Source organism: Marmota flaviventris, chromosome 3 (genome assembly GCF_047511675.1).
Source record: "Marmota flaviventris isolate mMarFla1 chromosome 3, mMarFla1.hap1, whole genome shotgun sequence".
NCBI lineage: Eukaryota > Metazoa > Chordata > Mammalia > Rodentia > Sciuridae > Marmota > Marmota flaviventris.
In genome coordinates this window covers 173,189,563-173,261,651 of record NC_092500.1, presented here as the reverse complement: position 1 = coordinate 173,261,651, position 72,089 = coordinate 173,189,563, and the positions used below count along the sequence as shown (strand labels likewise).

Here is a 72,089-nt window from a genome sequence, read left to right as displayed (position 1 = left end):
CACGTGATGCAACACGTCATCTTCAATACAACAGGTGCAATTTTAGGCCAAACTTCAGTGACTCGCACCTTTGATTTCCATGACTCTACCCAGAAAGAAGATTTGCCAGCCTTTTCGAGTCAGTACTTTCCTTTACAGAGGTTTGAAATCCAGAGTTTGAATGACATTGAGGTGCTGGGAAGAGGTCAGAGGCCAGTTGACCTAAGGGCCTTGGAGTTTTTACAAGGTTGGCTCTCTGGGGTATCAATTTTTTTTAACTCTGCCATTTTTACATAAGGATTCCAGAATTCAAAGAAATGCTGCCCAATGCTTTCATACTTCATGTGACATATATGAGCTCTGCATTGCATTGACTCTACACTTTCATTGGAAGTGTATTTCTTTTTCTGCTGGGTTTGGAATGACATTTGTGGACATGCAAGTGCCCAGAATGACCACAGGGCTGAAGGAGAGCCTGCTGCTGAGGGCTGATGTCCCTGGTTTCTCATCCAAATCTGCTGGGCTTCTGAGCTCCCTTGGAGGAAAAGGGTGTTTCTGGCTTCAGCTCCCTGGCCCCGCCCCCATGGAATCCCCTCAGGCCCTCACCTGGGCCAATCCTGCAATGTTGCTGCAGAGGAGAAATACACCTGTGTAAGTCTCAAGGGTCCCAGACCAGCAGGATTTTCCAGCACTCTGCCAGGGCTCTTGTGCTGGTGTTGCTTCCTTTGTAGGTCACCATGGATTTCGTGCACACAGATTTGCACTTCTCAATACACAGGCCTATGCGTACACAGTTCAGAACACCTGGTACCTCAGTAGCTTTGTTCATCTCCAATATCACAGAAAAGTGAGTGCAGCCTCTACTCCACAGTCCCTTTAGAGGTTTTCCTTTTTTGTTGTTAAATATTTTTACTTGTTCATGGACCTTTTGTTTATGCATATGTATGTGCAGGGTTTAGAATCAAAACACACTCAATCATGGGTGGGAGGCCAAAGCTCTGCAACTGAGCAACAACCCCAGCCCCATCTTTTCATAGTCCTTGAAATAATGGGTATAATCAATTCTAACCTAGCTACATTTTCCCAGTTCACAACCATTATGAAAATCTATCAGGAAAGAAGTCAAAATAATGGAATTGAAGAAAGAATGAAAATGTTTGTTTTTCATGAATAGTTTTGAAGGAATACCAACTCAATGCATTGTTAGCCTGTAATATTAGTAGGCTCCATTCATAACTGAAAGTACATAAGAACACACAGACACATGCATAGGAATGTGCACATGAACATGTCCACAAACACAGTCATGCACACAGGAACACCCATCACCACCCCACCCCCCACACACAAATGCGTGCTCACACTTAAGCAGCTAGAATTCTTTTTCTGGAGTTATTTTTGTTTGTTTGTTTGGTGAGAGGAGATCTAAGTGCATCCCATTACAGCTTGCCTGCTGCCCTACTTGAAAGTTTATGAAGCAACTGGACCTCCCTAAAGATACTGGAACCATCCTTGTAATGAATCTGCTTCATTACTTCTGGTGTTCACAAAGAGTCTTTGGAGAACAGGCCCCCTTTAGCTCTCCAGGCTGTGAACTGGCCACACCCAAAGCTTTCTCATCTCCTTAAGTTCTCAGAAGGTATTGTGGATCTGACACCAAGGGAGTGGGTGTGCTGGGTGGACTACTGCTCATGTGAGTATATGGAAAATTCCCTCTTTGGAAACCATCTCAGCAGGGGAAGTGTCTCTCTTCCACTTGAGGTCAGGCAGGAAATTCCACTAGTCATTGATGGTGGAGATGAGGCAGCTTCCCTCCACAGGTGAGAGCAGTCTCCTGAGGATGACTTGACTTAGCCCAGTTCTTCTCCATTAAATGCAGCTGATGCTCAAGTCCTCTTGGGTTCTTCTCTACATGCAAGTTCCAAAGAGTGACCCTGGGCACATGGACACTTAAGCAACAGTGTCTTTCAATCCACTTTGGGCTGCTAGAGAGAAACTGTCTGCCTGAAAGAGTCTTTCTGTGGGTGGCTCTGGGCTGTGGAATATGGGAAACACCTGCTAGGTGAATGCAGCTCTGCTCAGTCTCAGCCCCAGAGCCCCTCAGTCAATGAAGGAAGTGGAGGAAGAGGTTCTATGTCCGAGAGAGAACAGAATGCATCCTAGTCAAGGCTAAAGGAAAGTGTTTGTGTCAATGGACCCAATTCAGTGCCTCCAAAGGTCCCCATTTGGGAAACCCAATTGTTATAGGTCGGAACCCTTCCCAGGGAGAAGGGGGAGTTGACTCAGGACCCATGGTATTCTTGGCATGCAGGATAGAAGAGAATCCCCACAGGACACAGTTGAGCACATACACAGAGGTTAGGTTAAGATAAATAATGCTGAGAGGGGTGGAAGGCGGCAGCCAATGCAGTCTGGGATGGATGCATGATATGGCCAGGCTGGTGGAGAGCACGGATCCTGTGGGCTTGCATCCCACTGGGCATGCAGATCAATGAATAGGACAGCACAGGAAGGCTCCAGAGCCAACACGTGTGCTGGAGTCAAATTGTTGTTCAGCTTTGCATTGGCCCAAATGACACTGATGACTCTGCAAGTAGAGGAGAGCCCAGGTAGACTTGAGTGTCAGGGGTATTGGATGAAAACTTTTGCAGTTCCTAATGTCGTCCACCTGAGACGGGTCTTTCTAGTGGATGAAAGCTGCCTGTGTGCGTGGAGGATCAAGGAGCACAAGGGACTCCTGCTGGGAGCTCAGAAGAAAGAGAGACATTCTCTGAGAAGGTTTCCATAGGACAGGCTTCCTCATCTCCTCAGCCTGCAGGGAGTCCACCCACCCCCCCCCCCTCCATGTCAGATCCACCAATCCCTTCTCAGAAATTCATGGACTAGCTGGATTAGGAATTCCGGGGCATATCTCTTTGAACTTCTGGAGAGCTGCTTTGCGTGCTTTTCCCAGTTTCCATCTGTGGCACACGAGAGGCCTGGGAGCAGCTACAATTCTCAGGGTGTCCAATTACCAAGAGTTTATTGGTCCAGAACATGTAGAAAACCTTAGTACACTGTGGCCATTTCCAGGCTGTGGTGCTGGGAGGGTGTTTTGAAAATATATGTTTCATTGGTCTTTTTTCACTTGGAAAAGTAAAAGGACTCAGAGAAGTGCTATTGTTTTGTGTGAGTTGTTTGAGTGCATGTTACTATTGGAGGGCTTGTTTCTGTTTGTGTGTGCAAATACACCTGTGGGTTGAGAAGTCTTTTGGTACAGATGTTCTCATACGAAGGAAAATCCAGAAAGTATTAGAGGTTGCATGTTTTCAAAGCACTATTGCCATTTCAGCCACCTGCACGGGAAACAGAAACAGTTTCAGGCTTTCACAGTTTCCCATGTTATACTGATAGGGAGATCTTCAAGTCACTCTCAGACCACACTTTGCCATTCCAATGAAGCCTTTATTGTGGGCCAGCAGGGGACACTCTACTCTCTAAAAGCCAGGTAGTCAGAGTGGCGCACCCCCTTCTCTTTGGCCTCCTACTGAAGCCAGAAACACACCAAAGGTATGTTTGGGGGTTTTACCCAATACAAGCAAGCCAAGTCACAGAAGCAGGAGAATGCAGTCAGGTGATGGGAGGCTAAGCCAATCCACATGATCCCAGTTACCCCAGGTACACCAAAAGCACCACATACCCCACTTACACCAACCGTGCCCAGTCACCCCAGTTACAGAAACAGAGCCCAGTTACCCCTAGTTGCACAGAGCCCAGTCACCCCAGTTATACAAACAGAGCCCAGTTACCCCAATTGAAGAAACAGAGCCCAGATACCCCAGTTACAGAATCACTGCCCAGTTAGATAGTTCATGTTCTAGAGGGTCTCCACAACAGACGGAAAAACAACAATGACCTTTCTAGTTGGCATAACTGTTTCACAGAATGGAGTTCCTAAACAAAATGGATTCCATAGACTAAAGACATTGGTCTCATCACGACCAATAGGTAGTGGCTGTCTTTTGGGGGAGATTGTCCTCCAGGTTTCAAGTTGGAATGGAAAAATTCAGAAAGGACCATACCAGCCAGTTGCAGAAATATGAAAGGAGTAAGAAAGGAGGGGTTGCATTATGTTTTCTGTCACCTTTGAGCTAAGTGTGCACAAATTTCTCAGGTGCCTCGGGATCTGAGCAAAGTCCCCTTGCCCTGTGACCTGAGAAGTGCAGTCTTGTCTCTGGAATTCTCGGTGAACCAGAATGAGAGGGAAGATGAAGAAGAGCACATGCTGGGGCTCCTAAAAGAACCTGAACCAACACAGATACCAGCTCTGATGGACAGAGGCTTCACCTTGGGTATTCATAGGGACTTCTCCTAGGAGCACATGGAGGATTCTGTAGGGTGTGTCTACAATAAAACTGAGAGTTGCTATGCAGGTTGTAGATTGACCTGTAATGTCTGTAGGGGGCTCAAGGGTCTGACTCCTCCAATACCACTGCAATCTGTAGGAATTCCTTGTCTCCATGCACCAGGGCACAGAAAGCCCCACAACCCGTTTTTAATCTCACTGTCACATGCACACAGGTGACTGATCCACCTCTGCGCATCAGAGAATCAGGCTCCATTTCAGGGACATTCTTGGCCCTATGCCTGCTCAAGGGGGAGATCAGGGGCACACATGAAATGCATCATAGGCATGCCTTTTTCTGGTCCAGTCATGGCTCTGGCACCCGGGTGTTCTGCACACCTTTCTTTTAGACCCTAGTATGCGTGAGGTGGGCCCAGAACAAAGTACTCCTGAGTGCACACTGTGGAGCCCATACCATTCCTTCATCCTCTGCATTGTCCAGACTAATCCCCCCACCTCTCCACCCCTTCCTTCCCTTTCTAAATGTGCATCACTTGGTGAAGGTTGCTCACAGCATGGGTGGGAGAAGGAACTCCTATGATAGTTGGGGGGCCCAGGACAGACCCCTGTATATATGGCACTCTCCACATCTGGAGTGGAACTAGGAAAGGTACAGGAAAGCTAATACTGAGGGAAAAATCAAATCTGAATATAGAATGCATCTCAAGAGCTGCCTTGCTCAGACATCAGTGTTCACATATCTCCATTCTTTCAGGCTCCAAACTCAAATTGAGGAGCTCTCTGTTTCTCCTCCCTGTTTTCCTGCAAGATCACCTGCCTGTGGATCAGAATCCACATCACCCCAGACTCTGTCTCTGAATAGGGACAGCCATGTCAGTGCTATCTGGAGACGGGAGTGTCCAGTTGATAAATCTTGGCTAAAATACCACAGAGTCATTCAGGACCCTGGACACACATGTTCCCAGACATAGGAAATGGGGACTGGGTGTGAAGGACGAGAGCTCCTTCCACCAGCTGCAGTGGTTCCATAACTGCTCACAGTTAGGAGCACCCAGAGAGAGAGTTGAAAAGCATCAATGTTCAGGCCTCCAAATCGCAAGTGACTTCTTTGATCTGGGATACACAATTCCACCCATTTATTATGGTAGTATGGGAAATCCAGTGATATCCTGAACTGCACCAAATGAATGATCTTATTTGCCACGTGGACATCACCTGAGACATTCGGGATGTCCAAGTCATTGCAATTGAGCACCAGGACACAATAAATGCAGTTTGCAGGAGAGACAAGGTACAAAGGCACATGCCTATTGAGCACTCCAACGATGCACACAGTAAAACAAGGGGAAAATTGTATGAGGATTCAGAGAAACGTCAAGTACATGATTATCATAAGGGGCAAGGAACAAAAAAAGGCAAGGCCAGGGAAATTGCCCACCATGCTTTCCATAGCCACACTCGAGAGTCAAGAAGGTCCACTGCAGTCCAGGACAGAGGTCCCAGTGATCAGCAGGTGTTACACTCCATGCGGTCATAGGACAAAAGGGACAAACTTGAGCCTTCTACTTCTGTTCCACTTCCATCTCTACACCTGAATAGCCACTCCATTTGTCATCCCATGGACAGCCTGTGGAAGGTGACATGAGCACCTTGGACAATCCCCTGGAAACCCCATTCAGAGGAGTCTCTCCTCTGAGTTCTGGACAGGTGGCTGTGCGTCAGAGGCAGGGTCTGTGGCTGTGCCAGAGCTTTCTGAAGTTTCAGCTTTTGCTCCTACTCCATAGCTAGGAAGGTCCTGTGACCCTGGTGCCACCTGCTCCTGCATCTTTGCTTCCTCAGCCCAAGAGACTCTGCAAGTCATTGGAGCCCCAAAGGCTATTCTTCCCTGCTATGGTGTGCCTCACTCCATGTCACTGTCCTCAGAGGAGGACGACACCTGAAGGTCTTCATAGAGGACACTCACTGGCTCATGGGAGCTGGGACTGTCCGACTCATCAAGATAGGGAGGAGTGTCAGCAAGAGCACTGGTCTTTGCAGTGGGAGAGGAAGGGAGATCGGCAATGAACCTGGATCTCCACCAGTTCTTGTGCATTCTCTTGAAGAGCATTCGGAGGGGCTGTCGGGGAACACAGCTGGGTGCTGGTGGACTCGATTTGGTGCAAGGCTCGACTGGATTCAGGAAAGGGCTTTCCTTGGGAGGGCGAAGATCCATGCTGGAATCATGGGCTGGAGATTTTCTGGTCACCTGGGGTGACCCTTTTAGTCCGATACCACTTGTATCTTGCCAAGCAGGCAGAGACTTCCTAGCCTCCGAGCCTGGCCTGCAGGTGTTCCCCCGTGGAGTGAGACTGTGCCCCAGCCTGAGTTTCTTTGGGGCGTTCTGGCCAGTCTGGATGTGGACCTGAGCTTGTCTCTTGCCTGGGGCCTGGAGGCTGAGTTTGTGGCCCTGGCCCTGTGGACATGCTGCAGGCTGCAGGCAGGGCTCTTTGCTCACATCAGGACACCTGGCTAGTGATGGAGGGTGGAGCACATGGCCCCCTCCGAGAATTTTGGCAGAAGTCTGGGCAACTTTAGAGGAGACAACCTCTGGTGTTTCAGGTGCTTTCTTCCCAAGGAGGCCAGGGTTCTGCCCTGAGTGCCTTGCTACCAGATGGATGGTGCCAGGGACGCTCACATCCTGTTTTTTCTGGATCCCGGGACCTGAGTGGAGTCCACGTTTGGGTCTCTGAAAGGGATGTGCGCTAGTGAAGGTGAGACTCTCATCCGAGCTCTGGACACAAGGCTGACTCTCAAACCCAGAGCCCAGGACACACCTCGTCCTGGTCGTGTGGACGGGCAGTGGCCTGCTGGGTTTCTGGAGGAAAAGACAAACACAGGAAGCTTTCCTGAGTCCCTGCACTCAAGCACCAACAAGGCCCACCTAAACAGGAATTCGGCTACAGAACATAGAGTGGAACAGGAAGACAAGTCATCAGCCCAGGAAAGGAAAAGGGGTGCTCCACCTCCACCTCCATGGCCATCAGCCAAAGACCCATTCCAAGAACGACTTGACATGTTTCAGGGCACATTGGGAAATATCCCGTTCTTAATCGGAGGTCTCATGCATTGAGATGGGCAGGGCTCGTTTGTGTGTTTTTCTGTGGGATGCAAATGGCTAATGCTCCTCTCAGCAGATGTGGCCACTGAGGAGTTGGCCTACAGAAGCTGAGAGTGTTCTCCCACTTTCAATAGGAATATGCCTGCATCGGACATGGTGTCCTTTGAGACGTTGGAGTCAACTCTGCCCCCATGGGCCCATGCACCACGTCATGGGGAAGATGAAAAAAGTACCACACAAAATTAGAAAGAGCAAATGTGAAAGACCCCAAGCTTGAGTCCCATTGGGCTTAAATGTTGATAGCCAATCCCTCAGGCAGAAGGGCCACAAAGAAGGAACTTATCAGGCTTCTCCAGGACACCAAAAGAGCAGGCCACCATGCACATACTCACCCTTAGGTAGGCACTGGGTTCTGTCTCTTCCTTCCATTTGGGTTGCTGCCTCTCCTGGGGTCTCCTATGGGAACTCCCTGTCTGGAGTAGAGCCTTTCCCCGTTCCTCTTCTTGCCTGCAGAAACACGATGGTATTTGGATGAATGCAGAGGAGGGAGCGAAATGAGAGGTGCCCATTTTCTTAGTGTCACCTGTGCTACCCTGGGTTCTCCCCCAAGTTCTCCTCCTACAACACCCAGTCCCTACATCCACGCAGCCCTTCTCCTTTCCCACTAAGTAGTTCCATGTGGACACATTGCTTTTGTGCCTCCCGTGGTCATGTTCCTAGTGCTGCCCTGAACCTGTCCCTTTCTGAATTGAATGCACAGTAGAATGAGCTGCAGGCTGCGGCTTTGGGACATGGAGTCCTTGTCTATCTCTCTCCATTGACCCAGTCATTAGCTGCATGTGAATGTGTGGAGATGACTATGTGGAGAAAGAGAGACACCACCCCCCTGGAGTTCCGTGCCCGAGGCTTGGATCCCAGCTTCCCCATCCCTCACCTCTGCACCTGGCCCTTCATTCTGGCTGGCTGCTCACAGGCCCCTGTGTTCTGGAGATTCCTAGGCTTGCTTGGTGCCTGGTTCTCCTTCTCTTTCTTTGGGCCCAAGGGTTGTGGGGCCAGCGCACCATCCCAGCACTTGATGGGGCATCTTCTGCTCCTCGCAGTGTGTCCAAAAGCCCCACAGTCCTTACACTTCAGCTGTTGGTGGAAAAGCACAAGTTGTCAGGAGTCAGCCCAACGTTTTACAGACAAAGAGAGATTTTAAGTCTTAGTTTCCTCTCATTTTAGGTCAGGCACTCAGGCCTGTGAACCATGAATTTCTAGGATTTTTAAGGTCCTAGAACACATTTGTGGAATCATGTATTATACGGGGGCACTGGAAGGAAGGTTTGGATGTTGCAACTTGAGGACGCTGGGCCAGATTCCAACAGGATAAACGTTGGGCTGCATGGGTTTCAAGGGGTTCCATAAGATGCCTCCTCCCATTCTAGGAAAGGACTAAGCTGAGAGGAGGTTCCCGGGCAGGTCCTCGTGGGTTGGAATGGGAGAATTGGGTGGTAGAGGCAATCTGAGAGGATGTAACCAAGATTCTGACCTGTGTCACCCCCTGGCTTCCCATTGCCTCCAATGTCCACATACCCTGGGGTCCTCCTCTTCAGGGGGAGGAGCCCTATGCCCCACAGCTCCCCTCTGCTGGTGCTTCTTATTCTGGATTTGAATGAGGCTCGGGGCCAGAGGCTGTGAGGCATGCTCTGCCGACTGTCTCATCTTCTTCAAGTCAGGTCCCATTCCCTCAGATGCTGACATTGGGCTTTCCTAGGTCCAAGAGAAAAGAAAAAAGTGTCATGACCAAAGTCAAGATGGGATCTTTCATTTATTCTCCACATTTTGGCATGGAGCACATCCCATGATCTGGGGAGCCCAGTAGAATAGGTGGAGCACACATGGGTGCACAATCAAGGGAGGAGTAGGCCAACTACTGCGTTTGACAAAAATAAGATACTCCAGGCTCTTAGAATTATAGCAGAGTGAATGCATGATTCCTGTAGGTACAATAAAGCAATCTTAACCAAAGGGAACAATTTTGACTCTATCAAAATGATAACGAAAAGAGGAAAGGTGAAGAGAGGTAAACCTAGTTCATACAAAGAGAGATCAAAAGGAATTTCATCTTAATACAGAGATTTGCAGAGCATGATTATCCAGAGTCATTCTTTGCAAAGTCAGACGTCATGAGCTAGAAATGCTAGTAGATATCCAAGAATGTCCTTGTATATCTGACCTAAGCAGATTGACCTTGAGAAATATTTCCAAATTAATGATACAGAGAGCAAGCTCAGGATAGGTTCAGTGGTAATGAACCTAACCAAATAGAGAAGCTGAGGACTAGTAGATATCCAAGAATGTCCTTGAATATCTGACCCAAGCAAATAGACCTTCAAATATATTTCCAAATTAATGATACAGAGAGCAAGCTCAGGATTGGTTCAGTGGTAATGAACCTAACCAAATAGAGAAGCTGAGGACGTGGGGGGTTCAATGTTGAATTTCACCCAACCCAGCCTTCAAAAAGTTCTAGAGAAAGGTTTCTTAAACTCTTCTACAGAAAGAAAGGGAAAAAAAATCATCCCCAAGGCAAGGTGTGGGGTCACGATGATTCTCTACCATAACATGATATAAGAAAAACAGAGCAAGACAATGATAGCTATTGAGTGGCAGAGAAGAATGAAATTATGACATTTTCCAAACAAGCTATGGATGGAACCAGTGTACATCCTTTGCTAGACATGCCAAACCAGTGTTTGTTCCTAGGTGTGGATACTGAGGGGAGAAGCTACCCTAAAGGGGGAAGGGGGAAGGGGAGAGGTGGGTGGGGGAGGGGGGAGGGGGGAGGGAATGGAAGAGCAGTTCAGAAGAGAGGGGAAAATGGGTAGAGGAAGGCTGGGTGAGGATGACCCAAAACTTCTATGTGCCTGTGTGGAAATAGCACAGGGAATAACATTGCTCTATCCATCGGAGGTAGTCCCTATCCTACCCAAGGGTCCATGGTAAACTACAGCAGTTTTCATACACATTGATCCACCTGCTCACAGGTATCAGAAGGCTGCAGTAAATATTCTCTGAAATTGCAAAAGTTCTGTGGTGATTTGAACCTCGAATGACCTATTTGATCCTCCTCAGCATAAAGAAACACTCTTGAAAAATCTTAAATCCACAAGCACCTCCCCCTCCATCCTTAACATTTTCCCCATCTACATGTCTTCTAAGGAATCTTCTGTAAACTACCTGGGCAAAGAAAACCAACCTGAGACCCCACTGTTCTGCTGTCTCCTGTCAGCAGGCGCTCAGACAGGTGAGGGCTGGACACAGAGCCCAGGAAGAGATGCAACCTCCTGATGCCAGCCGGAAGGGGCAGTGAGGGAAGGTGTCTTCTGGGAACTTGGATCCTCCCCCAGGATCACGTGATGCAACACGTCATCTTCAATACAACAGGTGCAATTTTAGGCCAAACTTCAGTGACTCGCACCTTTGATTTCCATGACTCTACCCAGAAAGAAGATTTGCCAGCCTTTTCGAGTCAGTACTTTCCTTTACAGAGGTTTGAAATCCAGAGTTTGAATGACATTGAGGTGCTGGGAAGAGGTCAGAGGCCAGTTGACCTAAGGGCCTTGGAGTTTTTACAAGGTTGGCTCTCTGGGGTATCAATTTTTTTTAACTCTGCCATTTTTACATAAGGATTCCAGAATTCAAAGAAATGCTGCCCAATGCTTTCATACTTCATGTGACATATATGAGCTCTGCATTGCATTGACTCTACACTTTCATTGGAAGTGTATTTCTTTTTCTGCTGGGTTTGGAATGACATTTGTGGACATGCAAGTGCCCAGAATGACCACAGGGCTGAAGGAGAGCCTGCTGCTGAGGGCTGATGTCCCTGGTTTCTCATCCAAATCTGCTGGGCTTCTGAGCTCCCTTGGAGGAAAAGGGTGTTTCTGGCTTCAGCTCCCTGGCCCCGCCCCCATGGAATCCCCTCAGGCCCTCACCTGGGCCAATCCTGCAATGTTGCTGCAGAGGAGAAATACACCTGTGTAAGTCTCAAGGGTCCCAGACCAGCAGGATTTTCCAGCACTCTGCCAGGGCTCTTGTGCTGGTGTTGCTTCCTTTGTAGGTCACCATGGATTTCGTGCACACAGATTTGCACTTCTCAATACACAGGCCTATGCGTACACAGTTCAGAACACCTGGTACCTCAGTAGCTTTGTTCATCTCCAATATCACAGAAAAGTGAGTGCAGCCTCTACTCCACAGTCCCTTTAGAGGTTTTCCTTTTTTGTTGTTAAATATTTTTACTTGTTCATGGACCTTTTGTTTATGCATATGTATGTGCAGGGTTTAGAATCAAAACACACTCAATCATGGGTGGGAGGCCAAAGCTCTGCAACTGAGCAACAACCCCAGCCCCATCTTTTCATAGTCCTTGAAATAATGGGTATAATCAATTCTAACCTAGCTACATTTTCCCAGTTCACAACCATTATGAAAATCTATCAGGAAAGAAGTCAAAATAATGGAATTGAAGAAAGAATGAAAATGTTTGTTTTTCATGAATAGTTTTGAAGGAATACCAACTCAATGCATTGTTAGCCTGTAATATTAGTAGGCTCCATTCATAACTGAAAGTACATAAGAACACACAGACACATGCATAGGAATGTGCACATGAACATGTCCACAAACACAGTCATGCACACAGGAACACCCATCACCACCCCACCCCCCACACACAAATGCGTGCTCACACTTAAGCAGCTAGAATTCTTTTTCTGGAGTTATTTTTGTTTGTTTGTTTGGTGAGAGGAGATCTAAGTGCATCCCATTACAGCTTGCCTGCTGCCCTACTTGAAAGTTTATGAAGCAACTGGACCTCCCTAAAGATACTGGAACCATCCTTGTAATGAATCTGCTTCATTACTTCTGGTGTTCACAAAGAGTCTTTGGAGAACAGGCCCCCTTTAGCTCTCCAGGCTGTGAACTGGCCACACCCAAAGCTTTCTCATCTCCTTAAGTTCTCAGAAGGTATTGTGGATCTGACACCAAGGGAGTGGGTGTGCTGGGTGGACTACTGCTCATGTGAGTATATGGAAAATTCCCTCTTTGGAAACCATCTCAGCAGGGGAAGTGTCTCTCTTCCACTTGAGGTCAGGCAGGAAATTCCACTAGTCATTGATGGTGGAGATGAGGCAGCTTCCCTCCACAGGTGAGAGCAGTCTCCTGAGGATGACTTGACTTAGCCCAGTTCTTCTCCATTAAATGCAGCTGATGCTCAAGTCCTCTTGGGTTCTTCTCTACATGCAAGTTCCAAAGAGTGACCCTGGGCACATGGACACTTAAGCAACAGTGTCTTTCAATCCACTTTGGGCTGCTAGAGAGAAACTGTCTGCCTGAAAGAGTCTTTCTGTGGGTGGCTCTGGGCTGTGGAATATGGGAAACACCTGCTAGGTGAATGCAGCTCTGCTCAGTCTCAGCCCCAGAGCCCCTCAGTCAATGAAGGAAGTGGAGGAAGAGGTTCTATGTCCGAGAGAGAACAGAATGCATCCTAGTCAAGGCTAAAGGAAAGTGTTTGTGTCAATGGACCCAATTCAGTGCCTCCAAAGGTCCCCATTTGGGAAACCCAATTGTTATAGGTCGGAACCCTTCCCAGGGAGAAGGGGGAGTTGACTCAGGACCCATGGTATTCTTGGCATGCAGGATAGAAGAGAATCCCCACAGGACACAGTTGAGCACATACACAGAGGTTAGGTTAAGATAAATAATGCTGAGAGGGGTGGAAGGCGGCAGCCAATGCAGTCTGGGATGGATGCATGATATGGCCAGGCTGGTGGAGAGCACGGATCCTGTGGGCTTGCATCCCACTGGGCATGCAGATCAATGAATAGGACAGCACAGGAAGGCTCCAGAGCCAACACGTGTGCTGGAGTCAAATTGTTGTTCAGCTTTGCATTGGCCCAAATGACACTGATGACTCTGCAAGTAGAGGAGAGCCCAGGTAGACTTGAGTGTCAGGGGTATTGGATGAAAACTTTTGCAGTTCCTAATGTCGTCCACCTGAGACGGGTCTTTCTAGTGGATGAAAGCTGCCTGTGTGCGTGGAGGATCAAGGAGCACAAGGGACTCCTGCTGGGAGCTCAGAAGAAAGAGAGACATTCTCTGAGAAGGTTTCCATAGGACAGGCTTCCTCATCTCCTCAGCCTGCAGGGAGTCCACCCACCCCCCCCCCTCCATGTCAGATCCACCAATCCCTTCTCAGAAATTCATGGACTAGCTGGATTAGGAATTCCGGGGCATATCTCTTTGAACTTCTGGAGAGCTGCTTTGCGTGCTTTTCCCAGTTTCCATCTGTGGCACACGAGAGGCCTGGGAGCAGCTACAATTCTCAGGGTGTCCAATTACCAAGAGTTTATTGGTCCAGAACATGTAGAAAACCTTAGTACACTGTGGCCATTTCCAGGCTGTGGTGCTGGGAGGGTGTTTTGAAAATATATGTTTCATTGGTCTTTTTTCACTTGGAAAAGTAAAAGGACTCAGAGAAGTGCTATTGTTTTGTGTGAGTTGTTTGAGTGCATGTTACTATTGGAGGGCTTGTTTCTGTTTGTGTGTGCAAATACACCTGTGGGTTGAGAAGTCTTTTGGTACAGATGTTCTCATACGAAGGAAAATCCAGAAAGTATTAGAGGTTGCATGTTTTCAAAGCACTATTGCCATTTCAGCCACCTGCACGGGAAACAGAAACAGTTTCAGGCTTTCACAGTTTCCCATGTTATACTGATAGGGAGATCTTCAAGTCACTCTCAGACCACACTTTGCCATTCCAATGAAGCCTTTATTGTGGGCCAGCAGGGGACACTCTACTCTCTAAAAGCCAGGTAGTCAGAGTGGCGCACCCCCTTCTCTTTGGCCTCCTACTGAAGCCAGAAACACACCAAAGGTATGTTTGGGGGTTTTACCCAATACAAGCAAGCCAAGTCACAGAAGCAGGAGAATGCAGTCAGGTGATGGGAGGCTAAGCCAATCCACATGATCCCAGTTACCCCAGGTACACCAAAAGCACCACATACCCCACTTACACCAACCGTGCCCAGTCACCCCAGTTACAGAAACAGAGCCCAGTTACCCCTAGTTGCACAGAGCCCAGTCACCCCAGTTATACAAACAGAGCCCAGTTACCCCAATTGAAGAAACAGAGCCCAGATACCCCAGTTACAGAATCACTGCCCAGTTAGATAGTTCATGTTCTAGAGGGTCTCCACAACAGACGGAAAAACAACAATGACCTTTCTAGTTGGCATAACTGTTTCACAGAATGGAGTTCCTAAACAAAATGGATTCCATAGACTAAAGACATTGGTCTCATCACGACCAATAGGTAGTGGCTGTCTTTTGGGGGAGATTGTCCTCCAGGTTTCAAGTTGGAATGGAAAAATTCAGAAAGGACCATACCAGCCAGTTGCAGAAATATGAAAGGAGTAAGAAAGGAGGGGTTGCATTATGTTTTCTGTCACCTTTGAGCTAAGTGTGCACAAATTTCTCAGGTGCCTCGGGATCTGAGCAAAGTCCCCTTGCCCTGTGACCTGAGAAGTGCAGTCTTGTCTCTGGAATTCTCGGTGAACCAGAATGAGAGGGAAGATGAAGAAGAGCACATGCTGGGGCTCCTAAAAGAACCTGAACCAACACAGATACCAGCTCTGATGGACAGAGGCTTCACCTTGGGTATTCATAGGGACTTCTCCTAGGAGCACATGGAGGATTCTGTAGGGTGTGTCTACAATAAAACTGAGAGTTGCTATGCAGGTTGTAGATTGACCTGTAATGTCTGTAGGGGGCTCAAGGGTCTGACTCCTCCAATACCACTGCAATCTGTAGGAATTCCTTGTCTCCATGCACCAGGGCACAGAAAGCCCCACAACCCGTTTTTAATCTCACTGTCACATGCACACAGGTGACTGATCCACCTCTGCGCATCAGAGAATCAGGCTCCATTTCAGGGACATTCTTGGCCCTATGCCTGCTCAAGGGGGAGATCAGGGGCACACATGAAATGCATCATAGGCATGCCTTTTTCTGGTCCAGTCATGGCTCTGGCACCCGGGTGTTCTGCACACCTTTCTTTTAGACCCTAGTATGCGTGAGGTGGGCCCAGAACAAAGTACTCCTGAGTGCACACTGTGGAGCCCATACCATTCCTTCATCCTCTGCATTGTCCAGACTAATCCCCCCACCTCTCCACCCCTTCCTTCCCTTTCTAAATGTGCATCACTTGGTGAAGGTTGCTCACAGCATGGGTGGGAGAAGGAACTCCTATGATAGTTGGGGGGCCCAGGACAGACCCCTGTATATATGGCACTCTCCACATCTGGAGTGGAACTAGGAAAGGTACAGGAAAGCTAATACTGAGGGAAAAATCAAATCTGAATATAGAATGCATCTCAAGAGCTGCCTTGCTCAGACATCAGTGTTCACATATCTCCATTCTTTCAGGCTCCAAACTCAAATTGAGGAGCTCTCTGTTTCTCCTCCCTGTTTTCCTGCAAGATCACCTGCCTGTGGATCAGAATCCACATCACCCCAGACTCTGTCTCTGAATAGGGACAGCCATGTCAGTGCTATCTGGAGACGGGAGTGTCCAGTTGATAAATCTTGGCTAAAATACCACAGAGTCATTCAGGACCCTGGACACACATGTTCCCAGACATAGGAAATGGGGACTGGGTGTGAAGGACGAGAGCTCCTTCCACCAGCTGCAGTGGTTCCATAACTGCTCACAGTTAGGAGCACCCAGAGAGAGAGTTGAAAAGCATCAATGTTCAGGCCTCCAAATCGCAAGTGACTTCTTTGATCTGGGATACACAATTCCACCCATTTATTATGGTAGTATGGGAAATCCAGTGATATCCTGAACTGCACCAAATGAATGATCTTATTTGCCACGTGGACATCACCTGAGACATTCGGGATGTCCAAGTCATTGCAATTGAGCACCAGGACACAATAAATGCAGTTTGCAGGAGAGACAAGGTACAAAGGCACATGCCTATTGAGCACTCCAACGATGCACACAGTAAAACAAGGGGAAAATTGTATGAGGATTCAGAGAAACGTCAAGTACATGATTATCATAAGGGGCAAGGAACAAAAAAAGGCAAGGCCAGGGAAATTGCCCACCATGCTTTCCATAGCCACACTCGAGAGTCAAGAAGGTCCACTGCAGTCCAGGACAGAGGTCCCAGTGATCAGCAGGTGTTACACTCCATGCGGTCATAGGACAAAAGGGACAAACTTGAGCCTTCTACTTCTGTTCCACTTCCATCTCTACACCTGAATAGCCACTCCATTTGTCATCCCATGGACAGCCTGTGGAAGGTGACATGAGCACCTTGGACAATCCCCTGGAAACCCCATTCAGAGGAGTCTCTCCTCTGAGTTCTGGACAGGTGGCTGTGCGTCAGAGGCAGGGTCTGTGGCTGTGCCAGAGCTTTCTGAAGTTTCAGCTTTTGCTCCTACTCCATAGCTAGGAAGGTCCTGTGACCCTGGTGCCACCTGCTCCTGCATCTTTGCTTCCTCAGCCCAAGAGACTCTGCAAGTCATTGGAGCCCCAAAGGCTATTCTTCCCTGCTATGGTGTGCCTCACTCCATGTCACTGTCCTCAGAGGAGGACGACACCTGAAGGTCTTCATAGAGGACACTCACTGGCTCATGGGAGCTGGGACTGTCCGACTCATCAAGATAGGGAGGAGTGTCAGCAAGAGCACTGGTCTTTGCAGTGGGAGAGGAAGGGAGATCGGCAATGAACCTGGATCTCCACCAGTTCTTGTGCATTCTCTTGAAGAGCATTCGGAGGGGCTGTCGGGGAACACAGCTGGGTGCTGGTGGACTCGATTTGGTGCAAGGCTCGACTGGATTCAGGAAAGGGCTTTCCTTGGGAGGGCGAAGATCCATGCTGGAATCATGGGCTGGAGATTTTCTGGTCACCTGGGGTGACCCTTTTAGTCCGATACCACTTGTATCTTGCCAAGCAGGCAGAGACTTCCTAGCCTCCGAGCCTGGCCTGCAGGTGTTCCCCCGTGGAGTGAGACTGTGCCCCAGCCTGAGTTTCTTTGGGGCGTTCTGGCCAGTCTGGATGTGGACCTGAGCTTGTCTCTTGCCTGGGGCCTGGAGGCTGAGTTTGTGGCCCTGGCCCTGTGGACATGCTGCAGGCTGCAGGCAGGGCTCTTTGCTCACATCAGGACACCTGGCTAGTGATGGAGGGTGGAGCACATGGCCCCCTCCGAGAATTTTGGCAGAAGTCTGGGCAACTTTAGAGGAGACAACCTCTGGTGTTTCAGGTGCTTTCTTCCCAAGGAGGCCAGGGTTCTGCCCTGAGTGCCTTGCTACCAGATGGATGGTGCCAGGGACGCTCACATCCTGTTTTTTCTGGATCCCGGGACCTGAGTGGAGTCCACGTTTGGGTCTCTGAAAGGGATGTGCGCTAGTGAAGGTGAGACTCTCATCCGAGCTCTGGACACAAGGCTGACTCTCAAACCCAGAGCCCAGGACACACCTCGTCCTGGTCGTGTGGACGGGCAGTGGCCTGCTGGGTTTCTGGAGGAAAAGACAAACACAGGAAGCTTTCCTGAGTCCCTGCACTCAAGCACCAACAAGGCCCACCTAAACAGGAATTCGGCTACAGAACATAGAGTGGAACAGGAAGACAAGTCATCAGCCCAGGAAAGGAAAAGGGGTGCTCCACCTCCACCTCCATGGCCATCAGCCAAAGACCCATTCCAAGAACGACTTGACATGTTTCAGGGCACATTGGGAAATATCCCGTTCTTAATCGGAGGTCTCATGCATTGAGATGGGCAGGGCTCGTTTGTGTGTTTTTCTGTGGGATGCAAATGGCTAATGCTCCTCTCAGCAGATGTGGCCACTGAGGAGTTGGCCTACAGAAGCTGAGAGTGTTCTCCCACTTTCAATAGGAATATGCCTGCATCGGACATGGTGTCCTTTGAGACGTTGGAGTCAACTCTGCCCCCATGGGCCCATGCACCACGTCATGGGGAAGATGAAAAAAGTACCACACAAAATTAGAAAGAGCAAATGTGAAAGACCCCAAGCTTGAGTCCCATTGGGCTTAAATGTTGATAGCCAATCCCTCAGGCAGAAGGGCCACAAAGAAGGAACTTATCAGGCTTCTCCAGGACACCAAAAGAGCAGGCCACCATGCACATACTCACCCTTAGGTAGGCACTGGGTTCTGTCTCTTCCTTCCATTTGGGTTGCTGCCTCTCCTGGGGTCTCCTATGGGAACTCCCTGTCTGGAGTAGAGCCTTTCCCCGTTCCTCTTCTTGCCTGCAGAAACACGATGGTATTTGGATGAATGCAGAGGAGGGAGCGAAATGAGAGGTGCCCATTTTCTTAGTGTCACCTGTGCTACCCTGGGTTCTCCCCCAAGTTCTCCTCCTACAACACCCAGTCCCTACATCCACGCAGCCCTTCTCCTTTCCCACTAAGTAGTTCCATGTGGACACATTGCTTTTGTGCCTCCCGTGGTCATGTTCCTAGTGCTGCCCTGAACCTGTCCCTTTCTGAATTGAATGCACAGTAGAATGAGCTGCAGGCTGCGGCTTTGGGACATGGAGTCCTTGTCTATCTCTCTCCATTGACCCAGTCATTAGCTGCATGTGAATGTGTGGAGATGACTATGTGGAGAAAGAGAGACACCACCCCCCTGGAGTTCCGTGCCCGAGGCTTGGATCCCAGCTTCCCCATCCCTCACCTCTGCACCTGGCCCTTCATTCTGGCTGGCTGCTCACAGGCCCCTGTGTTCTGGAGATTCCTAGGCTTGCTTGGTGCCTGGTTCTCCTTCTCTTTCTTTGGGCCCAAGGGTTGTGGGGCCAGCGCACCATCCCAGCACTTGATGGGGCATCTTCTGCTCCTCGCAGTGTGTCCAAAAGCCCCACAGTCCTTACACTTCAGCTGTTGGTGGAAAAGCACAAGTTGTCAGGAGTCAGCCCAACGTTTTACAGACAAAGAGAGATTTTAAGTCTTAGTTTCCTCTCATTTTAGGTCAGGCACTCAGGCCTGTGAACCATGAATTTCTAGGATTTTTAAGGTCCTAGAACACATTTGTGGAATCATGTATTATACGGGGGCACTGGAAGGAAGGTTTGGATGTTGCAACTTGAGGACGCTGGGCCAGATTCCAACAGGATAAACGTTGGGCTGCATGGGTTTCAAGGGGTTCCATAAGATGCCTCCTCCCATTCTAGGAAAGGACTAAGCTGAGAGGAGGTTCCCGGGCAGGTCCTCGTGGGTTGGAATGGGAGAATTGGGTGGTAGAGGCAATCTGAGAGGATGTAACCAAGATTCTGACCTGTGTCACCCCCTGGCTTCCCATTGCCTCCAATGTCCACATACCCTGGGGTCCTCCTCTTCAGGGGGAGGAGCCCTATGCCCCACAGCTCCCCTCTGCTGGTGCTTCTTATTCTGGATTTGAATGAGGCTCGGGGCCAGAGGCTGTGAGGCATGCTCTGCCGACTGTCTCATCTTCTTCAAGTCAGGTCCCATTCCCTCAGATGCTGACATTGGGCTTTCCTAGGTCCAAGAGAAAAGAAAAAAGTGTCATGACCAAAGTCAAGATGGGATCTTTCATTTATTCTCCACATTTTGGCATGGAGCACATCCCATGATCTGGGGAGCCCAGTAGAATAGGTGGAGCACACATGGGTGCACAATCAAGGGAGGAGTAGGCCAACTACTGCGTTTGACAAAAATAAGATACTCCAGGCTCTTAGAATTATAGCAGAGTGAATGCATGATTCCTGTAGGTACAATAAAGCAATCTTAACCAAAGGGAACAATTTTGACTCTATCAAAATGATAACGAAAAGAGGAAAGGTGAAGAGAGGTAAACCTAGTTCATACAAAGAGAGATCAAAAGGAATTTCATCTTAATACAGAGATTTGCAGAGCATGATTATCCAGAGTCATTCTTTGCAAAGTCAGACGTCATGAGCTAGAAATGCTAGTAGATATCCAAGAATGTCCTTGTATATCTGACCTAAGCAGATTGACCTTGAGAAATATTTCCAAATTAATGATACAGAGAGCAAGCTCAGGATAGGTTCAGTGGTAATGAACCTAACCAAATAGAGAAGCTGAGGACTAGTAGATATCCAAGAATGTCCTTGAATATCTGACCCAAGCAAATAGACCTTCAAATATATTTCCAAATTAATGATACAGAGAGCAAGCTCAGGATTGGTTCAGTGGTAATGAACCTAACCAAATAGAGAAGCTGAGGACGTGGGGGGTTCAATGTTGAATTTCACCCAACCCAGCCTTCAAAAAGTTCTAGAGAAAGGTTTCTTAAACTCTTCTACAGAAAGAAAGGGAAAAAAAATCATCCCCAAGGCAAGGTGTGGGGTCACGATGATTCTCTACCATAACATGATATAAGAAAAACAGAGCAAGACAATGATAGCTATTGAGTGGCAGAGAAGAATGAAATTATGACATTTTCCAAACAAGCTATGGATGGAACCAGTGTACATCCTTTGCTAGACATGCCAAACCAGTGTTTGTTCCTAGGTGTGGATACTGAGGGGAGAAGCTACCCTAAAGGGGGAAGGGGGAAGGGGAGAGGTGGGTGGGGGAGGGGGGAGGGGGGAGGGAATGGAAGAGCAGTTCAGAAGAGAGGGGAAAATGGGTAGAGGAAGGCTGGGTGAGGATGACCCAAAACTTCTATGTGCCTGTGTGGAAATAGCACAGGGAATAACATTGCTCTATCCATCGGAGGTAGTCCCTATCCTACCCAAGGGTCCATGGTAAACTACAGCAGTTTTCATACACATTGATCCACCTGCTCACAGGTATCAGAAGGCTGCAGTAAATATTCTCTGAAATTGCAAAAGTTCTGTGGTGATTTGAACCTCGAATGACCTATTTGATCCTCCTCAGCATAAAGAAACACTCTTGAAAAATCTTAAATCCACAAGCACCTCCCCCTCCATCCTTAACATTTTCCCCATCTACATGTCTTCTAAGGAATCTTCTGTAAACTACCTGGGCAAAGAAAACCAACCTGAGACCCCACTGTTCTGCTGTCTCCTGTCAGCAGGCGCTCAGACAGGTGAGGGCTGGACACAGAGCCCAGGAAGAGATGCAACCTCCTGATGCCAGCCGGAAGGGGCAGTGAGGGAAGGTGTCTTCTGGGAACTTGGATCCTCCCCCAGGATCACGTGATGCAACACGTCATCTTCAATACAACAGGTGCAATTTTAGGCCAAACTTCAGTGACTCGCACCTTTGATTTCCATGACTCTACCCAGAAAGAAGATTTGCCAGCCTTTTCGAGTCAGTACTTTCCTTTACAGAGGTTTGAAATCCAGAGTTTGAATGACATTGAGGTGCTGGGAAGAGGTCAGAGGCCAGTTGACCTAAGGGCCTTGGAGTTTTTACAAGGTTGGCTCTCTGGGGTATCAATTTTTTTTAACTCTGCCATTTTTACATAAGGATTCCAGAATTCAAAGAAATGCTGCCCAATGCTTTCATACTTCATGTGACATATATGAGCTCTGCATTGCATTGACTCTACACTTTCATTGGAAGTGTATTTCTTTTTCTGCTGGGTTTGGAATGACATTTGTGGACATGCAAGTGCCCAGAATGACCACAGGGCTGAAGGAGAGCCTGCTGCTGAGGGCTGATGTCCCTGGTTTCTCATCCAAATCTGCTGGGCTTCTGAGCTCCCTTGGAGGAAAAGGGTGTTTCTGGCTTCAGCTCCCTGGCCCCGCCCCCATGGAATCCCCTCAGGCCCTCACCTGGGCCAATCCTGCAATGTTGCTGCAGAGGAGAAATACACCTGTGTAAGTCTCAAGGGTCCCAGACCAGCAGGATTTTCCAGCACTCTGCCAGGGCTCTTGTGCTGGTGTTGCTTCCTTTGTAGGTCACCATGGATTTCGTGCACACAGATTTGCACTTCTCAATACACAGGCCTATGCGTACACAGTTCAGAACACCTGGTACCTCAGTAGCTTTGTTCATCTCCAATATCACAGAAAAGTGAGTGCAGCCTCTACTCCACAGTCCCTTTAGAGGTTTTCCTTTTTTGTTGTTAAATATTTTTACTTGTTCATGGACCTTTTGTTTATGCATATGTATGTGCAGGGTTTAGAATCAAAACACACTCAATCATGGGTGGGAGGCCAAAGCTCTGCAACTGAGCAACAACCCCAGCCCCATCTTTTCATAGTCCTTGAAATAATGGGTATAATCAATTCTAACCTAGCTACATTTTCCCAGTTCACAACCATTATGAAAATCTATCAGGAAAGAAGTCAAAATAATGGAATTGAAGAAAGAATGAAAATGTTTGTTTTTCATGAATAGTTTTGAAGGAATACCAACTCAATGCATTGTTAGCCTGTAATATTAGTAGGCTCCATTCATAACTGAAAGTACATATGAACACACAGACACATGCATAGGAATGTGCACATGAACATGTCCACAAACACAGTCACGCACACAGGAAAACCCATCACCACCCCACCCCCCACTCACAAATGCGTGCTCACACTTAAGCAGCTAGAATTCTTTTTCTGGAGTTATTTTGTTTGTTTGTTTGGTGAGAGGAGATCCAAGTGCATCCCATTACAGCTTGCCTGCTGCCCTACTTGAAAGTTTATGAAGCAACTGGACCTCCCTAAAGATACTGGAACCATCCTTGTAATGAATCTGCTTCATTACTTCTGGTGTTCACAAAGAGTCTTTGGAGAACAGGCCCCCTTTAGCTCTCCAGGCTGTGAACTGGCCACACCCAAAGCTTTCTCATCTCCTTAAGTTCTCAGAAGGTATTGTGGATCTGACACCAAGGGAGTGGGTGTGCTGGGTGGACTACTGCTCATGTGAGTATATGGAAAATTCCCTCTTAGGAAACCATCTCAGCAGGGGAAGTGTCTCTCTTCCACTTGAGGTCAAGCAGGAAATTCCACTAGTCATTGATGGTGGAGACGAGGAGGCAGCTTCCCTCCACAGGTGAGAGCAGTCTCCTGAGGATGACTTGACTTAGCCCAGTTCTTCTCCATTAAATGCAGCTGATGCTCAAGTCCTCTTGGGTTCTTCTCTACATGCAAGTTCCAAAGAGTGACCCTGGGCACATGGACACTTAAGCAACAGTGTCTTTCAATCCACTTTGGGCTGCTAGAGGGAAACTGTCTGCCTGGAAGAGTCTTTCTGTAGGTGGCTCTGGGCTGTGGAATATGGGAAACAGCTGCTAGGTGAATGCAGCTCTGCTCAGTCTGAGCCCCATTGCCCCTCAGTCAATGAAGGAAGTGGAGGAAGAGGTTCTATGTTCGGGAGAGAACAGAATGCATCCTCGTCAAGGATAAAGGAAAGTGTTTGTGTCTATGGACCCAATTCAGTGCCTCCAAAGGTCCCCATTTGGGAAACCCAATTGTTATAGGTCGGAACCCTTCCCAGGGAGAAGGGGGAGTTGACTCAGGACCCATGGTATTCTTGGCATGCAGGATAGAAGAGAATCCCCACAGGACACAGTTGAGCACATACACAGAGGTTAGGTTAAGATAAATAATGCTGAGAGGGGTGGAAGGCGGCAGCCAATGCAGGCCGGGATGCATGATATGGCCAGGCTGGTGGAGAGCACGGATCCTGTGGGCTTGCATCCCACTCGGCATGCAGATCTATGAATAGGACAGCACAGGAAGGCTCCAGAGCCAGCACGTGTTCTGGAGTCAAATTGTTGTTCAACTTTGCATTGGCCCAAGTGACGCTGATAACTCTGCAAGTAGAGGAGAGCACAGGTAGAAGTGAGTTTCAGGGGCATTGGATGAAAACTTTTGCAGTTCCTAATGTCATCCACCTGAGACCGGTCTTTCTAGTGGATGAAAGCTGCCTGTGTGCGTGGAGGATTAAGGAGCACAAGGGACTCCTGCTGGGAGCTCAGAAGAAAGAGAGACATTCTCTGAGAAGTTTTCCATAGGACAGGCTTCCTCATCTTCTCAGCCTGCAGGGAGTCCCCCCACCTCCCCCCCCTCTCTCCATATCAGATCCTCCAATTGCTTTTCAGAAATTCGTGGACTAGCTGGATTAGGAATCTTTGGGCATTTCCATTCAATATGACACAGAGCTTTTTGTGTTGTTTTTACAGTTTATATTTGTGGAAACACAAGGATCATGGAAGCATTTTTGATTTTCAGAATGTTTGATTACCACAGGTTTATTTTTCAAACCTATGCTTTCACAGTTTACCAATATGTCTTGGCTTTTTTTCATAAAAAATTTTCCTCAAGGTTTTGAATTGGAAAGATAGGAGTTAGTGTGGACTCTACCTGCCTTTGGCAGAAATATGAAACGAGTCATAAGGTAAGGGTTGCATTATGTTTTCTTTTACCTTTGAGATAAGTGTGCCTAGAATACTCAGGTCCCTCTTGGGATGAGCCTTGTCCTCTCATAGAGAGATCTCTGAAGTACAAATCTCTGGTTCTGAATTTCTTGGTGACCCAGAAAGAGAGGGAAGACAAAGATCAGGACTGGTACAGGAAATGCTGGGAGTCCAGAAAAATGGGATCAGACACAGACACTGGGTCTGAATGACAGATGTTTCTTTTGGGATTTCTATTGGGCCTTTTCAAAAGGGCACATGTAGTTTTTTATTTTGTGCAGATAATAAAAATGGGAGTTGGTATGCTGGTGTATATATGGAACTGTAATGTCAGTAGGAGGCTCAACTGTCAGTCTGTTGTCCTTTGACTGAATTGGGCAACACTGGCTGATTGCTGGGACCTCTGTTCTGCCCTGCAATGGGCATTCTTGACTGTAGAGTGTGATGGTGGAAAACATTGTGGACACATTCCTTGTCCTGTCACAATGAATGATCTTATCTACAAAGAAAAGTGAAGATTGAGACAAAATCCCTCCTGTATTGTCATCTTTCCTTCCATCACTAAGCATATTTTAAGTGTTCTCTTACCATTGTGTTTGACTTAGTGGGGAAAATACTAATGCATGTGGGAATTACATATCCTGAGAGATCCTTGTCTTCATTTTCTACTTTCAAGATAGTCCCGATTTTTGTCTGCCCAGGCTTGCTTTTCCATTTAATTTTTGTACGAGGATCAGAAATGTTCATGACCTTTGATTTCTAGGGTCTTTTTTCAGGACTGCAGTTTTCTTTCATCTGGCCCATCTGCTCCATTGAAGTGCCCACTGGATAATTGCACACCCACGGGCAGGGACACACTTCAACACTCTCATTCTCCTAATTTTCCAGAGACTTTTCCTATGACCAGAACAGGAAGGAAAGGTGCACATGAAGAACTTGAAGGGACATCCAGAGAAGACAAAAGATGTAAAGACACACCCTTTACCCTCTCAGTGGTAAGTTCTGTGGATTTGAATAGTGGTGACAGAGATGGAAGACATGGCCATGGTTTAATTAGAGTCTGAGCACATCTGCCTGCCTCAAGGCCTCAGCAAAATCTCTGGATAGTTTGAATTTACTGAAACCTTTAAACGTGTTCAAACGAACACATTACATCTTAAAAATATACTTCATTTCATAAGCTCTAGCATGACATTGTGCAACCCAGCTGCCTCCCACTCTAGTGCATGAGACTGTCACACTAAAATGTTAACACCCCTCACCAAGGGGCAACTGTCTTTCCCTCTGGAGAGGCCCTATTGCTTCCTTCACCACAATGCATCTCTACATAAATCCCTGTCTATGACTTTAAGTGGGGCATGTTGAAATTCTATTCTGTCATGAATGCTAAGAACCCCATGCATCCTGAGTCAAGGTCCTTCTTCCTGGCAAAGTTTCAGACCTGTAACTTCTTGGTGTCCCTAATGGGGACCTTTGGAGGCACTGAATTTGGTCAATTTACACAAGTACTTTCTTTTGGCCTGACTAGGATGCATTCTGTTCTCTCCTGTACATAGAACCTCCTCCTCCACTTCCTTAATTGACTGAGGAGCTCTGTGGCTCAGACTGTGCAGAGCTGCACTCTCCCATATTCCACAGCCAGCGTCAGAGATAGAATGACACTTCCAGGCAGACAGTTTCCCCTAGGAGCCTTCTGAGTCCCCAAAGGACATTTAAAGAAAGTGTTATTCAAGTGTGCATGTGCCCAAGGTTACACTGGTGACCCTGCAGGTAGAGAAGGACCCAAATTAACTTTAGCATCAGCTGGATTTCATGGAGAAGGTGTGGGGTAAACAATGTCATCCAATTGATACTGATCTCCCCTGAGGAGGGAAGCTGCCTCCATGTCTCCACCATCAGTGACTCCAAGGATTCCCTGCCTGACCTCAAGAGGAAGAGACACACTTCTTCTGAGATGGTTTTCCAAGGACAGGATTTTCCATATCCTCAGTTGATCAGTATTCTACCCACCACACCCACTCACTTGGTGTCAGATCCACAATCCCTTCTAAGATTTTAATTGGATTAGAAAGCTTTAGGTGCGGCCAGTGCATTTTCTGGGGAATTTGGGTGTGTTCCTTCTGCAATTATTTTGGTGAAACACCTTAGGCATAGAAGCCAATGTCATTATCAGGAGGGTTTAAGAATTTTCAGAGAAATCCAGTCATTTAATACAATCCCAGACAGTGCTGCAAGGAGTCTGTGATGGAAAAACAGTTGAATTAGGTTTCCCAAAACAAGGAAAAGGAAGAACTCTACAAAAAAAAAAAAAAAAAAAAAAATTATACGTGTGTGTGTTTGTGTGTGTTTGCATATTCATATGTACTTTTAGTTCTGGACCTCCCATGCTAACAATGTATGCTAATAATATATTAGTGTTTGCATTCATTAAAAATAATCCATGAAAAGGAAATATTTTCATTTTTTTCTTAATAAACTAAATTGTCTGTCTTTCCTGACAGATTTTTATGATATTTTTATATTGGGAAAAATAGTTTATAATGATTTTCACCTCTTTAAAAAATGAAAGGAGTCTGGGAGTGAAGCTTGCATTCAGTTTCCTGTGACATTTAAGATAAGTGAGCATAAAATCCTCAGGCACCATGTGGTCTGAGCTCTGCACCCTCCCACCAGTGCTTTGAGCAGTACAAATCTCTGTGAGTGGAATTCTTGGAGACATGGGAAGGGAGGGACTCTAGCAGGAGAGGACTGGAAGAGTGCTGGGAACTACTGTTGGTCAGGGGCGGTGGACAGAGACACTGGCATGTTTCCCATTTGCCACACACTGAATGAGTTGGCCACTTGAGGGCCTGAGTGGACTCCCCTGGAGCAGGGCTGAACCAGAGCCACACTTTGCTCCTGCAGTGGAACTCAGAAGCCCCCAGATTCTCATGGGAAACAGGGTCATCAGCCCTCAGCACCAGGATATCCTTCACCATGTGGAAATCCTGGGCCCTTCCATGTCCAGAAATGTGATTCCAAACTGTGGACAAAAGGAAAGATTTTTCAATATAAACAGGGATTCATATTCTCTTCATGATAAAAATAGTTCCAATAATAATCAAAGCATTAAAGCACTGTAGTTCATTTCTTTTAATTAAGGCATCATTAAATAAAATGGTAGGAAAGAAATCTTTGAGACCCCAGAGAGCAAAATTTGTAAAAACTCAAAGTCATTCAGGTCAACTGGCATGTGCAATCTACCCATGGTCTCAAAATCATTCTAACTACTAATTTTAAACCTGTTTCTGAAAAATATTGGCTGAGAGAGATTGACACTGAAGTCAGGGAAGCAGCACAGTATCTAGAATACAATGATTTGCAAAAACATATACTGAGAGAGTCATGTAGTGCAAAGGTGCGAGTGATTAGCAAGGAAGATGTGAAAGAAAGAAAAGAAGTTTAATTGTAAAACAACTAGAGTTGTATTTAATAGATTGCTCAACCTCAGTGTTGATTAAAAACATAATTTATGGTGTCTACATTATGCAATTCATGTCATATTAGAAAATAAAATCATTCGTTAGGTGTTGTTAGTAATTTGTTAAATTGTTTCCTACATTTTATGAAGTGTCATTGGCTATTGTGATTTTGAGGGCATTCTTACTGTGGTTATAACCTATGGAGGCCTCTGTTGGCTGGTCTCTTCAGGTTTTCAAATGCTCTAATTTGTTGGAGCACATGCTGCGAGGGACTCTGTTGCTTCTGTTGTGTGAGTGTATCCAATGTAATCAGAAAGGGAAGTTCAATTCCATTCCCTATTAGAGAGGAGAGAACCTGTCAATGCCATTGCCATTTCTATAGTGACATGTATTTAACATTTACTGCTGATCTCTACAACTGGGTTAACCAATGAGAAAAGTGGTAAATAAATAAAATAGACTGGCTGAAGCCTGAAGCATGAGTCATACTGTGAGCACTACTCAACTGATTAGAAGAAGAAGAGGGTTAAAAAGACAATTGCAAAGGAACCACGTGAGAAAGGGAAGGAGACAGCAGAAAGGGAGAGTGAAGCAGAAGGGCAGTTGAGGGAGCAGAGAAGCAAAGGAGTGGCTGAGTGAAAGTTCAGGTGATGGACAAGTTGTACTCAACACGACCTTTGAGGAATAAACAATAGAACATTTCTAAGACACTGGAGAGAAAAGAAGCAGCATAACAAGAATCACAAAGAGATCTCTGTTTTCTCTTTGCTGAGGATTTTTAAATGAAGATGTTTCCATGGTTTTCACTGTAACGTCCCCTGGCAATGAGGGTGTTTGCAACAGAAATCATCCTACCCATTGTTGCTAATTCACTTTGATCCAAACTGGACACAATTTTCAGGGGTCTCTCTGCTAAGCTCTGCCTGCTTTTACCTGAGAGTGAGTATGAAGGAGAATTTCCTGTTCAGAGCATAACTCACCCTCAGTGTGGCTCTGTTTTTCCATCTGCGGAAGGAAGTGTGGCTTTGGCAGCAGATACTGACCAGTCTTCTGTCCTGGACAGCCTGTGGGCCAAGGCAGATTACAAGACTCAGGTGATTTCCATGGGCTGGGGAGGAGTCTGGGGATTGCTTCCAGATACTTCTGGGTGTGTGGGAGCTGGGGCACCCTGAGCTAGAATTCTGAAGGTAGCACCTCTCACACAACCCCAACTAGACCCAGTTCTGAATGCCAACAGCCTTGTTCCTTATCAAGCAGTTAGACCACCCCTTTGAAATGGAAGTGCCCATTGCTTCTCTCCACTCTGCAGACCTAAAGCCTGGTAGCCAAAGTTCCTATCACTGCCCAGATCTTCAGTAAAACTATGGCAGAGTCTCACTCCATGTCCAGATGGATTCATCATTTGTGCACAGTGAAAATCGAGGACACATGGCCTCTGTGTCTTGGGTACAAACAAAACCAATCCATTAACAGAGCCAGAATAATAATAAAAAAAAAAAAACTGCAGGAATTTCTACTATATTGAGCAGTAAGTCAACATGAAGAGTCTGTAAACTGGCAAGGCTTTCCCCATTTTCTCAATTTCCTGGGAAATGCTGATGGCTCTCCCAAAGTGATTTTTCTCAGTATGTGAACATCTTTCAGGCTCAGACTGTGAAATTACTGGACAGCACAGCCTGCTTCTCCTTTTTCTTCCCCACCTGCCACCATACATCCCAGTGCTGGCACAGTCCATTCCCCATTAATTCTCTTTGTCTTCTGAAAACTGACTTCTCTGCTCCTCCCCTTTCTGCTAGCCCTGGGAGACTCCACCATCTCTTCCCTGGTCTTCCTCCCTCAACTCATCACTGCAGAACCCTGCTTTCCATTCAGCCCTGGAGAGCAGCAGCTCTGCACTGGGTTCCTCTACTTGGCCATTTTTCGAACACCCTTCTTATTTTCTTTAAAGAACGATGTAACCAGTGCCCTAGCATTTCTCTCCTGATCTCAGTGACAATTTCTTACTCCATTTTCTTCTTGAAATCTTTCCTGTGTATTCATCCTTCATTGTATTTTCAAGTCCACTATTCTGCCAGTCAGTTCTGCCTTTTGCCCAGTTTGCCAGATTGCTGGCCAATTTCCTATCATTAGAATGTTTCCAGGCCACAGGATGCACACAAGGCTGTCTGTAAGAGAGTGAAGAGCTGAGTCATCTTGCCCAGTCCCCTTCAGGGGAGGCCTTCCCTCACTGATCTCCAACTGTGTGGAAAAGAGCTTCAGAGTTGTCTGGAAAACCCATCAACCTGAAAGGGAGTGTTCGCAGCTGAAGCCCTGATTAGGGTCCCTGTCCATGAAGGCAGGGTGTGTCCCTGGTTAGTTTTAATAACTGCTTATCCATATATAAAAGGAAGTTAAGCAGAGGTCACAGGTTCCCAGAGAAGGGGCCCTGAAGAGTCCAGGGCCTGGGAGAAGAGCAAGTCCCTGATCACCTGAGGAACCTGCTGGCTGTCTTCTCCTCCAACTCTTATTTCCTGGTGAGTTCTCCAGAAAATGGGATGGGAGTGCCTTGTCTCACAGGGAGATTATCCCTCTCTCTCTTGGAATTTGTGCCATCACAGCAGCATCTATGGTCTCTAACTTGTGTTGTTTCAACAGGGACTTCTCCACTCTTCCTGCTTTGCAATTGGGGAACCAGTTCCTTTGTCTTGAATCTAGGTTATGAGCTCAGTTTCCTCTTCCATGATTTAGTATCTTGCTACTACCAACAACCAAAAACTAACTAGTGGTTATAAATTTAAATGACTCATCATTGAAATGGAAATGAATTCATTTATATCTCTAATCCTTTTTATTCGCAAGGGTGAGATAGGAAGATTGCAAGTTCTAGGCCCTCCTAAGCAATTTACCAGGGTCTTCAGCAACTTAGGGAGACCCTCTCTCAAAAGAAAAGTACAAAAACTTAGTTGGGTTTTGGTTCTATAGTAAAACTCTGTTGTGTTCAATCCCCAGTATAAAATGCCGAATACAAAAGGCTATTCTGATTCAAGTGGTAGATTTTTATGTTCAGAATCATAAAACAATTTCATACAATTCTCCTTTTTCTGTACGCTGCATTATTATGAATGAAATGGATGATGAATATCTTGCAACGCTGGGTTTTGTGTTGTAATCTAATTGGAGGATATTGTATTCTCCGTGTATATCACTGACATAGGTTTATATTGCTTTCTCACTTACTGTGGGTTTAAAGCTATTGTCATGTACTCTAGATTTGGTCTTTGCATTTTTGCCTGCTTTGCTAGAATATAAAAGGCAATGGGGAAGAACCCCCTCAGTCTATGTCCACTGCATATCCCCAGCATTGGGAAGAAGCCTTATCCCATCCCTGAGGCTGAGAATGAAAAGGTCTGTTTCATGGTTTAGATATGAGGTTCCCAATGGATTATGTGAAAGAATGCATGAAACTTTATTGGTGAGAGATTGGCTTGTGATAACTTTCATCTAATCAGTGCCTGAAAGCCTTAAAGGGATTAACTGGGTGGTGACTGAAGGCAGGTAGGAAGTGGCTGAGTGTGGTATCCCACTGATGGTGGGCCTTTGGGTTTGTGTTTTGTCTCTGGTGTTTGACGTTTTCCATTTGGTTTCTTGCCTTTATGACCTGTACAGTTGTCGTTTTAGTTTTCTCTACATTTTTTAATTGTTGTATTATATTTGTGCATGTGGATGGGATTTGTTTCTCCACACCTGTGCCTGCACACAGTAAGACACCATAAAGTGGCCAACATCACTCCCCAGCATTTTCCTACTCCCCTGGCTCCTCCCATCCTTTGCTCCTTTCCTTTACTGATCTTTATTTAATTTTTAGGAGACCCACACCCACCATTACTTTTCTTTTTCTTCTCTAGCTTCCACATATTAAAGAAAATATACTACTCCTATCTCTCTTAGTTTGACTTATTTCCCTTGACAGGAGGGTCTCTTGTTCCATCCATTTCCCTGAAAATAACAGAGTTTCATTATTGTTTCTGACTAAATAAAACTCCACTGTGTACAGATACCACATTTTCTGTGTGAGTTCATCTGTTGATGGACACTGAGGCTGGTTCCATAGTCTAGCTAGTGTGAATTGTGCTGCCATAAACATGGGTATGCATTTGTCACCACAGTACAATTACTTTAATTCTTCAGGCACATACTGAAAAGTTTTATAGCTGGGTCATATGGTGGTTCCATGCCTAGTCTTGAGACTCCTCCCTACTGATTTCCATTGTGGATAGACTCATTGACAGTCTGAAGAACAGTGTAAAAGTTTTCCATTTTATCAATGTCCTATCTCGCATTATTTTTTTATTTCTGATTTGAAGACTGCCATTCTGACTGGTATGAGACGAGATCCCTGTTTAGTTTTGATTTGCTTTTCCCTAATTGCTAAGGCTGTTGAAACTTTTTTTTTTTTTAAGTATTAGATGGCCATTTCTATTTCTCCTTTTGAGAAGTGTCTGTTCAGTTTAATTGTCCATTTAGAAGGTGGGTTTCTGATTGTTTTATGTTTTAGCATTTTCTGAGATCTTTATACATTGTAGATGTAAATCCCCAGTCAGAATAATAGCTAGCCAAGCTGTTTTCCTTTCTGTCGATTCTCTCTTCACATTTCAAATTTTGACCTTTGCTGTGCAGAAGCGTTTTAATTTAATGTCATCCCATTTATTAACTCTTGGCATTAGTTCTAGAGTTTTAGGGCTCCTATTGAGAAAGTCATTGTGTGTGCCTAAAAGGTGGTGGATTGACCATACATTTTCTTTTAGAAATTACATGATTTTAAATCTATGTCCAAGGTGTTTGGTCCATTGTGATTGAATTTTTTGTAGGGTGAGAGATAAGTGTCTAGCTTCATTCTCCTCATGTGGAATAACCAGTTGAACTAGCACCACTTTTTAAATAGGGGTGATTGATCCAATGTGTGCTTTGACAACATTGTCAAGGATCAGGTGACTGTAGATATATGGTTTTGTCTCTGTTTCTTCCATTCTGTACTCTTGGTCTCTCTGTCTGTATTCAAATCAGTACCATGTGGTTGTTGTTTTTATTCAACTGGTTTCTTTTGCCATATTGTTCCCCCATGATATTCTGCCTGACTCTGGGCCAGGGCTGTGGAGTCAGCTGTCTATGGACCAAGTTCTCTGCAACTTCCAGTCAAGTAAACTTTTCCTCGTCTATATTGTTCTTGCCAGCCCTATTGGTCAGAGGGATGGAAAAGGTCATGAAAACCCTATTTAAGTAGCTTACTTTTTGGTTGTAGGTTTGAATGGAAAGGAAAAGAACAGTGGATTTCTCATGGAGATCAGTTATATTTGAAGACAATCTTTGCAGAATGTAGTTTTGAGTGTAGGAAAAATAAAAGGTCCCTAACACTGCAACCAGGAACTAAATCCATGTTGAAATATCCTGGGAGGACTGGGAATTCCCAAGGCTGCCACCTAGTGGTGAGGAATGCCCTCAAACACTACCTTGATAGTGGGGATACAGAATGGCTCATCCCTATTGTCTTCCTAAGGGACCTGGAGGGAGAGGACAAGTTGTACCAATACCCTTGCTGACATCACAGTGATGTGTCACTACTCCTGCTATGGCACATGGATCAGTGTAACTTTGCCTACATGAGTGACTAATTGGGAATCACTAGGCCAATTATTAGTTTCTTTGAAACTGCTCTGCAGCTAGGTCGTTGTTTTCTGAAAGCTAACTCTATGGTGTTTAAAGAGGAAAATTCAATAGAGGTAATTGGGTGGACCTATTGCAATATTATCAGTAGCTTTACAGTAGAAAGAGTTTATAAAGAGATGTGAGCAGGGAAGACCATGTAGAGACACAGGGAGTCAGGCATATACAAGGGAGGAAAGCAGGTCTAAGAAGAAACAGACCCTGCAGACATGTTGATATCACAACCCTAGACTCTAGCATCTTGACCAGCGCTGCCAAATACTAGGTTTCAGTAAGGGGTGATGGGAGATTGGAAGAAATCAAGAGCAACACTTGCAGATCTTGAAGATAAAACAGCTGTGGTTGGATGGAGCGCTGCTCTCTGATGGAGAATTACACCAGCAATCTTTATTATATATGTCTCTGAATCAGATTAAGGGATATGCAACAGTATGCAGCTGTTTCCTCAGTTACAATCTATGGTTGCAATATGCAAAGTTAGGAGCATTGTGCCGCTCTCAAGAAAGCCCATTGTTTAAAGTTACTAATTTGCAGGCAGACTCAGGAGCAGCAGAACTGGTGAAACATTGTTGTTATTTTAGCAAGGAAGTGCTTTCATTCCCAGGAGCTGCTGGGCCTGAGATTAAGGTGGAGGCTGATAAGACTCTAGCATGGAGGACATCTCCACAGCAACAAGGCATGCAATGCCTTTGCACAGAGGTTTCCCCAATCACCAAGTTTGCCACAGCCATGAAGTCATCAGGGACCCCAATCTCAGACACTGCTCTCTCAGTCACTGTCCTGCTCTCCACAAATCAGTTTGTTTTTAAAGACACCCTGTCTCTGTATTATTGTTACGAAAGCCCTACAACCATTCAAAATTGGTGAAATAATACAATATTCTTAGTCCAAGGTGTAGTAATCTTTTGAAAATCAGGATGAAATTAGAAGGTGATTTGTCAACAATTTTGGAGAAGAAAAATTATTGTGGATCATGAAATTATAGATTACTTACAAACACACATAAGTTTCTACAACTTTGGAAGCCAATGGGAGCAGTACTTTTGAGATTAGACATGGATGGACACCATAGTCAAGTCTTCTCTGGTGCAATTGAGGAAAAGGACATATAAGCATTTTGCTGCTACAGGGGATTGGTGACAAGATGTGGAAAATGGTGTACAGATGACCAGATTAGGTTGATGGGTGTGTCTCAAAATGAGTAAGAATGTAATAAATTGAGCAAAGAAAAATAGGATTGTGTTTGGGAGGTGTGGTTAATGCATTAGAGGATCATGAATGGTAGAATCTGCGAAAGGAGAATGGTCTTTGAGAAATGAGAAAGAAGACCATGCAATCACATGGTAGGGCTTGTGCTCTTTAACATCAGAGGTAATATTCCAGATCAACTTAGAGGTTGTGTTGGTGTCTTCAAAGACATTGAGCTCAGGTCATAGAAAAATCAAAACAAACAAACAAACAAACAAAAAACAACAACAAAAAAGGAAAAGCATTGCTATATATTTTCTACTGGGATAAATTTATCATATTATGAACACCTTGTAAATCTTTGTTTGTCATTGTTGAAATTGTGAATTATTCTACTGTCAACTGGGTTGATAATAACCAAATATGTGAAAATTTGTAAACACAGTCTCACTTAATGAATTATTGGTGATTTTTTTATTTAGTTTATTTGTTTTTCATTGTGATTGAACTCGGATTTCAGACCAGGAAGCTACATACCCACCACTCTATTATTTGTTTATTTATTTACTTATTTATTATTTTTCAATAGCAGAGATTGAACACAAGATTGAACCACTGAGTCCCTTCCCCAGCCCCAGCCCATTTTGTATTTTTTGTATTTTGAGACAAAATCTCACTTAGAAGCTTAGCTCCTTGCAACCTCATGATTCCTTTCTTCATCCACAGACTTTTCCTGAATACAGTTTGAACTTTGAGAGAAGAAGAAGATAGCAAAATGCAAAATCAATGGCTATGAATTTACATTTGAGCAGTGAATGGCTTTTCTACTGAAATTCCCCCCTATTGACAGAGATGCCAAGTCTTCAGTGTAAGCAGGAGTTAGTCCTGTACCCCACAACTCTGCAGTTGTCACCATGGGTCAGGAACTCATCAGCAGGCAGCTGATCTTTCAGCTGTTAGGACACCACTATACCATGGTACCATTCCTGGCTGTGTACTTCCAGAAGGAATGGGAGATATTGAATCTCACTTTCTGCCTGTGACTCCATTTGAAATAATTGATGATGAATGATGCTATTTATTGCAATGATGCTTGGATTCTGGTGAATGTATTCCAGATAACTGAGTGAGGAGTAGAACATCACAGCCCAACATGGAGGCAGATTTTCCAGCAGTTGGATTCTGTTGACCCAGTTCCACAGCCATAGGAGTGATACTGAGAAAAATAAAAAATGTAGGCTAAAGAAGGCAAGAGAAAAAATTTATTTATTTTTTCCAATTTAAACTTAAAATATCATGGAATAAGTCTCAACCTTTTGAAAAGTCCCCCAAAATGCCTTAAATTTTCATGATCATTTGTATTCCCAGTGTTGCTACAACTTACTAGTAAACTATTTCTTCATATTTCATACTGGAAATTATTTACACCAACTTATGCTAACTTCATTGATGTTGTGTCATTAAAATATACTAGTAAATAACTTAGTAGTAGATAGAGCAATTTTTTTTAAAGAACTGGATACATGAAAACTAAAAAAAAAAAAAAAAAAAAAAAAAAAAAAACAGAAAAACAAGATCAAGATACCAGAGAGCTATTCAAAAGTATTCTTTGGAGCTCAAGAGAGAAATGAGAATGAGAGTTGTAGTATAGGGAAGTATAGGGATGTTTGCTGGGACCCTGCTTCAGAATACAAGTCTCAGAGACTGTCTTGTGCTGCTGAAATATCTGTCCTTGACCTTATTCTCACCTCCATGGTCACATCTTGAGAAGAGCGAATATTCCTGCTGATACCAAGATACATGCAGTTTATTCAGTTCTCAAAAATTCTGGAGATTGGTTCAAGAATGTCTGCATTGTTCTGGTTATAGGGTTATAGTTCAAACATGTTGTGAAGATAAGAAGAAATTCATCAGCCTTTTAAATATTCGCATTACTAACCATTTTACCTGTGAGGGATCTAAGATACCTCTCTGTGAAAATGACTATTTTATACATAATCATTTTTCAAGACTGACAAAGTTTACTTAAACAATTGGGGATTTAAATTTTAGTTAAAATGTTTCAAGTAAAAATTTTATAATAACCTGTTTGAAAATAATTATTCCAAGTCCTTAAATGTTTTGCACATATCATTCCATATTCCTGTACTATAAATTGTATGAATTCAATATATTGATGTTCTGGGTTTTTGAAAGTAAGAATTTTGGGTGTTGGGAATAAATAGGCTGGTGCTTTAACAGTTTGATCTCCCTGCACACCTAGATTCCTTTCTGCCTCATTCTGTCCTATTAACCCTTCTTTTGTGAAATTGATCTCTTTGGTCTTTCTAAACTAGCTTGACTATACTCTTCTAGGAATTGATGACCATTGAAGATGTAAGTATAAGTTTCACCCAAGAAGGGTGGGCCATGCTGGACCCATCTCAGAAAATGCTACACTGGTCAGTGATGCTGGAAATTGTTAATCATCTAGTATCAGTTGGTGAGTCCATCAATGTTATGTATGAAAGATGTGAGGGTATACATATGTCTTCAATCAACAGTATCCAGGATAGACTCTCTCTATTCAATTCCAGTCTCTGTTCTGATTCTCTCATAGACATTTTAATTACATATAATAAAGATGATTTTTTAAAAAACTGCATTACACATCATTTTACATGACACTACAATGTGGTCAGCACCATAATGTTATGTATTTATTGCAACTAAATCTCCTGAATAAATGATTTGAAAACCATAAATAGATGTAATATTTATAAATAATTATTCTTATATGGTCATTGTGCTTGAGGATTGAATACCAAAACTAGAAAATTCTGAATATTTTTGTGTGCTTATTTGGATTCCATTTGAAAGTAATATTTAGTGGAGAGATGAAGTACCTGAAAGGACTGCTGATTCAGCATTCTGTGAATGTCATCCTGAGCATGGGTGTCCTTCAGTCCTCCCTGGTATGGGAGCTTTCTATCTTTTATTCTACTGCAGTGAGGGAACTTCAATATTTTCTCTGCTAAATGGTTTCTCCCACTGCCTTGGTTCTCTGAACTGCTGCTAAGTCATCTTCATGGCCCTGATGATAATGCACATTTCTTGGCAGAAAACCTAAAATCTAATTCCCTTCTTTCCCATAAATAGGGTATATGTTCTGTAAATCAGAAGGGACTTTGCATCTGGAGCAAGAAGAAATTCTGCGGATGGTAGAAGGGACAGGGTTTCTCCCAAGCCAGAGTGCAGGTAGGAAACAGAGAATTTTCTGATTCAGTAGAGATGGGTGCCCAGCCAGTGACTGAGCTTGGAAATATTAAGTGATGTATTTATGTACGTTGTTGTCTAAAACATAGTGGGGGATAATGGGACTAATTTCTCACATATTGACCTAGATCTTTTATTTTACATTCAAAATGTTTCCTCTATAATTATATATTTATTGAGGGCAAAACATGTTACTGATTTTTTTCAGGTCAATTTCTATGAATTCTTTTCCAAATTTCTCCTTTAAATTTTTGTTCTCCATTACATTAAAAAAAGTAATTCTGTCCATATATCTTTTATAATTACCAGTGTTCTATTTTTCTAAGATAGACCGTTTTTCTTGACTTAAGCCATTTCCTCCTGAAAGTGTTCATTATGAACAAAATTCTCATGAGATTGTTGATACTCAACTTTGTCTGTCTCTGAATTTCATGCTACCAAATCATATTTCCAACTATTCTAGGGATGAAAATTGCAAATCAAAAACATGAAATGATATGCAGAGCACTTTTGAACAGGAAGGACACACCCATCAACATGTCAATGGTGAGTTTCAGGGATGGGAACACTAGTTATGTAAATTAAAGACATCTCAGTTGCATAAATTAGTTATTGAGTACAATTTCATGGCTGTAATTATGTTGCCAGTACATAATTTCTGAGTCCAATGATTTGTATAGTTTTCATTCTGTGAGAAATTAACAAGATTCCAAAATAACAAGCATTTATCAAGAAGCAAATCTTTGAAATATTGAAGACCATAAAGTTAATCTGAGCCCCTTTAAATAAAATACTAGCAAATGGAAAATACTTGGCTCTCCAGGAATTATGTGCAATGTGTTTTGGGGTTAAAAGCAAAAAGATTTTTTTCTTATTATAATTGTTTGTTCTATAATTCTTACGTAGAAAAATTAATTTGTAAGTTTATATGGAGACATCATTAAGAAATGTTCATCTTCTTTACAAAGCAGAAATCTCATGATCAAGAGGATTTCTTTGGATGGAAAGACTTGGAGGAAAATCTGCATCACAACACTGCATGCATTCAATCTCTGTTTACTCACCCTGCAAAGAACCAGTGGGTCAACAAACACTGTGGAGGATCCCTTGCTGATCATTTGTATCCAGATGAAAACAAGAAAAAATATTGTATCTCATGTGAAGGGCAGGAATGTTTGAAAGGACATAGGGATTTTTTACGACCCAGAAAATGCAATAAGAATGACCCTGGAGAGATACAATATGAATGTCATCTATGTAGCAAACACTTAAATCAAACCTCTGATCTCAGGAGAATCAATGAAACTAAAACAGGAGAAATGATGTGTGAATGTAATTTTTGTGAGAAAGTTCTTAGGAACTGTTCTGAGCTTAGACAACATGAGAGAACCAAAACTGGTGAGAAGAAAATGAATGCCATGTGTGTGGGAAAGCCTTCAGGAAGTCTTACAACCTTAAAATGCATGAGAAAGGCCATACTGGAGAGAAACCATACAGATGCCATTGGTGTGGGAAAGCCTTTTGTAAATTACACAACATTCAAATGCATGAGAAAACTCACACAGGAGAGAAACATATGAATGCCATGTGTGTGGGAAAGCCTTCAGCAAATCAGTTCATCTTAGAAATCATCAGATAATCTACATAGGAGAGAGACCATACCAATGTCAATTGTGTGGAAAATCCTTTGGTCTATCATGCTGCCTTAGAATACATGATAGAATCCACACCGGAAAAAAATGATATCAATGCCAATTTTGTGGGAAATCCTTTGGTCAGTCATACCACCTTAAAATACATGAAAGAATCCACACTGGAGAGAAACCATATCAATGACAAATTTGTGGGAAACCCTTCGGTCATTTATGCTACCTTAAAACACACCAGAGTATCCACACTGGTGAGAAACCATATGAATGCCCTGTGTGTAGGAAATCTTTCAATCAACTAAGCCACCTGAGACTGCATCAAAGAACACACACTGGAGAGAAACCCTACCAGTGCCACATGTGTGGGAAATCCTTCAGTCAATCGTATTACCATAAACCAAACCAGAAAATTCACACTGGTGAGAAACCATATGAATGCCCTGTGTGTGTTGGAAAGTCTTCAGTCTATTATCTGGACTTAGATACCCTGAGAAAACACATATTGAAGAAAAACATTCAATTGTCACCTGTGTGGAAAAGCTTTCAGTACATACTCTCTTCTGAGATGGCATGATAAAATACATACTGGAGAGAAACCATACAAATGCCCTGTGTGTTGGAAAACTTTCAGCTGATCAGCTGTCCTTAGAGTTCATGAGAGAACACACACTGGAGCAAAATAACATGCATGCCACCTGTGTGGCATACTCCTTGACCATCACCGTACCATTAAAAAAATCAAAGAAGAGTTACCTTGGAGAGTGGTCACTGGAGTGTAGCCTCTGTGGAAAGGCCTCTCTTTAAGACACTAACCTTAGAAAACACAAGCCAGCTCAATAAAGACAAACCTCATGTGTGGCATCTATGTGGGAAAGGCTTCAGTCAATCTTATTGCATGAGAAAATGCACATGAAATCAATTGTGGGAATGTCAGCTGTTTGAGATGTCTTGCCAATGTTCTGCATGTAGGAACCCATGATGGAGACAAACTTGAGTTCCTGTAACATATATTCTAACCTGGTATTGCAAGATATAATAACTAAAATTTTTGACTTCTATTTCACATATTTCTGCTCCTACTTTATTTTTTCTTTCCTACTTACCTGATTTCAAAATAAACTGATTGCTGACCTAGTTTATTACTGATGAAAGTATTTTAAGTCATAAATGTTTGTGTACTCTTTATCCCACAGATTCTTACATTGAAAGATCTCCCAGTTCACTTAGTTCAAAGCACTTTTTATTTACTTCTCTTTTGCCTTTTTCCTTGCCATTTCATGTTGAAGGACATGACAAGGGTGATGGGTTCTATAGATCTCAAGGGGATTGATTTCTAATATAATAAACCATGCAGGAAACACAGTCTTCCTGGTTTAAATTATTTAAATGGGTAATGGAAATGCTTAAAATTTGAATGATAAGATTGTACTCATTACATACATGTCAAAACTGATAAAATTGCATTCATCCAATATATGCATTTGATTGTTATTCAACTTTACCTCCATAAACCTATTTTAAAAAATGTGAAGGAACCTTCAACTCTACATGTGAAATCTAAATCTGAGCACCCCAAAATTGATGAATCACCATTAATCAGTTTGAAAAAATTTTAAGTAATTTTAATCCTCTCTTGACAAACACAAGTTCCTGGAAAATAAGCCATGTGAATAAAATTTGTTTTCAAAAGCCCTAATAAGTGATCTTTCTTAAATTGCATGAATATTATAACCCCTGTCAAGAAAAGAATGTAGTAGTCTACGATCTTAATTCTCAGCTTTTAATATACCAGAGTGTGTGACAGGAAAGTCATATTGACAAGATCCAGGTCCTAGACAGGGTTTCCTCAATCCTGTGTACTTTCAGACCCAACCCACCCCCTTGTATTCCTCATGAACTTCTTGAGCTTCATTCACATTGGTTCCCTTGTGTCCACTGGTGGGACTTTTGAGAACAATCCCATAAACAAACAAAAAAAAAGTATTTTCAAGCATTTTACTTTCAAGTTTTATGTGCTCCCATCTCTCCATTTAATCTAGTATTCCAAAGAGGGGGAGAAATGATTGATTAAATTTATATTAATAAGTTACAGTTGTATTCTTGTTACTCAGATCAACAATGATTACAAGTAGAATAAAACAGTTTTAATCTGAGAGATATAATGAAACAAAGAGTGTGGTTGGCAAATTGTTTCCTTTAATGATATTTTCCCCATGTTCTTTGAACAAGAAAATAAATTTTAATTTGTGCTGGAATTTGTGAAATATGCCAGAAACTTAGTGGCAAAACCAATAAAATCCATTAAGTCACAGATTTATAGGTCAGAAGTCCAAGTCAGAGCAGGTTGGATCCTCTGGAAGCCTCTCATAGGACCTCATGCAGGTGCTGGCTGCATCATGATCTCCATGGGGCCTGTTGATCCACTCTCTCTCAGTCTTTTGGGTGGGTGAAGTTACTTGGTGCTGTGGGGCTGTGGACCTGAATTTTGACACCCTGATTTTTGTTTCCTTTCATATGTCTCCTTATATTCTGTGGAAATTTGCAGACTTGGGGTGTGTTTGTGTTTGTTGCAGTGTTTGATTCTTTGGGTTGGCTAGACAAGCACTATACCACTGCACTGAATCCCAGGCCCACAGTTGCTTCTTCTGTACCTGAAGGAGACCTGTTCAGAGTTTGGTGCTGTCTCCAATCCTCCTATCACAAGTAATAGATTCATGTTACACCACTCAACTTTTCAGGTTCTCTCAGGTGCCTTCCCTTTGATTAGCTCACAGTGCATGTAATTGCATGAGCAAACTACCCCCCCCCCATTGCCAGTTTTTGTGGCTGTGAACAAAATATATGACAAGAACAACTTATAGAACAAGTATTTTGTTTTGGACTCAGTTTTAGAGTTTCACTCCATGGCCATCTGACTGCAATGCTTTAGCCCTGAGGTGAGGCAGAACATGCTGGCACAAGGGCATGAGAGAGAAAAGATACTCTCTAATGGCAACCAGGAGCAGAGAGAGTGAGGAGCCAGAGATGAGGTGCTTATTCCCCAAGGGCATTAGGGGACTACTTCCTCAAGCTCTGGCCCACCTTCCAACAGTTTCCATCCAGTAGCCCATTCAAATTATTGGCCAATCAATCTACTGATCAGGTCACATCAATCTCTCCTAATGTAATCATGTCACCTCCAAAATTTTGGAACATTTCTAGATTTTTAATATGAGACTTTGAGGGAGACCTCATCTCCAAGCCATAGTCATGAAAGAGAGCAGGGTGAGGACAATGATGGTGACACAGGCAGGCTCATCAGACAGGAGAGCACCTCAAAGATGAAGCCTTGGGTATCAGATCCTTCTTCAGCTGTAATTGTACCTCTGTATGTAACTTAGCAAATCTAGTCTTTCAGTGTCAGGTCACATCCTAACCACTGGCTAGGACACTCTTGTTGCCCAAACTGTCACAACCCCCAATCACCCTGACAACCAAAGCATCAAGAACCTCAAAAATAAAATAAAATGAAAGCTCACTGGTAGCTATTCAATGAATAACAAACCCACTGAAGAGCAGGACATTGAGGCAGAAACAGAAGAACTCATTTCCTTAACAATTCCACCTCTGGCTAGGCACCCAAGGGAATCCTAAAATTCCAGAGTCTCCAGAGCCCAAGGTAGGAAAATCCCAAGGTGAAAGCCAGCCTCTGCAATATGGTGAGGCCTTAAGCAACATAGAGTGGCCCTACCTCATAAAATCTAAAGATATATATATATATATATATATATTTCATAGAAACATGGACAAATAAACAGACACTTCCCCCAAAAGAAATACAAATGGCCAACAAACACTTGAAAAAAGTGATTGATATCATTAGTTATCAAGAAATGCCAATGATAACCAGACCAAGATACCAGCTCACACCAGTTAGAATGAATATCAACAAAGACATAAAAATGTAACAAATGTTGACAAGGATGTAGAACCTTTATGTGTTGAAGTTAAGCTTATGTAGTTGTGAGGTCACTTCATGATCAACAACATATCTGTTTGTTAATGAATTGGAAACAGTTCAATTTAAATGTGTGTGTTTGTATGCACATGTGCATATGTGTGCGCATGCAGCCAAATCTTGAAGAGTGCCAAACAAACCTTGGTAGTCTATAGTATTTAGTATCTCTGATGTGTGGATTAGTAATGTTTGAGGCTCAATTTTTATTTTGCATACCATTTGCTGTTTACAATAGGAACTAAAAAGTGCAATGCCGACCTCTCTGTGCAAGAACAGTTTCACTCTAATGTGGCAGATTCCATTTTGACTTGGTGTTGGCAAGGATGACAGAGACCAATGTGTGGACTCACCTCCTGGCCCTTCATGGAACCAGCCCCCAGGCAGTGCTGGTAGAGGGCTGAACCTTTGCTTTAATACAACAATGTTTCTTGCTATTTTTGCACAGATTATTTCACCTAAACAGATTCCTCTGGTTCCACCCACATCCTTAGAACAGTAATGATTTGTATACTTCAAAATAGATAGAGTAGGGGCTTTGGATGTTCTCACAATTGCATGATATCATTGAGGAAGTAGATTTACTCAATAAACAGAGATGTGGAATAATCAGGTGGTACTCTGCAGATATACACAATTATTCTATCAATTAACAGGAAAAAGAAACAAAGATAGAGATGATATGCAAGTCCCCTATTTATTAACTTTCAATTTACTTTATTTCACACTTTAGTCAATTTATAAATTCAAATGGCTTTGGCACAACTGGGTGTGGTATTCCATATTTAGATCAACTCTTTAATTTCCAGTACACTGTAACTTTCTACTCATAGTTATCTTTATTCTCTGAAATACTATTGTAAATCTTAAAATCTGATATATTATCTCTGATTTTGTACATTATTGCTAAATATTTATGTCCTATCTCAATAATATGAACTGTAAAATGTGCACTTGGGAAATAAATGAAATATTCTTCTATCCATTAAGTATTTTCAGGGATATGTAATAGGTGCATCATTCTTTCCCATAAATATTAAAAAAAGGAAACATAAGAGAGTTGTATCTGCACATTTTACTAACCTGGTTTATATCATCAATGTGTCTGTAATTTCCTTATTTAAATCTATAAATTATATAATTTATATTTTTACTACGACAAATTAAATTTGGGAAAATTGAGAGCCTTCAGAGGAATTTGTTCACTAAAAACTTAGACCAATAAAAGGAGAAACTATCACCTTATGTACATAAAGTTCCTCTGGGGCAATTTGATTAGGTCACCTTTCAAGGCCACATGATAACACTCCTAATCCTATCAGTGGGACCGAATTACATCTATTCTAATCATCTCTGGGATATTTTGAAACTTATCACTTAACATTTCTATATACCTAAATATTTTGATACATGCACATTTATAAACTTAACACAATACTTTGTACAATTGTCACTATACCGCTTCATCAAATTGTCATTTCACCTTGGCTTCTCAAATAAAGAAATAATTGCACATCAACTGGACCTGGTGATATACACTTTAATCTCAGGAACTCAGGAGGCTGAGGCAGGAGGGTTGCAATTTGGAGGCCTGCCCTAGGAAATTAGTGAGACCCTCAGATCTTAGCAAGACTCTCTCTCGAAATAAAACTGAAAGGACTGGGAATATGGCTCAGTGGTAAAGCTTCCCTGGGTTCAATTCCTAGCAGCTAAATAAACAAATACATACATAAGAAATAAAAATATTTTCACATGAAATGTTACTCTGTTGTCGAATATACCTCCAGTTTACTGCATTGCACTGTGGTTTGCTAGTGATTGATACAGATGCTCTAAGATTGTTTAAATTTCCTTATGTCCTGTAGATCAACATTAGTAGCTCTCAAATGCTTTCCCCTCTTTACCTTCAGAATTTACCTATATTGCTCATCCTTACCCTCCCAAGTCTTATTCCAAATTGAACCTTTATGAAGTCTGGTGGGACACTTTAGAAAGAGCCAACAAGAATGGGTAAGTGTGGAAATTCCACCTATGAGTTGAATGTTCTCTCATCATAATTTTGTGTTGAGATTCAGAAAACTGAATGTCACCATAAAGGAAAGACTGATTGGGGGTTCCTCTGTCCATGTCACTCTGCAGTTCCTTTCCTTTACATTCAGAACTGCAGCCAAAAAAGTGAAGCTAATAAGTAGTTTTTTAGTCACATTGTCATTACTCTGACCAAAAGACCTGACAAGACATATATACAGAAAAAGTTTACTTGGCTGTCAGTTGCAGAACTCTGTCCATACACAGCTGACTTCATGGCCCTGGGCCCATAATCAGACAGAACATCTGGCAGAACATTTGGGAAAAGAAAAAAGCTTAATGGTAACAGAAACCAGAGGGTATGCTTATGCATACAGACACATAGACCAAGGGTACAGAATAGAAGATACAGAGAACATGCCCCACCCACATCTAAAGTCAGCTAATTATTGACAAATGGGCCATTAGCACAATTAGGAAAACCTCTTTAACAACCAGTGCTGGGACAACTGGTTGTCCATTTGTAGAAGAATGAAATAGACCCATATATCTCACCCTGTGCAAAAAATCAACTCAAAATAGAAAAAAAAAAATAAAAACCACTTTGGTGTTACACCGGAATATTTTCAATTCTGGGAAGGAAATCTATGGTCCACACTCAAGCTCTCAGGCAAGGCAATGACTTTCTCAGTAGAACCCCTATAGCATAGGAAAGAATGCCAAGAATTAATCAATGGGACATAATCAAATGAAAAAGCTTTTCACAGCTAAGAGATCAATTAGAAATGAGAAGAGAGAACAGACAGAATGTGAGAAAAGTTTTGCTAGCAACTCTTCTGACAGAGGATTATGTCCACAATATATAAAGAGCTCCAAAATCTTTAAACCTAAAAAAAACCCCAATTTCTAAATGAGCAAATGAACTAAACAGAAACTTCTCAAAAGAAGAAATAGAAATGTCCAAAAAAATATATAAAAAGAATGTTTGACATCATTACCAAATGCGAATGCCAATCACAACTATACTTGGATTACATCTCGCATCAATCAGAGTGGCAGTCATCAATAACAGAATGGAAAATAAATACTGGAGAGGATATGGATGAAATGAAACACTTTTACACAGACAGTTGGACTATAAATTAGTCTATCTGCTATGGAAATTTGTATAGTCTCCTCAAAAAGCGTGGAATCACCATATGATCCAGCTATACCACTTTTAGTATTTACCCTAAAGAATTAAAGTAATCTTACAATAGTGACACATGCATGTCTATGTTTATAGCAGCACAATTCACAATTTCTAAACTATGGAACCTGCCTTGGTGTTAAGAGATGCATGCACAGAGAAAACATGGTATGTATACAAAGAGAAGTTTTATTCAGTCACAAAGAAAAATGAAATCATGGCATTTGCAGGAAAATGGAATGAAGTTGAGATCATCATGTTAAGGGAAATAAGTCAAAATCAGAAAGTTAAGTGTCCCATGCAGAAGACAGAGAGGAAAAAGAACACGAAGATGGGTATAGATCTTCTAAGATCATAGGGAGATCAGTAGAGGAAAGGGACCAAAGGTGGGAGGCAGAGGCTGAACAGGGCAAATGCTGGGAGTGATCTTCTCCAGATTATGTTGTTATGTCGTGTGCATGTACCACTATGTAACAGCAAAACCTATCAACATATACAACTAGAATGCCCCAGTGGAAGTGTGGAGGGAAAAAGAAAGCAGTTTAGACCATAATAGCAAGAGAGCAAATAGACAAATTGGTTCACAGGAATAAAACATACACCCAAAGGCAAGCCCTCAGTGGCTTCCCTACTCTAGCACACCCAATTAATCCCTATCAGGGGACTACTGCACTGATTGTGTTGAAACTGTCATCATCCAACCTCTCACTTCTAAACTTTCATGCATTGTCTCACACAGAAGCCTTTGGGGGCAACCACACATCTCAACTGTGACATCCAGACCTTTTAATTCTCAGCAGCAGGGATGGGATGGGTTCTATTCCCAAAGGTGGAAATGTACAGTGGACATAGCTGGAGTGGTTCTTTCCTCTTTCCTTCTATATTCTAGCAATCTAGGTATGCAAGCAGAGGCCAAAGCTAGAGTTGCTGACTACAACTTTAAATACACAGTAAGTGAGAAATCAATAAACCACTCAATGGTATAAACAGAAAAGCCAATCATCTCACATTGAATTCCAAAACAAAATACAGATTTGCAAGATTTTCAACATCCAGTTCATCCATGATAATGCAGAAAATGCAATGTAGAATGAAGTGTGAAATTTTTTCATATTTCTGAACATAAAAACCTATGGCTTAAATTAGAAGAGCTTTTTTTTTGGATTTTGTACTTTTTTTCAAGAAAACAGTTCATTAAAAAGAATGTTCAACTGGGTTGTAGCCTATGTCTGTAATGCCAACTACTTGGCTGATGTTGGAGGATAACTCATGAAGAGAGCCAGCTTCCCATGCAGTGCTCAGTAGTGGCTAAGCTTCCCGTAGGTCCCTACAAGCCCAGTCTCCTTGAGGGGCCTAGTGGTAACAGGGTTGAAGGCACATGGGAACCCAGAGAACATCAAAAGTTTGTAAAAACCCTGATTTCCACTTGTAGGTGAAGAGTTAGGATTGGAAATGTCCCAAATTGGAACGTTAATGTCAAAATAATTGACAACTAGAAATTAGCCATTTGGAAAATTGGCTAGAGTTAGGTGTCACAGCAGGGTACCCAGTAATAATGCCTCTAGGGAAAACTGGATTCCCTTTTCAACCCTGCCTGTCCTATTTGGGGGAGAGTATGGAAGTGTCTATTGAGACCATTATTTTCTCTATCCTGACTCCTGACCCTCTCAATCAACATGCTAGTCTTATATAGATCTTAGAGATTAGCTTATGCCAGGCTGGACATGGTGGCTCAAGACTGTAATACCCAGAGGCTCAGTGGAGACTGAAGGAGGACTGCAGCAATTCCAGGCAGCATAGACAAATTATCAGACCATCTGTCAAGGGATGGAGATGTGGTGTAGTGGTTAAAGTCACTGGGTGGAATCCCAGAACCAAGAAAGAAAAAAATAACTGACTATGTGGGCAGGGAGTTTTACTTTTGTAGGGCTGAACAGTTCAAATGTCTTGGAAACCCAGAAGGGTAGCTGTTGCAGGTCAGGGGCACAAAGGCCCCCAGGATGCCTCATCAAACAGTGGATTTTGTGTTTTGTATTTGGTACTGGGGCTGGAACCCAGTTGAGTGTAACCGTGCAGCCACATCCCCAGCCGCTTTTGTGATGGAGCTCTTTCTGTGGGAATACAGAGTGGAGAAAAGCAAAGGACACTTCCACTTTAAAGTGGTCTGAACTCTGAGATAACCAACAAGGCCATTGGGATATAGAAGTGGGTCTAGTTGGGGTTGAGTAGAAAGCTGCTTCTGTCAGCATTCTAGCTCAGTATGCCCCAGCTCTCCGGCACCCAGGAGTATCTGGAGTCAATTCCCAAACTCCTCCTCCAGTACATGTAAATGATCTGAGTCTTGCAGTGTGCTTTGGCTCACAAGCTGTCCAGGAGAGGGGACTGGCCAGCATCTGCAGCCAGAGCCACACTCCCAACCTCAGATAAAGTATCAGAGCCACACTGAGGGTTTATCTGCTCTGAACAGGAAATTTTCCTCCAGCACCAACCAGCAGGCAAGAAGCAGGCAGAGCTGAGCAGACAGACCCCTGACAAGTCTGTCCAGGGGTCGAAGTTGAGATGCAACAATGAGTAGGATGATTTCCTGCCTCAATGACTTTCATACCCAGGGGGTGTTAAAATCAAATCCATGGAAACCTCTCCATTTAAAAATCCTCAGCAAGGACAAAACCCATATCCTTTGTAATTGTTTTTTGCACTACTTATTTACTCTCAAGTATCCTCTACAATCTCCCACATTTGTTCTTTCAAAGGTCTATTGATAAAACTTACTTCTCAATTCCCTGGAATTTTCCTCAGTAGCTTTTTAAACTTTTCTTCTCCATCTCTTCATTACTCTTTCATTCTTCTTCCTCTCATTTTATCTGCTGCCTCCCATTCCTTTCTCACTTGTTTCCTTTGTATTTTAGTTTTATCCTTTTTTTGAGCACATTGAGTAGTGCTCATTCTATGATTAATGCTTAAGTCTTTGGCTACTCTATTTTACTTATTTCCCACTTTTCTCATGGGTTAACACAGTCGTAGAGATTCATAGTAACTTTTCAATATGTGTTACTATATGGATAACTATTAAATTGACAGGTTCTCTCCTCTCTAATAGGGACTGGAGATTGAACTTCCCTTTCTGATTACATAGGATACCCTCACAGAAGAGAAGCAACAGAGTCCCTCACAGCATGTGCTCCAACAACTTAGAGCATTTGAAAACCCGAAGAGAAAAGCCAAAAGGAGGCCTCCATAGGTTATAACCACAGTAAGAGGGCCCTCAAAATCACAATAGCCAGTACACTCTAAGTTAATTGTACAAATTAATTAACAACATATAAAGTTAAATTTAATTTTCTAATACAGCATGAATTGCATTAAATAGACACTGTAAATCATTTTTTTTTCCAAATCACCACTAAGGTTGAGCACTTCTTCATATTTAAACTTGTTGTATTTGTTTTATATTTATGCTTTTATTTTTCTTTGCTCCATGTGTTAATTGGCTGATTTTAATTGTACTTGATGTAGTATTAGTGAGAACTTTGTGCTGGACTCTGCCCCAAGCAGGGCAATGTGCCTTTGAGTAATCAGGAAGACATCTGTCCTGGACCATGTGTTTTCAAGGCAGCCATCTGTCAATAACACCAACATGAGAACACTCTGCCCTGCTTGTCTCCCATCCAAACCTGAAATTTCTTTGTGTCACCTGTCTCACTATCAGGAAACTTTAAGTCACTCTGGGCAGAACCCTGCCCTACCTGTGAAGACAGCAGTCCAAAAGCCAGAGGGTGTCTCCTTTAAAGTGGCCCAGGCTGCCTCCAAAAGGCAAGGCATGAGCCAAAGGCTCAACTACCTGGCTCTGGCCAGGTGTCCTGATCTGACCAAACAGCCCTGCCTGCAACCTGCAGCACAGGGAGAGGCCCCAAGCCCCAAACTCACCATCAGAGTCCCATAGAGACTGACCAGAATGCCTGAAGGAAGCCTCCCTAGGAGCAGTTCCTTCTAAACTCCCCAGGGGACCACTCAGAGACCAGGCTTAGAGCTTCTCCAATTTCTCTAATCTTCAAGGTACAAGTGGACTTGGAAGGAAACTGTCAGCCAAGTGCTCAGGAAAATTCCCACTGTAATACCTCACACTCCCCTGCTCCCACTCCTGGGTGGGGAAGCAGTGCCCCACTGTTGTTTAGGAGAGGCAGCTGCCAGGAGAGATAAAAACAACAACAACAAAACCAGAAAGCAAACAAGAATAAAAGAAAGTGCTGGGGCTGGGGGTGGGTAGCAAGCAAGAGGGGGTCACAGAGATGTAAAAGAAAATGGGGATCCAGTGGGAGGCATTGAGACTGAAGCAGTAATGGGGAAAGAACTGAAGCAGGAATGCCATAAGTCAGAGTTAGGATCTACAGGCCTTTACAGCCTGCTTTGTCAGGGATGTTGCAAGAGCGCCATCTAGAGGACTCAACTCCTCCTGCATCTGTTGGATCAAGCTGTCCCTTGTCAGGAATGGCAATGGGATGTTTTACCACAAGGCATGAAAACCAGGCCTACCATTCCTCAGTATTGTATGTTTGAGGCCTCGGAGCATTTTTTTAAAGGTATGGACCTCATGATTATTCATCAATTGGATGACTTTTTAGCCCATCCCTCTGCACCAGACTTAGACTCTATATCTTCCAATGAGTCCAACTAGCACTTAAAGAAATTGGTTTAAATACAGCTCCAGAAAAGGCTCAAAAACTAGTTCCTTTTCACTTTATGGGAACCATGTTAACCCCTGCAGAGGGCAAAATACAGGCTCCAAGCATTTACATAACATCTCCCATTACTTTGAATGAGTTACAAAAGGTTTTAGGAGACATAAATTGGCTTAGGTAATTTCTCCAGCTTCTTCCTAGGCTGTACCTCCCCTGTTCCAATGTTTGGAGGGTGACCCATCCCCTTTGTCTTTAACAAGAGTAACTCCTAAAATGTACAAAGACTTGCAGAAGGTTAATAATCAGCTTGCTAATTTGCATCTTAGTTGATGGAATCCTGACAAGGACATTATTGCTGTAGTTCTAGGTATTTCTCGTATTCCCACTGGTCTTCTTTTCCAGGAACCAGGTAACCCTATTGAATGGAGACTTCTTTCTACCACTTTTCCTTCCAAAATTACCACAGAATTAGATATGTTTTGTCTGATGACATCACACCTGCACACTAGAACTCTTCAATTATTTGGGCTAGAATCTGATCAACTTGCCTTGCCATTAACCAAATAGGAGATAAGCCTTCATTTAAAAAATAATATCCTGTTTCATAGTGCAATTATGGCTTTTCCAGAAAAATTGGACTATCATTTCCCTCACTGGATACTTATCTAAGCTTTAATTAGTAAAAGAGTTCACTTTTCAAAAACAATTTGAGAGGAAGCAATCCCTGGAGCTGAACTCATCTTTACTGATGTCACTTCTTTTGTTGCCCTCTTAATCTTTATTTATAATCTTACCATGGATGAATACAAAACCTGGACTTATAAGGAGTCTGCTGCCTTATGTCAATTATTAGAGTCACAGGTAGTCATTTGGCCATCAAAGCTAACTTCACAAGCTATAAATATCTTTACTGATAGTGTTTATTGTGCCTAACTTATACCCAGATTGCCTCATTCCTTATTAAAGGCAAAGCAAAATCAGCTTTGGATATACTCCTTCATTCTCTTCAAAAAATGCTCCAGAAATGTATTAATTTACTGCTCATAATTCATGCCAGAGCTCATGCTGGTTACCTGGACTGCTCTCAGAGCTTAATAGTTTAACAAATCAAGCCACATGAAATGCATAAGTCACAAATTTGGAACCTGTAAGAGAGCTACACACTCATTTCCATTCAAACAGTTGTCTCCTACACTCACTGTCCAACAAACTACACAGATAGTGAGAACTTGTAAAAGTTGTGCTCCATTTCTGCCTTTGGGACTCTTACAACTTCCAGGAGTCTATCCACAGGGTTTAAAGGCATTATCTTTATGGCAGACGGATGTTACAGGAACACCCTTGTTTGGTAAATTTAAATATGTACATGTCCTAATTGGCACCTTTTCTGGGCTACATGTGGCTACTCCTATGGTGAGAAAAAAAGCCTAATCATGTCCTTCAACATATGCTCAAGTGCATTGTGACAGCAGGCATTCCACTTAATGTAAAAATGGACAGTGGTCCAATTACTCTTCCAAAAAGTTTGCTGGATTCTGTGCACAATGGAATATTCAATATTCTACTGTGATTCCTTGTAATTCTCAGGGAAAAGCCATGCTTGAGAGAGCCAGCCAAAATATTAAGGCTCAAATCACAAAACATAAAGCGGGGAATCCCTTGCTAACTAAAGCAAATCCTCATATTTTAACCAATATGACCTTAAACACCGTAATTTTTTAAAAATTTGATGATGCTAACCATACCCCAATATAGACATTGGGAGCCATTAATAAGTCCCTCAGTTACCACAAGGGTCTGGAAGCATCCTCAGACACAGCAATAGCAACTGCCAGCCCCCTTATTAACCTGAGGGTGAAGTTTTGCTTGTGTCTTTCCAGAAAATGCTATACCAATCAATCTGGGTCCCAGCAAGCCTTGTGCAACCCTGGACAGCTGATTCCCTGAGGCACCAACTGACCCTCAAGGTGAGAAAGCATCACCAAATGGCAAAGAGACCACAACATCCAATCACCTGGGGTGATATCAAAGGGTTGGTCATGTGGGCTGTATTGTAGGGAGAAACTCCTGTCTAGATGTCTCCCAGCCTTCTGAACTCTTCATTTGTCCTTTCACTTTAATCATTAAGAGTACACAGGCTGTTCCTTTGTGGACCTCCATCCCTCACCCTCCTTTCCTTAACAGATGGGAATAGAGATGACCCTTTCCTCACTCTCAGCATTAACTCTCACCTGTTCACAGATATGGCTCCTCCAGGAGCCTTCTCCACAGCACCCTGGAACTCCTCCATGGCCTTGCCAGACGAACCTTTGTTTTTATTTAGTTTGTACACATAGTAACCTCACTGAAAGAATTTCCACACATCCTTGAGCTATGTTTTCTGCAGGAGTTTTCTATGATGAATGTGTTCTGATGACCCATTTGGACCTTCATTCACATTGCGATCAAAAGTTTAATGGAATCTCCAAACAACCCTTTGTCCCTATTTGTTCCCAGTCTACCCCTGCACAAGCTTTTGATAACTTCACTTTTCCTTGGAATCCTCATCATGCACGTAGGCCTTCCACTGTTAATTTGGATGCATGCTCTTGGGTTCCACTTTGAGGTATCAATGTCACTATACACTGGGCAGATTGACAAACCAATGTTTCAATCCACTCTTAGGATGATATGAAATTATATTCTCAAGCTTGTGTCACCTCTCTATCCTTTGCCTTGCCACTAATGATTCCTTTAACTCTACAGACATACCATCTCTAGCAATAATACCTGCCGCTAAGTTCACGTGTTTCAGCCAATATGTAACAGTTTTTGTTTTTTTTTTTTATGTAGTTCACATGCTGCCTTTTATCTGGATTCCTGGAAATCTGACAGATGATTGGTTCAGGCCATGGAAGAAAGCTATATATATCTTGATTACAACGAGGACTGAAGAGAACAGAAGAAACTCTTGGCCATATTGTGGCTGGAATCATTTCTCTTCTACTGCCTCTGCTGTATTATCCTTCTCCCAATTATAGAATGCTCACACTGTAAACAACATAATCCAACAAATCAGCACCATTTTTGAGACTCAAAAATGAATCATTCAACAATTACATGCTGCCATCTTGGTTCTCCAACAAAAAAAAATGACCTTCAAGAAGAACAAATCAAAGCTCTACATCAAACTCAAAGACTGCTTTGTGATATGTGTTTCATGAACATTTGTGTGACTCAATTTCCTTGGAGTGATTCTCTACAAAATTATACTAATTTGTCAAATTATATTCATAAATCTTGGGGACAATCATTTTTGACAAACTCTCCTTAATTAGATACTCAATTTATAAAACTTAATTCTACTCAAATTAGTTCCCATCTTCATCCGAGTGTGGGCTTCACATGTACTTAACCAATAAAAAAGTTAATTTCATAATTTAATCCCTGCAATCTGTTAATATATGGCATACTTGGTATAATTCTCATGTTAGCCTTGTTTATTATCACATGCCTTATTAGCTGTGTGCATACAGCTGGACATAAAATTGTCTTACTCACTAAGGTTCTTTAAGATTTAGAGAAGGCAACTGTTGGTGGGTCTGATTCTGGACCTACATGGAAGAATACTTACCTTCTCATTTTTCAGAAGGCCATGTCCTGGGGCAAAGTGCTATCAGAACACTGGCAAGTGCCACTTCCTTGCTACCTTGACAAGAATTTATTTCCCTGTTGGTGCAAGGCCACCCTACATGGCAGTTTCTGAATTCCTGGTGTCTTGGCTGCTATAAGATGATATGTTTGTATCACCCCTCACCTATCAGGACTGTTATATATAAATTGGCACATACCCAATGTGCAGCACAATAAAGCAGATGCTGTTCTCTGACACGATCTCTGGAGTGGTTTCTCTGTGCCCTCAAGCTCCCCATAGTTGATGCTGGAAGGGCAGGCCCCTCAGCATCCCCCTGAGCATACAACCCTACCAGCTAGGAGCCTCCCTCTGAGCATACAACCCTAACAGCTAAGAGACTCCCCATCCTGGAGAACTCTGAGGGACTCAGCTCCCTTATGCCACTCAGGAATCTCCATTAGGTCCTCCAAGTCTCCACTTTTTTGAGGACAGTTTGTAGAAGTGAGGTAATCTGTAGAAGAAAAGACTCACCCTTCATCCTCTAATGACTTGCAGAGGACTTTTGGTGTACGGAGGCAGAAATGCAGGGAGGAGGCTACATCTGGTGAATAGGAACCTCCCTAGCTGTGCCTGGCTTGCCAATCTGGGACCTCCTGGAGAGCTGGAACAGACACACAGACACAGACTCTCACAATTCTGTAAGCCCAAATTGGCTTTTCTATTGGAAGTTAGTAGATGACCACATGAAGGATCTTACATTGTCAATTTTATGTAGAATGGAGCTGGTATGCAGGCAAATGCACAAGCTATAATGTAGGTAAAAGCTCAGAATTACTCTCCTTTGTCCAAATGGCTGAAATTTGGAAAACTTTGAGTGATTTCTGGGGCCTCTATCAGTGGAAGATGTTAGTAAAAACCATCGTGGAGAAAGTCCTCTTGACTTTGCATGTTGTGGCTATTTAAAGTCATTCTTCAGTAGTCTTAAACATTTATTTCAATGTTAATGATATACTCCCCAGTGTGAGATGCCGTGTCCATATTTTGACTGCTTGGCTATGCAAATCCCTTTCAAAATGGTTTTCTTCACAAAGTTTATTTGCTATACACAGAATCTCTACTTGCCTCACCCTGGGAACACTGTGTGGCCCTAAAATAGTGAATACAGCAATCAAGCTGATTGATACTGTATGCTGAATCCTCTATCACTGTATTTTCCCATTCCCTCTCAACAAACCTATTAAATGCTAATAACTGACATACAAAAGTTTGTTTTACTGTTTCAGGCCTGGACACTGGAACTTTAAAATAAAATAATGTCTAAGCTATTCATACTGTGAGCAAAATTTGAGAATCACTGGAGTTGGCTGGAAAAGACCACAAGTCACTGACATACAGTCACCATTCTCTCCCTTTGGGAACCTGTCAGACTAGGATCAAGAAAGTCTCTGTGGCTTCCTAGGGACATGAAGCAGATGCCTCTTCCCTCCTCTCTGAGAGCACTAACACTGCTGTCCTTATTCACACGGAGTATTAGATGTGATGATATTTCTTAAAGTGACTTAAAAAACAAGGCAGGTGATCTCTATGGAGAATCATGGAGGAGAACTATTTATCTAAAGACAGCTTAGTAAACCCCCAATGACCTGGAATTCACTTTGAGAAGCAGGGCTTAAATTCTGGGAATCTATGACTCTGAAATCTGGATAGAGGTAAACACTTATATCTTTAGTAAGGTCAATGCCCAAGGTGATGTTAGTCCCCTCACAGACTATACCCTATAACATGGGATGCAGGCACATCCCTTTTATGGGAGATAGCACAGCACAGTGATACCCTTCGTGCCAAGTGGCCTTTCTTATCTAAACTAGGGTTGGGATCATTGAAGTGTATCAATTTCCTCCCTGAAAGATCATTGTAATTCTGAGCAATAGTAAATGAAGTCATATAAAAAGATGTCTGAGCAGGGCAGTCTTTGGAAAACAATATGCCTTCTCCTACCAAAGTGACTTTTACTGCATTTCCACTCCTTTCTCACATGTGGCTCAGGATGCCTTGTGCTCAGGTACCTGTGCTTGAATCCCCCAATGCATTGTGGGATTTAATTCTCATGTCCCTCGGTTTGAGTGATTGATAGTGAAATACATTAAGAAAGGAAGCAGGGTGCAGGTGCTGGAAGGATGAGAAGGAAAATGTCAGGGAGAATTCCTGTGGAAGAAGGGGAGCTTTCTGTGGAGCTCTGCATGCACAGGCACTGGGGTCTAGAAGCCAGAGGTACTGAGAACACAGGTCCCTGTGGCCAGGTGCTGAACCTCAGAGAGGCAAGCTGTGCTGGAGCATTGTGTCCAGGTGCAGCAGCAAAGCTGACCCTCCCATCAATGGGGAATTGTAGGGGGAATTTCCTGGAGTGGAGTCTGTCTGTGTGATGGGCAGAGGGGAATGGCCTCCTTGTACTCCTGCTGGCTGGGCGAAGGATTTTGGAAGTCCTGCGTGTTGGGGCTTGCCATTTCCCTTTATTTAGGTCTCATGCCCTCACTACTCTCCCTAGACCTCAGTACCTGCCCTCAGAAGAGAAGACATCAGAGTGTGTGAAGAAGAGCAATGACCTAAAAGCAGTGCTCAGGTGAGGAGCACCTGCCATTCAACTCTGCACCCCTCTGTAGTGTGTGTGCACTTGACCAACCTTAGTGATGAAGAGCAACTCAAGTCATGTCTGAAGACTTCCTCCCTTACTCTCATGCCCTGCTGCATAGGGACTATTGTACGTAAATATTCACTGACCTGCAGGAATCTCGTGGGGTCTTCCAGGAAGGAGTCCACCTTTAGTGTGGACTGTGGGTTCAGTCCCTGGATGTTCTGACCCATCTCAGAGGTACTGGGCAGTGACGTGGTGCTGCAGCCCAAGGCAGCCTGCTGTCCTGGGAGACAGGCTCCCTCCTGCCTGCCAGGCCTCTCATGGTCCCAGGCTGAGAGCTGCCAACTGAGACAGGTGCAGTTCATGCAGCTGAGGGTTCCGTGGCCAATGGGTTTTCAGCCCCAGAACGGCAGGTGTTCTTCCCTCCTCAGGCTGAACATTGACCCTAGGAGCTTCTTCCCTTTCACCCAGGCTCAGCTGGCGAGTGGAAATAGAAACCAGGTTCCGGTGAGAAGCCCAGAATGGTCCAGCTGAATGTCCTCACCTGAATAACTGGTCTGAATGCAGGACCCACAGAAGTTCCTAATTCGATCCACCCCCTACATGGACCCTGATCAAAGTCCCACTTAGAGGCTGGATCATGTAACCTTGCGGTTCCGACAGGACTGGTTCAATATACAGGTTTTGTCATAATGTGTTTTTAAGCATTGAGAAGAAAACACTGGCACGCTCAGCATAAATATCTTCAGGACTCTAAATTTTCACGTAAGTGGGAAATGCGATCCTTACCTTGCAGAGCCAGATGCAGCCCAAGCCTACTGGACACCAAGCCTGCTACTGAGCTCCATGGAGACAGAGGTGCCTTGGTCTGGAGGTGTGGAGGGCCCCAGGCCAGCAAGGACCTCAAGGTGCTGTAGAGGAGCCTAAGGCCCTGCCCATACTGGCCACACCTCTGCAGACCAGTTTCCTGCTGGCCCTGAAGCAGGTTTCCCTCTTCTGGAGTGAGTGTCAGTAGTTTAGTTCATAAGTGCCTGAGTCTCCCAGTTCTCCACACATGGGCTCCACAGTCCTGAAGTCCCTGTGCACATCGTTGTCTCCACCCACGTGTCAGTGCTCTGGGAGACTAGGTGACACACCCCTAGGGGGGCATCTGCACCTGGCTGGGTTTTGTTAGAGTCTCTCCAACTCTCTTCCCCCTCCCCTTTCCTTGCTTTCCATCCTCCCCATCTCCCTCCTCACCCCACACAGGCACAAGCCACTCTCACCAGCGAGTCAGTTCTCACCATTCCCAGTTCCTCCCAGATAATGCAGGGATGTGCCACCCTCCCCTGGCCCTGACATAGGCAGGCCACACCCTTGCTAAGATCCCCTATGGATCCTCATGACCTTTTATGGTCTGAGCCTAAGTTCCTGAGACCTCTCCCTCTTAGTTCTGACTCAGGGAGAACCCTGAAGTTAGATGTGGGGGTTCCACCTACCCTGTGACACCCCTGTTTCTTTTCCCTAACCCTCATCCAGTTGACTTACCAGCAGAGATGTCTTTAAATTTCCATTGTGGAGACAGTCACTCAACACATCATCGGAACAGAAGCAAAAGGCCCTGAGACATTAAGGAGCACACATGGAAGCTCAGATTTTGCAAGGATAGTTTGGGGAATGGCATGATCAGAGGCAGCTACAATCCTAGAAACATCAAAAGCAAAACAAAACAAAAAACAAACAAAATGAATAATTTCTGGTTCAGATAGTCTGATTTCCATATTTCCCACATTACAATAGACAAAACTCCAGTTTTTACCAAACACACCGTGATCACTGGTATAGAGCGATTATGAGAAAAGCCTGTGTTCTTGAAGGAAGAAAGGGAGCTGTGACAGTAATGCCCAGGGAAGTGTATTTCCTCCCCTCACCATGCTCCATCTCTCCTGTCCCAGCACTTTGTGCTGAGTACTAAGGAGCAGCTCCAGGAAACTGAGGGGCTCACGCTCTCTCTGTGTTGGTTAGAGAGCAGAAGGTCACTGTGTTGAGGAAGTAATTCTGAAATACTGTCCAGGGCTCTGTGCACACCCCTCTCAGGGCTGTGGTTTGTGGCAATGATGAAGGGATTTTGCAGATACCATTTCCATTCACTGTCAATCATGGGGAAAAATCCAGAGTGAACCTAAGTTGACCAGGTGAGCCCGATAATTTCTTGTTCTAATTCTGAAAGTAGAATTTCAGGCAGAGTTCTGAGCCCTAAGAAGGTCTCTCGCTGGCATTAAAGAAGCAACCTGGGGTTGGTTGTGAGATGCAGTGGTGCACTGCAAAACCAGCAAGCCTGGGGCCCTGACTGCCCTCTCCTGAAATGGAAGAAAAAAATCATAAAGGGTACCTCATAGCATAGAAAGGGACAGGGACATGTAGGAGGGAACAGAAGTCAGAGTATGGAAACTGAGGACCCCAGCCCCCACGGAATGGAACCCTTCCAACAGTCTGTGGGATATGAAGAGGACCATCAGCCTCTCCTGAGATCACAACCCTAGACAACACCTACTGGAGGGCCCGTGAGAGGTTTGCAGAGGACCCAGCCTGGCCGGACCTGGAATCCTGAATTATAAATTTGTTAACAACTGACTTTGTCCCATTATGTAACAGAATTGTCTCTCGAGTTTGTCCTTCCTGGGCCCAAGCCTGCCACCACTTCCTGCTAGAGCCAGTGGGTGGTAGGCTGGTCAGGAAGGCTCCCCACCAGCAGCTTGCTCAGGGGCCTTCCTGGGCAGCTGGCTGCCTCTGCCTGGCTCCCCGGGTCACTGCCCTTGGTGAATGGGTGGTGTGCTGTTTGGTTGCTGCCAATTCCCTCCAGGGGCAGCCCTGCTGCAGCCTTCCCAGCCTGCGTGGCCCCCTCAGTGAGGTACAAGTGAGTTTCTTTTCATGACAGGGGAGAAGAGTTATGGCTAGTGTTGGCTGTTGGCTCTCCCTGTGTGGAGGACTGTGTGTGGCTTCATTGCTCATTGTTTCTATAGAAAAGAAGATTTTTAAGGCTGGGGAAAACAACTGCAATAACATTGGTATTTGGGGGCAGCTAACCCTTCTCGACACCCTGCTTTCCTACAGAACTAGCCAGTGTGGAGCAGCTGGTGTATAAACACCGGCTCATTTTTTTAAATTAATTTTTTTGATTTTATATATGACTGTGGAGTGCATTACAATTATTATTGCACATATAGAGCACATTTTTTTCATATCTCTGTTTGTATACAAAGTGTATTCCACCTTACACCTTTTATACCTGTATATACAGGTATAAAGAAGGGTCCTTTTTCAGATACTTTTCTTACCTGTTGCATGTATCCAGCCTCCAAACAATGGCGGAACTAGGCACATGCAGCAGACAGAAACCTGACTGAAGAAGACATGAGGCATCCTCATTTTTGGAATTCATTTTAATTGTGAGGCTGGGGAAATGCAGAGTGACATGGACAAAGGAATCCCCAATCAGTCTATGGTAGTGGATCTTAACAAAAAATTATGATGAGAGAACATAAAAGTTACAGGTGGAATTTCCACACTTACTTATTGTTGCCTCTTTCTGAAGTGTTCCACCAGACTTCATAAAAGATCAATTTGGAATAAGACTTTGCAAAGTAAGGATGAGGAAATAGGTAAATTCTGGAGGTATATAGGGGAAGGCATTTGAGAGCTGGAAACTACTAATGTTGATCTATAGGACCCAAGGAAATTTAAACAATCTTAGTGCATTTGTATCAATCACTAGCAAACTACAGTGCAATGCAGTAAACTAGAGGCATATTTGACAAGAGAGTAACATTTCATGTGAAACTATTTTTATCTGTTATGTATTTATTTGTTTATTTAGCTGCTAGAATTGAACCCAAGGAAGCTTTACCACTGAGCCACATCCCTGGTCCTTTCAGTTTTTATTTTGAGACAGGGTCTTGCTAAGATGCTCATGGTCTCGCTAAGTTCCTAGGGCAGGCCTCCAAATTGCAACCCTCCTGCTTCAGCCTCCTGAGTTTCTGAGATTAAAGGTGTGCACCACCAAGTCCAGTTAATGTGCAATTATTTCTTTATTTGAGAAGCCAAGGTGGAGGATGAAGCACTATAGTGACAATTGAACAAAGTATTGTGTTCACTTTACAAATGTGCATGTATCAAAATATTTAGATATAAAGAAATGTTAAGCAACAAGTTCAAAATATCCCAGAGATGATTAGAATAGATGTAATTTGGTCCCACTGATAGGATTAGGATTGCTATCATGTAGCCTTGAAAAGTGACCCCATCAAACTTCCCCAAAGGAACTCTATGTATCTAGGGTGATAGTTTCTCCTTAAAGTGGTCTAGATTTTTAGTGAACAAATTCCTCTGAAGTCTGTCAAATTTCCCTCATTTAATTTGTAAAAATACAATGTAAAATAAAGAATTTATAGAATCAAATACAGAAATTACAGACATAATGGTGATATAAATTAGGTCATTAAAAAGTAAAAATTCAACTCTCTTAGAATGTTTCCTTTTTAAATATTTATGGGAACGAATGACGCACCTATTAGATATCCCTGAAAATACCCCAAATTATTTTTTAATGGATAGAAACAAATTACATATATTCCCCAAGTACACAATTTACAAGTTATATTATTGAGATATGACATAAATACTTAGCAATAGACTCCAAAATCATACATAAAATATCAGAATTTGAAATTTAAAATAGTATTTCAGTGAATAAATATAACTGTGAGTTGAATATTAAAATGTTCTAGAAATTACTGAGTTGATCCAAGTATGAAATACCACACAAAAGTGTGAAATAAAATAAGTTGAAAGTAAATAAAGAGAAAGGAACTTACATACCATCTCTATCTTTTTTTCTTTTTCCTGTTAATTGATAGAATAATTGTGTATATCTGCAGAGTACCACCTGATATTTCCACACCTCTGTTCATTGAGTAAATCTACTTCCTCAGTGATACCATGTAATTGTGTGAGAACATCCAAAGTCCCTATTCTATCTATTTTGAAATGTACAAATCATTACTGGTATGGAGATGTGGGTAGAACCAGAGGGCATCTGTTTAGGTGAAATAATCTGTGCAAAAATGGCAAGAAAACCTGTCGTATTAGACCAAAGGCTCATCCCTCTACCAGCACTGCCCGGAGGCTGGTTCCATGAAGGGCCAGGAGGTGAGTCCACACATTGGTCTCTGTCATCCTTGCCAATAGCAAGTCAAAATGGAATTGGCTGCCTTAGTGTGAAACTTCTCTTTCACAGAGAGGTTGGCATTGCACTTTCTAGATCCTGCTATAAAAAGCAAACAGTCTACAAAATAGAAATTGAATGGCCAGAACCTCAAACATTCCTAATCTACTCATCAGAGATACCAAATAGTATAGACTCCCAGGCTTTGTGGGAACTCTTTGAAATTTGTTTGCATGCACACACATGCATGCACGTGCATACAAACACACGTTTAAATTGAACTGTTTCCAATTGATTAACAAATAGATATGTTATTGATCATCATAAGTGACCTCCCAACTATGAGCTTTAACTCACAAACCTTCTATATCCTTGCCAACATTTGTTATATTTTTATTTTTTTCATCTGGTTATCATTGCATTCCTTGAAAACTAGTGATATCCAGTACCTTTTTCAAGTGTTTGTTGGCCATTTGTATTTTTTCTTTCTTTATTTATTTCTTTTTTAGGTAGGGGCTCTCTATGTTGCTTAGGGCCTCACCATATTGCAGAAGCTGGCTTTCAAATTGTGAAGTTCCTGCCTGGGGCTCTGGAGTCTCTGGGATTATATGCTTGTCCTTGGGCACCTAGCCAGAGTGTTAAGGAAATTGTTAAGGAAATGAGTTCTTCTGTTTCTGCCTCAATGTCCTACTCTTCAGTGGGTTTGTTATTCATTGAATAGCTACCAGTGAGCTTTAATTTTATTTTATTTTTGAGGCTCATAATGCTTTGGTTGTCAGAGTGATTGGGGGTTGTGTCAATTTGGACAACAAGGATGTCCCAGCCCCTGGGTAGGATGTGACCTGATATTGAATGACTAGTTTTTCCAAATTATATCCAAAGGTGGAATTACAGCCTAAGAAGGATCTGACACCCAAGGCTTCATCTTTAAGGTTCTCTCCTGTCTCATGAGGCTCACTGTGGCTCTCAGTCACCATCATTGTCCTCACCCTGCTCTCTTGTCCATGACTATGGCTTGGAAATGAGGTCTCCTCGAAGTCTGATATTAAAAATCTAGAAATGTTCCAAAATTTTGTAGTTGAGATGATTACATTAGGAGAGATGGATTTGACCTGATCAGTGAATTGATTGACCAATAATTTGAATGGGCTACTGGAGGGAAACTGTTGGAAATTGGGCCAGAGCTTGAGGAAGTATTTCCCTAATGCCCTTGGGGAATAAGCACCTCATCCCTGGCTCCTCACTGTCTCTGCTCCTGGTTGCCATTAGCAGAGCATCTTTTCTCTCTCCTGCCCTTGTGCCAGGATGTTCTGCCTCACCTCTGGGCTAAAGCATTGCAGTCAGGTGGCCATGGGTTGAAACTCTAACTGAGTCCAAAACAAAATGCTTGTTCTATAAGTTGTTCTTGTGTATTTTATTCACAGCCACAAAAACTGGCAATGAGGGGGGTAGTTTATTCATGCAATTACTAACACTGTGAGCTAATCAAAGAAAGGGAAGGCACCTGAGAGAACCTGAAAAGCTGAGTGGTGTAACATGAATCTATTACTTGTGTTAGGAGGTTTGCAGACAGAATCAAACTCTGAGCAGGTCTTCTTCAGGCACAGAAGAAGCAACTGTGGGCCTGGGATACAGTGCAGTGGTATAGTGCTTGTCTAGCCAGCCCAAAGAATCAAACACTGCAACAAACACAAACACACCCAAATCTGCAAATTCTCACAAAATATAAGGAGACATATGAGAGGAAACAAAACTCAGAGTGTCAAAATGCAGGTCCACAGCCCTACAGCCCCAAGGAACTGCACCCACCCCAAAGACTGAGAGAGAGATCATCAACAGGCCCCACGGAGATCATGATGCAGCCAGCACCTGCATGAGGTCCTGTGAAAGGCTTCCAGAGGATCCAACCTGCTCTGACGTGGACTTCTGACCTATTAATCTGTGACTTAATGGATTTTATTGGTGTTGCCACTAAGTTTCTGGCAATGTGCTGCACAAAACTAGAAAAGAAGCACAGAAAATTTCCCCTTCTCCCTCTAACAGCTCACAACATAAATTGAACATTCAAACAAGATTTAAATGATACACATGAAAGAGATGGAGAACAGGCTGAGAAAGAGAATCATGTGAAACAAATTTCATCTGTATCTTCTAAATCCAGTTGATTCTGAGGTTGGTGAAAACCAGGAAAAAAGAAAAAAAAAAACTACCAAATATATCTCCTTGGTGGTATAATAAGACTTTCTACATATTACACAAATTCCACCACAAATTAATATTGGTTTTCTAGTTCAAAGAACATGGGGAAATTATCATTAAATGCAACAAATTGCAAACCAAACTTTTTGTTTCATTATGTCTCTCACGTTAAAATTGTGTTTTTTCTGTTTTAATTATTGTTGATCTGAGTAATAGGAATACAACTGTCACTTAATAATGTAAATTCAATCATTCAACTTGCTTCACCTTTGCAAATATCAGATTAAATGGAGAGATGAGAGAACATTAAACTTGAATGTGAAGTCCTTGAAAATGCAAATTTTTTAAAAAAAATTGTTTAATTCTGAAAAGTTGCCCCAGTGGACACAAGGGAACCAATGTGAATGAAGCTCAAGAAGTTCCTGAGGAATACAAGGGGGTGGGGTATGGTCTGAACATACACAGGATTGAGGAAACCCTGTCTAGGACCTGGATAGTGTGAATATGACTTTCCTGTCAGACACTCTGGTTGGTTGAAAGCTGAGAGTTGAAATTGTAGGTTACTACATTCTTTTCTTGACAGGGCTTAAAATAAACGTATACCATTTAAGAAAGATCACTTATTATGACCTTTTAAATCAAACATCATTCATATGGCTTATTTTACAGGGACTTGTGTATGTCAAGAGAGGATTCAAATTACTTCAACTTTTTTCATACTGATTAAAGGGTGTTCTTCAATTATGGGGTGCTCAGATTTAGATTTCACAAGTACAATTGAACATTTCTTCACATTTTTTTCATGGCTTTATTGAGGTAAAATTGAAGTACAATAAAATGCACATATTGGAAGCATGCAATTTGATCAGTTTTGACATGTACGTAACTAATACAATCTTATATTTTAAATTTTAAGCATTTCCATTGCCTTTTAAAAAAGTTAAAATCATGCAGATTGTTTAATGCATGAATGATTATATTAGAAATCAATCACCTTAAGATCTATAGAATCCCATCACCACACTTCAGGTCCTTCAACACAAAATGGAACACCTATACATACCTCACAGGTCAAGGAAGAAGGCACAAGAGAAGGAAATAAACAGTGCTTTGAAAGAAGTGATAATAAAAGCTTCAAATATTAGAATTTCTGGGATAAAAAAGCACTCAGATGAACATTTATAACTAAACATATAACATCAGAAAGAAGCTAGGTTAAGAATCAAATAATTTTCAAATTTAGAAGTAGGAAAAAATATGAGTAGGAGCAAAAATATGTGAACTACAGAGAAAAAAATTTTAGTTATTATATCTTGTAATAACAGGTTAGAATATATGCTACAGGAATTCAAGTTTGTCTCCATCATGGGTTCCTACATGCAGAACATTGGCAGGACATCCCAAACAGCTGACATTCCTACGATTGATTTCTTGTACATTTTCTTGTGCAGTCTAAGGTAGTAAGATTGACTGAAGCCTTTCCCACATAGATGCCACTCATGAGGTTTCTCTCCATTGAGCTGGCTCGAGTTTTCTAAGGTTAGGGTCTTAAAGAGAGGCCTTTCTACGCAGGCAACATTCCAATGGCCACTCTCCAAGGCAAGTCATGTTTCATTTTTTCATACTAGGGTGATGGCTAAGGAGTATGCCACACAGGTGGCATGCATGTTATTTTTCTCCAGTGTGTGTTCTCTCATGAACTCTGAGACCAGATGATTGACTGAAGGCTTTCCCACACACAGGGCATTTGTATGATTTCTCTCCAGTATGTGTTTTCTCATGGTGTCTCAGGCCAGAGCATGTACTGAAAGCTTTTCCACATAGGTGACATTTATATTGTTTGTCTCCAATGTGTATTTTCTCATGTTGTCTAAGGCCAGATGATAGACTGAAGGCTTTCCCACATACACCACATACATATGGTTTCTCACCAGTGTGGATTCTCTGATGTGGTTTAAGGTAACACGATTGACTGAAGGATTTCCCACACAGGTGGCATTGATAGGGTTTCTCTCCAGTGTGTGTTCTCTGATGAAGTTTAAGGTACCATGTTTGACCAAAGGATTTCTCACATAATTGACATTGATATGGTTTCTCTCCTGTGTGGATTATCTGATGACGACTAAGGTGAACTGATGTGCTGAAGGCTTTCCCACACACATGGCATTTGTATGGTTTGTCTCCAGTGTGAATTTTTTCATGTATTCTAAGGGAGCATGATTGACCAAAGGATTTCCCACACAATTGACATTGGTATGGTTTCTCTCCCGTGTGGGTTATCTGATGATGACTAAGGTGAACTGATTTGCTGAAGGCTTTCCCACACACATGGCATTTGTATGGTTTCTCTCCAGTGTGGATCCTTGCATGTTTTCTAAGGTAGCATGATTGACCAAAGGATTTCCCACACAATTGACATTGGTATGGTTTCTCTCCCGTGTGGATTATCTGATGACGACTAAGGTGAACTGATTTGCTGAAGGCTTTCCCACACACATGACATTTGTATGGTTTCTCTCCTGTGTGGAGTTTATCATGCATTTGAAGGTTGTATAATTTACAAAAAGCTTTCTCACACCGATGACATCTGTATAGTTTCTCTCCAGTATGGACTTTCTCATGCATTTTAAGGTTGTAAGACTTCCTGAAGGCGTTCCCACACACGTGGCATTCATTTTGTTTATCACCTGTTTGGGTTCTCTCATGTTGTCTATGCCTAGAGCAGTAACTGAAGACTTTCTCAGAAAAATTATATTCACACTTCTGTTCCCCTGTTCTAGTTTCATTGAGTCTGCTTAGATCAGAAGTTTGATTAAAGGATTTGCTGCATAGATGACATTCATATTGTATCTCTCCAGGGTCATTCTTGTTGTATTTTCTAGGATGTAAACAGTTCCTATGTCCTTTCAAATATTCTTGCCCTTCACATGAGACACAATCATTTTTCTTGTTTTCACCAAGATACAAATTGTCAGCAAGGGATCGTGCACAGTGATTGTTGTCCCAGTGATTCCTAGCTTTTCTCCATTCCAAGGAATCCTCTTTAAAATGAGATTCCTGTTTTGTAAAGAAGATGAAAATTTCTTAACAATGTCTCCATATAAACGTAATTTTTCTACATAAGAATCTTAGAACAATCCATTGTAATATGAAAATGAAAATCTTTTTACTTTTAATTCCATGAACATTGTAGATAATTCCCAGGTGAGCCAAGTATTTTCCATTTACTAGTATTTTATTTAAAGGGGCTCTGATTAACTTTATGGTCTTCAATATTTCAAATAGCTTCATGAGAAATGCTTGTGCATTTGGAATCTTTTTAATTTCTTCCAAAATGCAAGCTATACAGATGTTTTGACACAGAAGTTGTGTATTCCCAACATAATGACAGCCATCAAATTGTACTTGGTCACTAATTTATTCCACAGACAGGTTTTTAACTTACATAATTATTGTTCCCATTCTTGAAACTTACCATTGATCTGTTGATGGGTGTAGCCTTTCTTTTCAAAACTGGTCTGCATATCATTTCATGTTTTTGATATTCATTTTCCATCCCTAGAAGAGTTGAAAATACAAATTGGTAGCATGAAATTCAGAGACACAAAGATGACAGTCAACAATCTCATGAGAATGTCTTTTTTCATCATTGACTCTTTCATGGAGGATATGCCTTAGATAAAAAATATATATATCTTGGAAAAATAGAACACTGGGAATTATAAAAAACATCAAGATAGAATTATTGTTAAAAAAGTAATGGAGAAAAAAATTTAAAGGAGAAAATCTGAAAAAGAGACATGAAAATTGACCTAAAAACACACTAACAGGTTTTCCCCTCAATGAAAATATAAATATAGAGGAAACATTTTGAATTTAGATTAAAAGAAGCTATGTCATACATGAGAAATTTTGTCCCATGGTCCCCTACTCTATTTTAGACAACCACATTAATTTCACAGCTATGTCAGTTAATATTTCCAAGCTCAATCACTGGCTGGGCAACCATCTCTGTAGAATCACAAATGTCTCTGTCTCTTACCTGCACTCTGCCTTGGGAGAAATCCTGTCCCTTCTCCCATCCACAGGATTTTTCCTTCCTCCAGATACAAAGTCACATCTGATTTGCAGAACAGATACCCTATGCATGGTAAAAAAAAGCCATTGGATTTTAGCATTTCTGCCAAGAAATGTGCATTAGTGACAAGGCCAAGAAGATGAGTTAACAACAATAGAGAACCAAGGCACTGGGAGAAAGTAATTAACAGAGGAAATTTTGAAGTTCACTCAAAGCAGTCGAATAAAAGATAGAAAACTCCCATACCAGGGAGGACTGAAGGACACCCATGCTCAAGATGACATTCAAAGAATGCCAAATCAGCAGTTCTTTCAGGCACTTCATCTCTCCACTAAATATTACTTTCAAATGGAATCCAAATAATCACACAAAAATGTTAAGAATTCTCTTGTTTTGGTATTCAATCCTCCAGCATAGTGACAACATAAGCATAATTATTTATAAATATTAGGTATATGTATAATTTAACTTTAATGAATACATAACATTATGGTGTGGACTATATTATAGTGTGGTGTAAATTAAGTTGTAATTAAAGTAATAAGTAAGAGTAGCTTTCTTCCATGTAATTATAAGTTCTATGAGAAAATCAGGACACAGATTGGAATTGAATAGAGAGAGGCTATTCCAGATACTGTTATTGAAGAAATAGGTATACCCTCACATCTTTCATATATATCATTAATGGACTTACCAACTGATACCAGATGATTAACAATTTCCAGCATCACTGATCGGTGTAGCATTTTCTGAGATGGGTCCAGCATGGCCCACTCTTCTTGGGTGAAACTTATGCTTACATCTTCAATGGTCACCAATTCCTAGAACGGTATTGACAAGCTAGTTTAGAAAGAGCAAGGAGATCAATTTCACAAAAGAAGGGTTGAGAGGACAGCATGAGGCAGAGAGGAAACTAGGTGTGCAGGGAGATCAAACTGTTAAAGCACCAGCCTATTCATTTTCAGTTTCCAACATTCTTACTTTCAGAAAGCCAGAATGTACATACATTGAATTCATAGAATTTATAGTAAAGGAATATGGAATGATAGAGAATCATGAAATATGAAAAAAAATTAAGGCCTGGTAAGAATAACTTTCAATCAGGCTATTATATAATTTTCACTTGAATCTTTTAAACTAAAATTTAAATCCCCATTTATTTAAATAACTTTCCAGAATTATCACCAGGCCAACCTTAACATTAATTTGTCATCTTGAAAATTGGTTATGTATAAAATAGTCATTTTCACAAGGAGGTATCTAATATCCCTCATCAGTAAAATATGTAGTAATGTGAGTGTTTAAACAGCCAATGAATTTCTTTATATCTTCAAAACATGTTTAAACTATAACCCTATAAATAGAACAATGCAGTCATTCTTAAACCAATCTTCAGAATTTTTGAGTACTGAACAAACTGCATGTAACTTGGTGTCAGTAGGAAGAGTCACTCCTCTCAATGTGACCAAGGAGGTCAGAATAAGGTTAAGGACAGACATTTGAGCAGCACAAGGCAAAGTCTCTGAGACTTGTACTCTGAGGCAGAATCCCAGCAATCATCCCTATACTACAACTCTCATCCTCAGTTCTCTCTTGAGCTCCAAAGACTACTTTTCAATATCTCTCTGATATCTTGATCTCATTTCTCTATTTCTTTATTAGTTTTCATGTATCCAGTTCTTCAAAAAATTTGCTCTGTCTACTATGTGATTTACTAGTATATTTTAATGACAAACATCAATTAAGTTAACATACATTGGTGTAAACAACTTCCAGTATGAAATATGAAGGAATATTTTATTAGTAAGTTGTAACAACATTGGGAATAAAAATGATCATGATTAATTTAGTTTTTTTTTTTCAGGGGGATTATCAAAAGTTGAAATTTACTCCATAAAACTCTAAGTTTAAAATTGCAAAAAAGAAATTATTTCTCATGCCTTCTCTAGCCTAGGTCTTTTATGTTTTCTCAGTATTACTTGAATGCCTGTGACACTGTGTCAACAGAATTCAGCTGCTGGAATATCTGCCTCCATGTTGGGCTGTGAGGTTCTACTCCTCACTCATTTCCCTCACCTGAATTCACCACAATCCAAACATCATTGCAATAAGTAGCATCATTAATCAGCCATTATTTCAAATGAAGTCATAGGCAGAATGTGAGATTCAATACGTCCCATTCCTTCTGGAAGTACACAGCCAGGAATGTTACCATGGTATAGTGGTGTCCTAACATGAAGGATATCAGCTGCCTGCTGATGAGTTCCTGACCAATGATGACAGCTGCAGAGTTGTGGGGTACAGGACTAACTCCTGCTTGCACTGAAGACTTAGCATCTCTGTCAATAGGGGGAAAATTTCAATCGAAAAGCCATTCACAGCTCACCCACCGATGGATTCTTAGCCATGGTTTTGCTTTCTGC

At 42.7% G+C, this 72,089-nt stretch overlaps 3 protein-coding genes across 3 annotated transcripts in view; all 3 read right to left on the bottom strand.

The window, feature by feature from the left end:
* Positions 1 to 4,424: 4,424 nt before the first annotated feature.
* Positions 4,425 to 10,404, bottom strand: LOC139705120 (protein FAM90A13-like). The gene is made up of 6 exons (XM_071609331.1): positions 10,393 to 10,404; positions 8,997 to 9,173; positions 8,356 to 8,555; positions 7,814 to 7,928; positions 6,229 to 7,178; positions 4,425 to 4,605 (listed from the first exon to the last, which is right to left on the bottom strand). The coding sequence occupies exons 1-6, from the start codon at positions 10,402 to 10,404 to the stop codon at positions 4,425 to 4,427; spliced, it is 1,635 nt and encodes a 544-aa protein (XP_071465432.1).
* Positions 10,405 to 15,239: 4,835 nt separating this feature from the next.
* Positions 15,240 to 58,416, bottom strand: LOC139705119 (protein FAM90A13-like). The gene is made up of 6 exons (XM_071609330.1): positions 58,285 to 58,416; positions 19,812 to 19,988; positions 19,171 to 19,370; positions 18,629 to 18,743; positions 17,044 to 17,993; positions 15,240 to 15,420 (listed from the first exon to the last, which is right to left on the bottom strand). The coding sequence occupies exons 1-6, from the start codon at positions 58,414 to 58,416 to the stop codon at positions 15,240 to 15,242; spliced, it is 1,755 nt and encodes a 584-aa protein (XP_071465431.1).
* An 8,840-nt stretch (positions 58,417 to 67,256) lies between these two features.
* LOC139705118 (zinc finger protein 135-like) overlaps positions 67,257 to 72,089 on the bottom strand; it is a 6,912-nt gene continuing 2,079 nt past the window's right edge. Inside the window, exons 2-4 of the mRNA XM_071609329.1 lie at positions 71,840 to 72,005; positions 70,361 to 70,487; positions 67,257 to 68,323 (exon numbers count right to left, since the gene is read on the bottom strand). Coding sequence (XP_071465430.1) covers positions 67,257 to 68,323; positions 70,361 to 70,487; positions 71,840 to 72,005 — 1,360 coding nt within the window. The remainder of the gene's footprint in view (positions 68,324 to 70,360; positions 70,488 to 71,839; positions 72,006 to 72,089) is intronic.

Coding starts and splice junctions, on each gene's coding strand:
- LOC139705119 (XM_071609330.1), bottom strand. CDS start 58,416: ATGGGTCAGAACATCCAGGGACTGAACCCACAGTCCACACTAAAGGTG. Junction 19,371..19,811: donor CTGAAGAGGAGGACCCCAGG/GTATGTGGACAT, acceptor TTCCACCAACAG/CTGAAGTGTAAGGACTGTGG. Junction 15,421..17,043: donor TCTGAGGACAGTGACATGGA/GTGAGGCACACC, acceptor CCCCTTGAGCAG/GCATAGGGCCAAGAATGTCC.
- LOC139705120 (XM_071609331.1), bottom strand. Junction 7,929..8,355: donor ATGAAGGGCCAGGTGCAGAG/GTGAGGGATGGG, acceptor GTGTTTCTGCAG/GCAAGAAGAGGAACGGGGAA. Junction 4,606..6,228: donor TCTGAGGACAGTGACATGGA/GTGAGGCACACC, acceptor CCCCTTGAGCAG/GCATAGGGCCAAGAATGTCC.